Source organism: Sorex fumeus, unplaced genomic scaffold (genome assembly GCF_029834395.1).
Source record: "Sorex fumeus unplaced genomic scaffold, SorFum_2.1 ptg000010l, whole genome shotgun sequence".
Taxonomy (NCBI): domain Eukaryota; kingdom Metazoa; phylum Chordata; class Mammalia; order Eulipotyphla; family Soricidae; genus Sorex; species Sorex fumeus.
Genome location: NW_026606067.1, coordinates 20,566,949 through 20,627,896, shown reverse-complemented (window position 1 = coordinate 20,627,896; position 60,948 = coordinate 20,566,949). Strand labels below are relative to the sequence as shown.

Genomic DNA, 60,948 nt, shown 5'->3' with positions numbered 1-60,948 from the left:
ACTTTCAGAAACACATCATCCCCATCAGGTCCACAGGCAAGAGCAAAACTGTGAAATGAACCCAAACCATTCTTGGGGATGCTGTGACGATATTACTTAACTGTTGTCCTGTTCACTTATTTTCAACCATTCCCTCACACAAAGAAAACACAGCATTAAGTGTTCTATCATCTTTTCTAATGTGAACTAACTTCATCTAAAGACTCTTCATTGCACAGATGGTTTGGGAGTTTCCCATTGTTCTTGGGACCTGGTTCTGATCAATGAGCTAGCTTGACTTTGTCATGAGCCTTCAGTTTTAATTACTGGGTTATATTCATCGTGTCATCCAGATGAGTGTAAAATCCAAATGTGAGGTATTTTTTAAAAATGCAACATTAATGTTTTCAAGGATGCAAATTGTAGTGATTCTAAAGAAAGTGTCAAAAGATAGAAGTTTTTTTGGGGGTCTTGATACACAGAGAATAGAAATAAGACATAGATGGAAAATTGGAGATGGTAACACTCCCAGCAAAGCGTAGGGGCTGGAAGGCATCCCAAGTGATTTTTAGATCAGTGTTGCAGGCATCATAGTGGTTTTAGGTGGTTAAGTGCCATGGTCAGTGCTCACACTCACCAATACTGGGACCCATCAGGCCACCCTGGCAGTTGAGGACCATATGGTGTTGGTGTTTTACATCAAGGCCCTGTGCATAGCATGCATGCACCCTGGTACATGAGTTATCTTCTGGGACCAGAAGAACATTTTTTCATGGTTAATTTTAGCATTGGGCTGGAGCAATAGCACAGCAGGTAGGGCGTTTGCCTTGTACATGGCCAACCTGGGTTTAATTCCTCCGTCCCTCTCAGAGACCCCAGCAAGCTACTGAGAGAGTGTCTCACCCACATGGCAGAGCCTGGCAAGCTCCCCATGGTGTATTCGATATGCCAAAAACAGTAACAAATCTCACAATGGAGACGTTACTGGTGCCCACTTGAGCAAATTGATGAACAACGGGTGGACAGTGCTACAGTGCTACATTTTTTTCTTTTTGGGTCACACCCGGCGATTCACAGGAGTTACTCTTGGCTCTGAACTCAGTAATTACCCCTGGCGGTGCTCAGGGGACCATATGGGGTGCTGGGAATCGAATCCTGGTCAGGCCGCCTTACCCGCTGTGCTATTGCTTCAGCCCCAACAGTACTACAATTTTAGAATGTAAACTTATGAGGAACTTCCAGTTGAGTAACATCTTTTTCTATTCATTCTTCCCCCTCATATCCTTCTCCCACCAACTTTGGGGAAGAAATTGTAGTTTTGTAAAAAACAAAATCAGCCTACTATGTTGACACTATTTATTTATTTTATTAAAGAATTTTTAATAGTGAGAAATCATGAGGTACAGTTGCAGACTTACACGTTTTTGTGCTTGAGTTTCAATCATACAATGATCAAATACCATCCCTCCACCAGTGCCCACTTCCCACCACCACAGATCCCAGTAAACTTCCCACCCCCCATACCCCCCATCCTACCCTGTCTCTGTGGCAGGGCATTCCCCTCTGTTATCTCTCTCCTTTTGGGTGTTGTGGTTTGCAAAAGAAACACTGAGTGTCAACCATGTTTGGTCTATAGTCTACTTTCAGCATGCTTCTCCCATCCTGGGAAGATCCTCCCAACACCTTTATTTGGTGTTCCCCTCTTTATCTGAGCTCCCTTTTCCCCTAGTATGTGTGGTTGGCCTCCAAGTCATGGAGTAAAATTCCTGATACTAATCTCGGCCATTCTTGGGTGTTAGTTTCCTATTTTGTTACTTTATGTTCCCCAGATGAATGCAATCTTTCTATGTCTATCCCTTTCTTTCTGAGTCATTTCGCTTAACATGATACTTTCCATGTAGTACCACTTGTATGTAAATTTTGTGACTTCATCTTTTCTAACAACTACATAGTACTCCATTGTGTAAATGTACCAAAGTTTCTTTAACCAGTCATCTGTTCTCAGGCACTCAGGTTTTTTCCAGATTCTGGCTATTGTAAAGAGTGCTGCAATAAACAGACAATTGCAGATGTCACTTCGGCTATACTTTTTTGCCTCTCTGGGATATATTCCCAGGAGTGGTATTGCTGGGTCAAATGGGAGCTCAATTTCTAGTTTTTTGGGAATCATCCATACTGTTTTCCAGAAGGGCTGAACCAGTCGGCATTCCCACCAACAGTGAAGGAGTGTCCCTTTCTCACCACATCCGCGCCAGCACCAGTTGCTTTTGTTCTTGTGGATATGGGCCAGTCTCTGTGGTGTGAGGTGATACCTCATTGTGGTTTTGATCTGCATCTCCCTAATGATTAATGATGTGGAACATTTTCTCATGTGTCTTTTAGCCATTCGGATTTCTTCTTCGTCAAAGTTTCTATTCATTTCATCTCCCCATTTTTTGATGGGGTTGAATGTTTTCTTTTTGTGGAGTTGAACCAGTATTTTGTATATCCTTGAAATTAACCCCTTATCAGATGTATCTTTGTATTTTGATCACTGTTTCTTTTGAGGTGAAGAAGCTTCTTAGTTTAAGATAGTCCCATTTGTCTATCTCTGTTTTCACTTGCTTGGCCAGCGGTGTGACATCTTTGAAGATACCATTAGCTTCTATGTCATGCAGGGTTTTGCCAACTTTTTCCTCAACGTACCTTATAGATTCCAGTCTGATGTTGAGGTCTTTAATCTTACTTTTGTACATGGAGTTAGGCAGAGATCTGAGCCCATTTTTTTTGCATGTAGCCGTCCAGTTTTGCAGCATAATTTTATTTATTTATTTATTTATTTTTTTCCCTTTATTTTATTTTATTTTTTTTTAAAGTTGTAGATTTACAATTTTTTGTGCTTTGGTTTCAATTATACAATGATCAGATACCCATCCCTCCACCAGTGCCCATTTTCCACCACCATGGATAATATCCCTCCCACCCCCATCCCCCCATCCCCCCTGTCTCTGTGGCAGGGCAATCCCCTGTGTTCTCTCTCTCCTTTTGGGTGTTGTGGTCTGCAAAAGAGGCATTGAGTGGCAAACATGTTCAGTCCATAGTCTACTTTCGACATGCATCTCCCCTCCTGGGAGGATCCTCCAAACATCCTTTATTTGGTGCTCCCTTCTCTATCTGAACTGCCCTTTCCTCTAGGATACCCGGCTGGCCTCTAAGTTATGGAGTAATCCTCCTGGTGCTGATCTCAGCTATTCTTGGGTATTAATCTCATACTTTGTTACTTTATATCCCCCAGATGAATGCAATCTTTCTATGTCTATCCCTCTCTTTCTGACTCATTTCGCTTAGCATGATACTTTCCATATTGTACCACTTGTATGTAAATTTTATGACTTCATCTTTTCTAACAGCTACATAGTTCTCCATTGTGTAGATGTACCAAAGTTTCTTTAACCAGTCATCTGTTCTTGGGCATTCAGGTTTCTTCCAGTTTCTGGCTATTGTAAAGAGTGCAGCATAATTTTTAAAGAGGCTTTCCCTGCTCCACTTCACTTTTCTTGCCCTCTTATCGAAGATTAGATGCTCGTATGCTTGGGGGGAGATGTCAGTATATTCAACCCTGTTCCATTGGTCTACAGCTCTGCCTTTGTTCCAGTACCATGCTGTTTTAATTATTACTGCCTTGTAGTAGTTTGAAGTTAGGGAGATTGATTCCTCCCATTTTCCTTTTCCCAAGAATTGCTTTAGCTATTCGTGGGGGCTTATTGTTCCATATAAATTTCAGGAGTGTTTGCTCCACTTCTTTGAAGAATGTCAGGGTATCCTAATAGGGATTGCGTTGAATTTATACAGTGCTTTGGGAAGTATTGCCATTTTGAAAATGTTATTTCTCCCGATCCATGAACAGGGGATATTTTTCCATTTCCTCATATCCTCTTTTATTTCCTGAAGTAGCGTTTTGTAGTTTTCTTTGCACAGGTCCTTTACTTTCTTAGTTAAGGTGATTCCTAGGTACTTGATTTTCTGGGGCACAATTGTGAATGGGATTGTTTTCTTCATGTCACTTTCTTCTCTTTCACTATTTGCATATAGGAAAGCCATGGACTTTTGAGTATTGATTTTATAACCTGCCACTTTACTATACAAGCCTATTGTTTCTAGGAGTTTCTTGGTAGAGGTTTTAGGATTCTCTAAGTATAGTATCATATCATCTGCGAATAGTGAGAGCTTGATTTCTTCCTTTCCTACCTGGATGCCCCTAATATCTTTTTCTTGCCTAATCGCTATTGCAAGTACTTCCAGTACTATATTGAACAGCAGTGGAGAGAGTGGACATCCTTGATGTTGACACTATTTAAAATCTATGTTCACTTGATCCAGTGGGATAAATCCCTGCATTGTCTTATTAAGAAAAAGTGTATATAGAAAGCATTTATGGCAGTAAAATAAAATATTACATAAAACCACATTAACTGGTGATAAAGTAAGCAGAGACTACTAAATCCTGATGTGGGGTGCTTTAAGTTATGTTTTTAACCAACATTTTAACTATTAAAAGCAATTAATTGGGTGCTTGGAGAGCATCAAAGTAAGACGTGATCACTAGAAATCAATAGCATAGTGGGTAGGACGTTTGTCTTGCATGCGGGAGACCTGGGTTCAATTCCTCTGTCCCACTCAGAGAGCCTAGCAAGCTACCGAGAGAGTATCTCACCTGCACAGCAGAGCCTGGCAAGTACCCTGTGGCGTGGCATATTCGATATGCCAAAAACAGTAACAAGTCTGACAGTGGAGACCTTACTGGTGACTGCTCCAGCAAAATCGATGAACAAAGGGAGGTCAGTGCTACAGTGCACTAGAAAAGGCTCTTTGTTTTTGCTAAAATCTTAAAAACATTAGCCTTACTCTGTTCTTTTTGGCTCCATATGTAAAGCCCAAGCTTTACATACTTTTCTTCTAGTTGACTGATGATAGGCTATCTAGGCCTTTCCTGATTCAACAGATGCTTTCTTCCATTGGCCTTAATCACCAGGTAACATTCCTCTCCTGCTCCCCAGCTTTCTCTCACCAAATCAACCTTTTGTTGTATCTGGATAGAAACACATTCTTTCTGCATCTTACAAGGCCTCACCTCTGGAGATCAGGTTTTGGGGCAAAATACCATAAAATAGTATTATAGCTTCTATTTCTTTCTGATGAGGCTCATGAAATTATAGATAAATAGCTCAACACAAACCACATAGGTGTCCTCTGGAGGAGGAAAAATATGCAAATGGGAAATTCTCCCAGTTCTCCACTTTTCTTCTTACAGTTCCACGGAGTAATGTATACCCAAATGCTAATATTCTTTGCTCCATGGGATTGTATAATACGTTTTGTAGCTCTGTTTTTTTAAGCATAAATACCCATCATCTCATACACACATTTCACTGTTATTCCAAGAAAATATGGTAATTCCAAAGGAAAAAAATCCTTGAATACCAACAAAAACCTATGGCTGATGAGTGCTGCCTTTTCTTAGAATTTAGTGAGAATCAGTGCTACCTAGAAGGTTATGGAATGTCATTAAGAGTTTTTCTAGGATTGGGACTGGAGTGCTAGTACAGCAGATAGGGCATTTGCCTTGCATATGGTCAACCTGAGTTTGATTCCCAGCATCCCATATGGTCCCCTGGGCACCACCAGGAGTAATTCCTGAGTGCAGAGCCAGGAGTAACCCCTGTGCATTGCTGGGTGTGGCCAAGAAAGAAAAAAAAGAGTTTTTCTAGGATTGTGCTTAGTATGGATGGTGACTGGTGACTTTTCAAACAACTAGGAATTAGACGAGAGGAGGCCTAGTAGAAGATGTGATTCTCTTTTAGGCTGGTGGCCAAAATAGCAGCTTGACTAGTGTCTAAGTGACAAAATAAGGGGAAAGGAACCTCGGACATTTGAGGACCATATTCAGTTACTCTAATTCTCTTGCACTGAGCCAGGTGTTTAAATATCTTGGGTTTGCTGCTTTTCATCTGAAAAGGGTCTGTTCTGAAGACATTTCATTCGTTCAAAAGAGCTCTTATTCTGTTTTTCCCAAGTATGGGTTAGGATCATCTAGTTTTGAAATCTTTCCCCCTCTCCTCCTGAAAGTTCCTTGGCTGAGACAGGAGTCAAGGCCATGTGTGAGACCCTGGCTGCAGTCATGATTTTGTCTGCATCTTCATTGCTTCAGAAATAGGATTCCAAGCCAGATCCAGTAAGAGCCAGTTGAGGTTCACATCGGAGCAGGGAGTAGGACTTCAAACATAGTTTTGGGATGACTCATTACCAACGCTTCCTAAAAGAGATTCACTAAGTTCCGGTAACATTTCGAATGGTATTAGTGTGCCAAGAGAAAATAGGAGGACTTGAGCTGACCTCTTTCTATATAGTCAAACAGCTCCAGCTGGTTCTCAATATTTTTGTTGTTGTTGCTTTATTGTGTTTTTCTTTCTCCAGCTTCCAAGTCCTTTTTACCTCCTGGTCAAAGGCAGAAAGTGGAAGAAATTCCCTTCTCTGATGCCTGGGGGTTCTACAACCTTCTCCCAGCCTCTCCATGCTTCCTTTTCCCTCTCCTACAAATCTCTCAGCTCGGTGCCTCCAAGAAGATTCTCCAGTCTACTCTGCACCTTCCAATGGTTCTGTTTTCCATTTGTTAACAACTCAGATTTACTGTCCTGACATGAGTGGAAATGCCAGAGGTTATTTGTTCTGTTCCTTCCACTGTGAATGCTTCATTTCCATGGCTGTCTGTTAGTTACCTAGGAAATGACCAGAAGAGGCAACAGATTGGCTGGGTGCTTGGATGGGTTCCCTGGAAGACTGTGCAGCAAGGCTTAATGGTCAATAGGATACCCTAAGCGATTGCCTGAATAACCACTTGATGGCCTCCTCTAAGCTGAACACACACTATCTTCTTCAAGATGTCAGGAATTACACATGCAGACCCCTACTTGGCTTTTCCTCAACTGGTTGTACAGTATTTTATTTCTGCCACCAATAGACTATGAAATCCTCTAAGACACTCATCATATATTATTCTCTACTGTACACAACATGGTTCAAATCACACAAAAGGTGCTTAACATAATTAGACAGGATACATGTCTTAATGAATACCTGTTAAGTTCCTTTGTATAAAAGAAATTTATAACTTATAAAACTTATAAAAGTCTTTTATAAATCATCAGTCATTTGTTGAAAAAATAGCACTCATTAGACAGCTATTTATATCAATATCCTTTTAATATATTAGCTTTTTTATTCTTCACAACAAACATAGAACAAAATGGATACACAATCACCAATTTAAATGTGAATTCATTAAGTTCAAGGGAATTAAGCAATTTTGCCTAAAATTCTTTGGATTTGGAACTCTTGTATAATCCTAGTATTTGCATGTGTGTCTTTTTTGGGGGGATATATAGGTAGGTACTCTTCTTTATAATGTTCAATCTATTTAAAATACTAAGGTTTAGATAACATTGCTTATATTAATACCCCACATAATAATACCCCAGTGAGGCTTCTAGCTGTGTGTCTGCTTCACCTGTGTGAACAAAACTGAGAAAAGTGAGTTGTTTGAAAAGTCCGTGAAAGATATGATATTAAAAATAAATTTCTAGAAAAAATTAAAGGTGTTTTATAGAGGAAAATCTCATCATATGCTAAAAAGAAGGAAGAATAAGTACATTATCCCTGATGGGATTTTTATCCAGCTATAACTGATTTCTGTGTATTTCTATTCACTCTCCTCTTTTCTCCACTGGAGCATTTTGAAACATGTCCCAGATAGTATATTCGTTGACTAAGATTTAAGAAAAATAATTTGCATAATGATACTCTTTCGCTGGAACATAAACAGACTCAATTTGGGTAAAACCAACTAGAGAAATTGATTCACTCTGGTGCCAGAACTGTGCAGCTGCTGTTCTTTCCAAAGAACAGCAAAGAAATAGGGCAAACAGTTCACATTCTCCTCAGCACCCATTAGTCCTTTAGGGGATGGATGACATATGTCCTAGATTAGTGGAAAACAAAAGATCCATTAAAGGACACTCTCTATTTAAGATGGATTCACAGCTTGGGAATAAGCATGTGATTCTACCAGTGCCCCGTGGATCCTCAGAAGCATACTCTAGATCAGCACAAATGAACGCAACCTTCAAGTGTTATTACTTTCTTTTCAATTGCAGGTTTTAGGCGCATGTAAGGGAACTTTTTGCATTCTTGTCAATGGACTCTGTCCATTTTCCAGGGGTTTCTGATTGGCTGAAGGAGGGAAAGGACTCATCCACAGCATTTTTTCTCATTACACCCTGAATAATTCAAGTTTGGCTGGGGGAAATAATGAATATTGAAATGCTTCAAGAAAAATTGTAAACACCCCACATATTTTAGAAAAGTTTTGGGAGGAGACCTTTGCACAAATTTTCTTCTTCTTCTTCTTCTTCTTCTTCTTCTTCTTCTTCTTCTTCTTCTTCTTCTTCTTCTTCTTCTTCTTCTTCTTCCTCTCCTTCTCCTTCTCCTTCTCCTTCTCCTCCTCCTCCGCCTTCTCCTTCTCCTTCTCCTTCTCCTTCTCCTTCTCCTTCTCCTTCTCCTTCTCCTTCTCCTTCTCCTTCTTCTTTAGGGTCACATCCAGAAGTGCTCTGTATTCATGGATGTTTTGGGGACCATGCAGCGCTGGGGATTGAATCCCAACTTCCTCATGCAAAGCATATGCTCAGCCCATTGAACTTTCTCTGACCAAAGCAATATTTTTTCTTTGTGGACCATAGTCAGTATTTCTGATATTCTTCATCATGGGCTGGGTTTTAATCTCAAGACTAGAGATGGTGGCAGGAAGTGTGTGTGTGTGTGTGTGTGTGTGTGTGTGTGTGTCTGTTTGCACACTATACCAAGCTCAGTCATGGAGGTTAGAGAGACATGGACACTTGATGAGAGCCATTTTGAATATCTGTAGCTTACCCTGTCTAAAAATAATTCCCCTCTGGAGTCCTTGTTTATCTATATTCTGGGTTTCTCCATTCTTAAAATACTCTGACCTGAGTCTGAAGACAATGTTCCAAGGGGTAAAGCTCCTTCATCCTTCAGGGAATGGTTCATGGATTTCTTCTATGAATCCATATACAAATAGGTCTGAACGCTGTTTCAATGAAGGGCATGAAAAGCACCTCTGTTTAATTTTCTCCAAAATGTTCTTAGCTATGGATAGGGCACAAGAGTAAATAGGGAGAAATGAAAAAGAGTTTGGCCTAAGTAAAAATCACCCTTTGCTTTGTCTCTGTTCTCCTGAGAATCTGTGGAGAGACTGCATTGGGGGGTGGGAGAGAAATTGAGAGTACACACTCCTTTGGCTTTCCCAGTTGAAGCCTAATCAGAAATTCTAGAAATCAGAGGAAAATGAGCACCTAAAAGGCTGATATTCACTCTGATTTTTGGATTCAAGAGATTCTACCGCTCCCCTCAGCTAACAGGCCTTCGCCACACTCAGCAACCTCCCGGCAGGATTCTCTTTTTCTGTCTGGCAACCGTACTTTCTGAATCAGCATTGTTTCTGCAAGGTTGCTCCCAAAGTGCTTGTGTCCCGGCAGAGAGTAAAATATAAAGAATTGAAATGAACTCAACGTGGTTGGAACAGATTCCAGCTAAGGCCCAGACTCCAGGAGGCTGGAATGTCCTTCTGTCTTTCTGCAGTCCCTTTCTGCCCCCATGCAACCATGCTCCAGGCTCAGCGAGCAACAAGGATAAACTCCAGTCCTGTTTGCCCAGAGGACCTCTTTGTTGGGTGTATTTTAAAGCCACAATCAAAAGTGCAGTGCATCTGAACAAGCTGGAAAAGCCAGCTGGCTTCCCCCCCCTTCCTTTTATTTTTACTTGAAAGGATGTATTTTTGCATGACTCACTGGGGCTTCTGACTTCCTGTTAGAATTATTATGAAATGACTTCAGAGCTAGTGAACCTGGGGAAGGCTTCTTGGAGGAGAGACAGGTCAAGCCTAATTTCAGGAGGGTGGGGGGGGGAGAAGCTTTCCTGGGTCTTCTATTTTGGGTCACTAGCAAAGACACAAACTGCCTGTATCACTCTCACTGGAGCAATGAGTGTCTGTTGATAGTGACTGAGACCTACACAGGACAGCCCTGCTGGACAAACACTCTCTGGAAAGGGTGTACTCAAGAAGTGGTGCAAGCATTGTTTCTTTTGAAATGAGATCCCTCTGTGATCCTAATTTGTTTCTGGCCCCGAGTTCAGATTTCAAGTTCTCAAGCAACACTGTGCATGGTGAAGGGGGGTTGGGATGAGTGGGGTGCTCTGTTCTCCACTGCCTCCTGTTCTGGAGATAAAATCTGTTTATTTTCAGAGTGGTCTTCTTGTGTCCAGAGATAGTCCTATGCAATCACCTCTCCCTTCAGAGCTTTTTCAAAGACATATACCTAAATATTTCTATATTACATATAAATATAAATACAAATATAGAAATATAAATATTTCTATAATACATATAAATATAAATAATCCTCCACTACCTCTGCTACCCAGGATGCCATGCTCCAGGGTTGTTTCCGGATACTCGGGTCAGGACTCATGCACGAGGACGGGTAGGCGGAACTCTGTGACCTTGGACTCCAGGCTCAACGGGACACAGGAATAGAAATCCTCTGCCTGATACCACCAATTTCCGGTGACCCAGGGATTAAACCCAGAAGTCCCACCCTACCGGTACCAGACAAATGCCTCATCGGCAGAATTCCACTAACTCCTCTACCTCCACTACCCAGCTGCTGCCATGCTCCAGGCTGCTTTCCCAACCACGTGGCTCCAAAGCGGTCATGTGACACATCATAAGACACTTAATACCCATCTTCCAAGATTACCACACCATATTTGATGGGGTTCAAATATGGTTTGAACCATGGGAAAACCTGCAATGGTGATTAGAAGCCGCCCTAAAAGCCTCTATCCCTCTGGAGAGCCTGGCAAGCTACCAAGAGTGTCCCACCCGCAAGGCAGAGCCTGGCAAGCTATCCGTGGCATATACAATATGCCAAAACCAGTAAATACAATGGGTCTCATTCCCCTGACCCTGAAAAGGCCACCAATATGGCAGAGTTAAGAAGGATGAGGAAGGAGAGGCTGATAAAATCTCAGGGCTGAACTTCACTGCCAAAATGAAGAAGGACAAAAATGACTACCTGTACTTTCAATGCACGTACATGGCAACAGATGCATCCATCGACGACCTGAAGGTGCAATTGGGGAAGATCAAGTACGACATCATTGGTCTGACCAAGATGAGAAGGTATCAATGACAACACGCCGTTTTTGAAATTGGATAACTGTTCCTCGGAACATGCAACAAAAGAGGCATCGGAGGTATTGGTGTCTTTGTCAACATGAACTTGGCCATCAGCATTGATTCATTCGAATGCTTAACCACGAGAATTGGATGATTACACTTGAATAGATGTGGCTCACTGCCAGCAGTTTCTATCTTCGTTGTCTATGCACCAACATACAATTATGATGAAGGAAAAATTGAGGAGTTCTACATGGAGCTGGAGAAGTTCTATAAAGAAGACCACACCTTCTACAAGAACATTGTTGGTAATTTTAATGCCAAGATAGGACTGAGAAGATCAGCCAAAGAGCTCCACATTGGGACCCATGACCTAGAATGGAACGAACAGGGTGAGAGACTATCTGAGTTCATCATGTTAACCAAGACCATCCATGGTAACTCACAGTTCCAGAAGGCCTAATCTAAACATTGGGCATGGGAGTCTCCCAGTGGACGGTTCCACAACAAAATTGATCACATCATATTCAACTGATGGTTTTGCCTGACCTATGTCACTGTGGTCCCCAAATTCCAAACGAGATTGGACCACCCTCTCCTTCGTGCAAAATTCTACTTCACAGAGCAGGGAGAAAGGGCTGCAAAGTTTAAGAAGAGAACTCCCAGAATGACAACCAACTGGGAGCTCTTTGGCACTATGGCAGCAACATGGGAAAATGCCATCATTGACAACATTAATGAAGAATATGATTGACTGGTTCAGCACCTCCATATTTGTTCGAGGAATGCCGAGAGAGAGATAGCCACAAAAAGATGCCTGTCTTCGAAAACGCCCGAATTCATTTGCCAGCGTGGTTTGGTGCAAACCTCAGGCAACCACAAGCGAATGTCCAAGCTTGCAAAGCAGTGCAGAGAAGTGATAAAGGAAAACCTCAAAGGGAGAAGAGTAGCAGTGCTGGCAGATGTGGCAGAAGCAAGGGAAAGCAATCACAATGCCTGCCTATTCTTCACCAACTACAAGACCAAGATGACTGCCCTTTGATGTCCTGATGGATCTATCACTTCTTCCAGAAGGGCAATGGAGAAGATTATCCATGACTTCTCCTTGGATCTCTTCAATAGCCATGTCCATCTGCCCACATACCAAATTTCACAGGATGGATATGTCATTCCCAATGTTCTCCCTTCCGAAATCCGACATGCCATTTCGTCAGTAAAGAAGCGAACAGTACCTGGCCCAGACAAGGTCAGACCCGAACACCTGAAGAACCTGCCGTCAGTATTCATCCAATACCCTGGCTCGGCTCTTCACATGCTACTTGTCTGAATGCAAGTTTCCGTCCCGATGGAAAACCAGCAGGACTGTACTGCTGTATAAGAAGGGAAACATCCACAACATTGGCTATTATTGCCCAATGTACCTGTTGTCTGTCATCTACAAGCTGTTCAGTCAAGTCATCCTGAATAGGATTGGCAGAACACTAGATAAAGGATAACCAGGCAAGCAAGCTGGGTTCCAAAGAGAATTCAGCAAGACCACAATATCCACTCGATAACCAAGCTCATTGAGGTTTCTTGGGAGTTCAAGATGCTGCTCTCTATAAAGTTCATTGATTTAAAGAAGGCCTTTGATTCTGTTGAGACTGAAGCAGTCATCGAAGCCCTAGCCAAATAGGGCGTTCAAACTCAATACATCAGGATCCTCCGTGAACTGTATTACAGATTCACTACCAGGATCTCACCATTCTACAAACAAGTGATCATCCATGACGAGAGAGGGGTTTGACAGGGTGATACCATTTCACTAAAACTCTTCAGTGCCACCTTCGAGAACATCATCTGATGACTGGAATGGGAAGGAATGGGAGTGAAGATAGACGGTCAGCAACTATACCACCTCCACTTCGCTGATGACATCGTTCTAATAACACCAAACATTAGCCAAGTGGCACAAATGCTGGCCAACTTTGATCATGAGTGTGGAAAGGTTGGACTACAGCTGAATCTCAAGAAGACAATGTTTATGAGAAATTGTCTCGTTCCTGACGTTCCATTCACTCTCAATGGAATGAACATCTCCGAATGCAACAGTTATGTGTACCTAGGTTGAGAAGTCAACATGACAAATGACCTGGCACCTGAGTTGTGCAGAAGGAAGAGAGTGGCGTGGAACACCTTCAAGAGCATTGAAGAAATAACTAAGAGGATGAAGAGCATCCGGCTTTGGGCACATCTCTTCGATGCCACTGTTCTTCCTGCACTAACATAAGCCTCAGAGATCTGGGCCCTGCAAAAACAGGATGAGAATGGTATTTGGGTCTCCCCAAGAGGAGTTGAAAAAGCTATGCTAGGAGTACCATGTTTCACTCAAGTGAGAGAAAGAATTCAGAGTTCCAACCTCCATCGATGATCAAGAATCATGGATGGTGTCTCATTTGCCAAGGCATCGAGAATCAGATGGGCTGGACAAGTAATGCGATTTGGAGACGACCACTGGACTAGACCCATTACCAACTGGATTCCACAAGATGTCAAAAGATTGTCAAAAGATTGCGTGGCAGCCCACCTACGAAATGGTCAGACTTATTTGTCAAGACCCTGAATGAACCCCATTAAAAATGGGGCGACAAAATGAACAGAAGCTTTCTCAAAAATGAAATTTGAATGGCTAAAAGGCACATGCAAGAAAGCCGGGTTCCGGCATCATTAATCATCAGAGAGATGCAGATCAAAACCACAATGAGATATCATTTCACACCACAGAGACTGGCCCACATCCAGAAGAACAAAAGCAACCAGTGTTGGCGTAGATGTGGTGAGAAAGGTACCCTCCTTCACTGTTGGTGGGAATGCCGACTGATTCAGCCCTTTTGGAAAACAGTATGGACGATTCTCAAAAAATTAGAAATTGAGCTCCCATTTGACCCAGCAATACCACTCCTGGGTATATAACCCAGAGAGGCAAAAAAGTAAAGTCAAAGTGACATCTGCACTTATTTGTTCATTGCAGCACTCTTTACAATAGCCAGAATCTGGAAAAAACCTGAGTGCCCAAGAACAGATGACTGGTTAAAGAAACTTTGGTACATCTACACAATGGAGTACTATGTAGCTGTTAGAAAAGATGAAGTCATGAAATTCATATACAAGTGGCACTACATGGAATGTATCATGCTAAGGAAAATGAATCAGAAGGAGAGGGACAGACATAGAAAGATTGCATTCATCTGGGGAACATAAAGTAACAAAATAGGAGACTAACACCCAAGAATAGCCAAGATAAGAATCAGGAGGTTCACTCCATGGCTTGGAGGTCAGCCGCACATGCTAAGGGAAAAGGCAGCTCAGATAGAGAAGGGAGCACCAAATAAAGGGTGTTGGGAGGGTCCTCCCAGGATGCGAGATGCGTGCTGAGAGTAGACTATGGACCAAACTTGATTTCCACTCAATGCCTCTTTTGCAAACCACAACACCCAAAAGGAGAGAGAGAACAAAAGGGAATATCCTGCCACAGAGGCAGGGTTGGATGGGGGGAGGGGATAGGAGGGATACTGGGATCAGTGGTGGTGGAGAATGGGCACTGGTGGAGGGATGGGTGTTCAATCATTGTATGACTGAAACCCAAGCACAAAAATTTGTAAGTCTATAACTGTACCTCATGGTGTTTCACTAATAAAAATTAAAAAAAAGACCATGAATGATTGATTTGAGGCTCTTTGTGTTCCAAGAACGAGCAGACGCCATTGGGCTACACTATCATGTGACAGGGATGAATGGAGACATTACTGGTGCCCACTCAAGCAAATCAATGAGTAACAGATGTCCAGTGGTCAAGTGATAAAAGTAATTTTTTTCTATTAGTAAAACACCATGAGGTACAGTTATAGACTTATAAATTTTCATGCTTGGGTTTCAGTTATACAATGATTGAACACCCATCCCTCCACCAGTGCCCATCCTCCACCACCACGGGTCCCAGCATCCCTCCCACCCCCCATCCCCCGCCCCACCCTGCCTCTGTGGCAGGGCATTCCCCCTTGTTCTCTCTCTCTTCTTTTGGGTCCTGTGTTTTGCAAGAGAGTCATTGAGTGGCAATCATGTTTGGTCTTACAATGATCAAACACCTTTCCCTTCACCAGTACTCATTTTTCACTACCAAGAACCCCAATATAACCCCCTGCCACCCCTCCCAATGCCTGTGAGGCAGATGATTTCTACTTAACTCTTCTCTACATTGATTACACTCATTATTTTGACAAAAGATGCACCATTATTGTTTAGGAACAAAGAAATCTGTAACTGGCTGTGATCAATTAATTGTAAACACCACTGCACTCGGACCAACCTGACAGGCTACCGTATGTATATGCAGGCTACAGGGCAGAGTCTGGCAACCTCCCCGTGGCATATCCAATATGCCAAATACCAGTGCCAATGATGGGTTTCATTTTTCTAACCCTGAAAGAGCCTTGAATATGGCACTTTTTAAAATCTCAGGGCTAAGACGAAGGAGACGTTACTGGGGCCTGCTTGAGGCAATCAATGAACAACAGGATGATTGTGATCCTGATCGTGATTATTGTTTAGAATTCCCCCCACCCAACAATAAGAATTGCTGAAAAGGCATTGTGAAATACTTTGTTTTCTATAGCTGGTTATGATAATCATATAATGATTTTGGATTTCTACAAAGAGCCAGATAATTACGAGATTGATTTCTGTGCGTTTGGTGTTATGGCTGTGCCGGAGAGCCACTCGTGGGGGGCAAGTTGTGACCTCAGTAGGGCGTGCAGGACGAGCTGGTACTGTCCCCCTTCCCATGAGACTGCAGTTGCCCCGTCATACCGGCTCATACCTGGCTTTCCTATAAGCTTTGAGGCGGCAGCCACCTTGTATGTGGTCCAGATGCATTTCTGCCAAAGGTGCTGGGTTTCGAGATTTGTTTCTGAGTCTCTGGGATCATGGCCGTTATCAGCTTGATCAGGAGCCAGAGAGGCCGTTTGTAGGAAGCGACTCGGAGTCTCGTTGGGATGGGGAGGAAAGGGCCAGTTCCACCCCCATCTGGTGAGGCCCCGCGTGTCTCATCACTGGAGGCCCAAACCTGACTGTCCAGTGGCCTCTGGAGGATAGTGGTCACCAGGTCGCCAGGGGGAACAAGCCAAGGCACAAAACCTATTCCCACCTGGAGTGGCCCAGCGCCAGTAACCTACTGCAGGAACAGGACGCATTTCTGCCAAAAGCCTTTGGGTTCTGAGATTCATTTCTGAGTCTCTGGGATCATGGCCATTAAACAGTTCGATTAGGAACCAGAGAGGCCATGCCTCTAGTTATATAGCTGAGCCAGAGGTGGTTTGTGGGTGTGTCTCCCACATACCTAACTTTTGGCCATTTACTTTCTTGGTAAACTTTGCCCCAAGTTTTTGGGGTCTGGCCAAAGGCACAGCAGCAATTTTGGGGTATCTGAAAGTCTGATAGTGCCATCAGGCTGCTGATGCACTTGCCTCACAGGTACAGATTGGCCTGCTTGCAGCACTATACCCCCGAGAATAGTATACTATTATTGTTTTATACCTGCAGTGCTGCTACACCATGCATTAAACTTTCTTGAGCAAAATTTCTCAAGAAATTTCTTTCTCTTCCCTCCTTTCCTCCACTCTGTTTTGTGTATACTGTGGTCCACACTACATTGGGCTTTTAAATTTGTGTGTGACTCATATTCCGACTGGATTAAAGGTCCTGACTCCAAGCGGCCATCTCTTCCTTTGCATCATTTTTGCAAAGCATCCAAGCAAGGTATTTTCATACCCACTCCATACAAAGAAATCTATCTGCAATGAATTATTGAAGACTGAAGTTAAGTAAGATACATGGAGTCATAAGAAAAGAATTCCCAAGGATAGGCATGGGGTATTAAAGGAGGCTATTAGAGATTAAAGAAATAAAATAAGCATTTGATGGAAGTGAATAATAACATTATCTCCTGAGATAATTGGCAACAATCATTCTTTTAAATATATTTGAGGCGGTATTGTTAGAGTGCCTGAGGGCTCCTTCCACCAATTCTCTGCCAACTGGACTGGTACTCAATATGAAGTCCAGAAGAAACAGTGTCACTTTTAGTACCAGGGATGACTAGGTCTATTTCAGCAATCTGGGGACCTCCAGAGCTTGGTGATGCTCAGAGGATCATGTGGTTCAGGGATCAAACTGGGGTCAACTGTATACAAGGCATGTACCTTAACACTTGTACTATTTCTCTGGCCCCAATAATCAATATTTTAATATAAAATTGATCATTAAGGAAAACAAAGGACTAGAAAAATGGCTTTTGCTTCATCTTTTCTTTTTTCTTTTTGGGTCATGCCCAGCCATGCACAGGGGTTAATCCTGGCTCTGCATTCAGGAGTCACTTCTGGCAGTGCTCATATGGAATGCTGGAAATCGAACCCAGGTTGGCTGCATGCAAGGCAAATGCCCTACCCGCTGTGCTATCACTCCAGCCCCGACTTTTGCTCCATTTTAAAGAATGAAAGTGACTGAATTTGGGACACACAGATCTCTGGAGAGTGTGGTTCCCTATAAGTGAAAGGTTGGAAGTCATTAAACCTTATATTTGCTGACATAGGTATTTGCCATGTTCCTCCAGGACCATTATCATCTGTTTGTTCCAGTTCTGTGCCATGCAAGCAGTATCCAGGTAAATAATCCAGTTGCTCAGTTCAAAGAAGGAGTTTCTTAAGTGGGATGGATAAAAATACAGGAAACTGAACATAGAACCCCTCACCCCCCCCACACAGATTAGTAACTTGACCTTTTGACTTGCACATTAATCTTCTGCCACTTTAGACTCTGTCTGTCTAGAACTATTGAGAAGGTCTAGTTGGAAAACCAAGGAGGCCAGACTTTGACCTGTGAGTCATCCATCAAAGTAATGTTACATAGGAACCAGCTTGACCAAGAGTGAGTTTGCTTTTCCTCTGTCATATGCCCACTGTGTCTCAGACTTCTCTTTCAGCTAAAAGATCTCTGAAACATTGTAAGATTTCAAGGTTCATCTCTGGTCCTGGAATCATCATCCCCTTATTTTTACCTCCAAAGCCTCTCAAAAATTGCATTCATACCTTATTTGGAAATACTCCTTTTTGTGGTTTGAGAGTCACACCTCCTCACACCTGACATTGCTAGAAGACCATGAAATACCAGGGATGAGACCTGGACCTCTGCAAAGTCTGTGCTCATCCTTTTCACATTTTTATTTTATTTTTTTACTTTAATGAATCACCATGAGATGCAGTTAAATACTTACAAACTTTCATGATTGTGTTCTAGTCAAACAATGTTCAAGTACCCATCCCTCCACCAGTACCAATTCTCCACCACCAATGTTACCAGTATTCCAATATCCCAGTTCCCAGTATTCCCAGTATCCCCCCTTCCCACCTCCTGTCTCTGTGGCAGGCACATTCCTTCTTACTCTTTCTGTCCTTTTGGTTGTCATTGTTTGCAGTACGGGTATCAAGTGGCCATTATGTTTGGTCCATAGTCTACTTTCAGCACATATCTACCATCCCGAGATATCTCTCCAACCATCATTTACTTAGTGTTTCATTCTCTATCCCAGCTGCCTTTTCCCTCAGTGCTTGAAATCAGCTTCCAAGCGGTGGGGCAATCCTCCTGACCCTCATTTTTACTGTTCTTAGGTGTTAGTCTCCTATTATGCTACTTTATATTCCACAAATGAGTGCAGTCATTCTATGTCTGTCATTCTCTTTCTGACTCAACTCACTTAGCATGATACTCTTCATGCTGATCCACTTACATGCAAATTTTATGATTTCATTTTTTTCTAAGAGCTGCATAGTATTCCATTATGTAGATATACCAAAGTTTCTTTAACCAGTCATCTGTTCTCAGGCACTCAGGTTTGTTTTTTTTTTTTTTCAGATTCTGGCTATTGTAAATAGTGCTGCCATGAACATACAAGTGCAGATGTCATTTCTACTGTACTTTTTTGCATCTCTGGGATAAGAATAAGAATAAGGCCCTCCCGTTGTTCATCGATTTGCTCGAGCAGGCCCAGTAACGTCTCCATTGGAGATTATGTTGTTACTGTGTTTGGCATATCGAATACATCACGGGTGGCTTGCCAGGCTCTGCCGTGCAGGCGAGATACTCTCGGTAGCTTGCCGGGCTCTCCGAGAGGGGCGGAGGAATTGAACTCGGGTCGGCCATGTTGGCTGTGTGCAAGGCAAACGCCCTACCTCTGTGCTATCACTCCAGCCCTCTGGATATCACATCTCTGGGATATATTCCAAAATGTGGCATTGCTGGGTAGATTTCTATTTTTTTTGAGAAACGTTCATACTGTTTTCCAAAAAGGCTGGACCAGTTGTCATTCCTATCAGCAATGAAGGAGAGTCTCTTTCTCATCCACACCAACACTGATTGTTTTTGTTCTTTTGAATGTGTGCCAGTCTCTGTGGTGTGAGATGACATCTCATAGTTGTTTTGATCTGCATCTCCCTGATGATTAGTGATAAAGAGCATATTTTTATATGCCTTTTGTCTATTTGGATTTCTTCTTTGATGAAGTTTCTGTTCATTTCATTGCCCCATTTTATGATGGGATTGGATGTTTTATTCTTGTAGAGTTCGACCAGTGCCTGGAGAGGTATTGGGTGAATATCCTTTCCCATTCTGTATACTGTCTTTGTATTCTGGTCACTGTTTCTTTTGAGGTACAAAAACTTGTTAGTTTAAGAAGGTTTCAATTGTTTATCTGTTTCCACTTGTTTGGTCAATGGGGTTTTGTTCTTGAAAATACCTTTAACTTCAATGTCATAGAGGGTTTTGCCAGCCTTCTCTTCAATGTACCATATGGATTCTGGTATGTTGAGGTCTTTAATCCATTTTCATTTGATTTTTGTGCAAGGTGTTAGGTAGAGGTCTGAGCCCAGTTTTTGCATGTAAGCTGTCTAGTTTTGCCAGCACCATTTGTTAAAGACTTTTCTTGCTCCACTTCGCTTCTCTTGCTCCCTTATCAAAGATCATATGCTCAAAGCTTTGAGGGTATGTGAAGGCTGTTCAACCTTATTCTACTGGTCTGCGGGTCTGTTTTTGTTCCAATACCATTGCCGTTTTAGTTATTACCACTTTGTAGTACAATTTGAAGTTGGAAAAGGTGAGTCCCCCATCTTTTCCCCCCAAGAATTACTTTAGCTATTCATGGGGCCTTATTGTTCCATATGAATTTCAGTAGTTTTTGAACAATTTCCTTAAATAATGTCATGGGTACTCTTAGAGGGTCACACTGAATCTGTGTAATACTTTGGTGCTGGAACTTGTCAAATGTTTTCTCTGCATCATTGATATGGTAATATGTTTTTTATCTATTGATATGATGGATTATATTGATTGACTTGCGAATGTTAAACCATCCTTTGTACTCATCCTTTTGTGCCATCTATCCAACCCATAGGAATATTCTTTTATCGGGGGAGTGCCTCCCAGTTGGTGTTTAGGAGGCCCAGGGATCCCTCTGGTGAGTCGAATCCACTGGGGATGGGGCTGATGGTAATACTTTGGGGAGTATTGCCATTTTGACAATGTTAATTCTTTCAATCCACTAGCAGGGGATATGTTTCCAGTTCCTCATGTGCTCTTATATTTTTTGAAGTAGAGTTTTGTAGTTTTCTTTGTATAGATCCTTTACCTCCTTAGTTAAGCTGATTCTGAGGTACTTGATTTTCTGAGGCATGGTTGTGAACGGGGTTGCCTTTTTCATATCACCTTTCTCTCTCTTTCATTATTTGTATATAGGGAAGCCATGGACTTTTGGGTGTTGATTTTATAGCCTGAAACTTTGCTATAAAAGTTTATTGTTTCTAGGAGTTTCTTGGTAGAGGCTTTAGGGTTCTCTAAATATAGTATCACGACATCTGCAAATAGTGAGAGTTTTATTTCTTCCTTTTCATTTGGATGCCCTTAATGTCTTTTTCTTGCCTAACTGCTATGGCAAGTTCTTCCAGTACTATATTGAACAGAAGTGGTGAAAGTGGGCATCCTTGTCTCATCCCTGATCTGAGAGGGAAGGCTTTTAGTTTTTCCCCATTGAGGATAATGCTTGCCATATGCTTGTGGTATATGATTTTGACTATATTGAGAAAAGTTCCTTCAATTCCCATTTTGGTGAGAGTTTTCATCATAAACCGGTGCTGGAACTTGTCAAATGTTTTCTCTGCATCATTGATATGGTAATATGTTTTTTTATCTATTGATATGATGGATTATATTGATTGACTTGCGAATGTTAAACCATCCTTTGTACTCATCCTTTTGTGCCATCTCTCCAACCCATAGGAATATTCTTTTATCGGGGGAGTGCCTCCCAGTTGGTGTTTAGGAGGCCCAGGGATCCCTCTGGTGAGTCGAATCCACTGGGGCTGGGGCTGATGGTTCTATGTGGATTGGTATTCACTAAGGATGTAGTAATGCTTGGGCCCCTCCCTGTAGTCCTGGGATTATTCAGAATACCCCAAGGCTGCTCCAGAGCCCACATAGCTCTACCTGGCAAAGCTTAGGGGACCATGACGTGCTAGGAATCAAATTTGGGGTGGACATTTGCTAGGCATGAACTGCTATGTTATCTCTTGATGCTAAATATTTTTGTTGGAAAGAAACAGAAAGCAACATACTGCTTCTTTTAAATAAGATCAGATGGTTCTAAATACTTCTATAGACTGGGCTCTCTGGAGACATAGTCCCATCAGATCAATTTTTGCCATCAATGACCATAGGTTTCTCAATGACAGACCAAGACCAGTCTAAGTAAGTGATCTTTCCTAAGAGACTTCCAATTTTCCTGGATTTCCCTGCGAACAGCTAGGCCTAATTAGAAATCACAGCTTGAATTAGTTAGGTTGGAGAATTTGTTAACAAGCCTTCCCCAGCTAAACAAAGATTGATTTCATCTTGATTCGTCACTTCATTATCTTTCCATGTTCTGCTTCTACCTTCCCCCACCCGACCCCATTTAATTGCAAGAGTTTCTAGATTGATCCATTGATTAAGAAAATTGGGATGAAGATAGTTTGCGTGCTCCACTTAATTTTTATCTCTGTCATGAATGCTGGAGGAAATATGGCTTCTTAATAAAAAGAAAACAGTCTAGAACAATATTATGCAGTTTATAAATTCCATTGAACCACTGTAGAAATAAACAAGGCTACTGAATCACACAAATCCTCTCACAATTAGGCCACACAGAACCAGCTGCTTGACAAAGAAGATTGTGAGCCAAAGAGGAAAACTTTGAAGATAAATATTGCCATATGTGAAGAGGAAAAAAAAAGAAAACCCCAACAAACCTTAAATGCATGGAGCATCGTTTTCAAATATTGTTCGCCATGGGAATAAAGGATTTTGTTCTATGACCCGTGATGATAAGCATCCTCTTCAGAAGATAGGATAGAATTACGAATCAGATAGGAGTTAGTGGGGTCCAGATCCATGCAAAGCTGACCTCTCTCTTGCCTTTTTTCTTCATTCTTTCTTTGCCATGTTGCCATTTCTCACCACTCAACATAGAAAATCAATTCTTTGTTCATCTATGTGCATTGTCCTCTTGGTACCTCAACTGAAGCAAAATGTAAAACGCAAGACTGGCCTCCCAGGACTCTGAGCTGGGAATTATCCCCAAGTCAAAAACTCATTTTACTATTTGCTAGTTTACCCAGAAGACTCTCCGAAGGAGATGGTCCATTTGAAAGACAGGCATGAATGTGTGAATGCTCCCCTGGCTTAATGGATGGGTAGACTGTCCTGGCTTTGACAGTAACTTCAGGTCATGGATTAGTCTTGTCACCACTTCCTTTTTTTTGTTGGCCTTGAGAGTGACTTGCATTTCAACTACATTTCTCATTCATCTGAACTAGGATCCAGAGAGGGACAACAACTGCAGGAATACAAGAAATTTCTAGGTGCCAAAAGTTTTTCTAATCATACTAAAGTGTTAGTGCCAGACATCAGTCACCACAATAAAGCCTAGAGTGAAAAGCATCCAAAGATTAGCAGGAATATTAATTCTGCTCAAATTTTTAGGGTATTTAACTCAGCTATTAGTATTGTCACTTATCACTTGTCATCCAGTTGATCATCGATTTGCTCAAGTGGGTGCCAGTAACATCTCCATCCATCCCTGTTGCGTGCTAGTATAGCCCAATGTCATCTGCTCACTCCAGGAACATGAAGAGCCTCAAACCATTTGTTCAGGGTTTTTTTTTTTAAATTTTTATTAGTGAAACACCATGAGGTACAGTTGTAGACTTACAAATTTTTGTGCTTGGGTTTCAGTTATACAATGATCCAGTACCCATCCATCCACCAGTGCCCATTCTCCATCATTTACATTTTTTAAAAAATTTTTGTTAGTGAAACACCATGAGGTCGATTGCCTCGAGCAGGCCCCAGTAACTTCTCCTTCGTCCTAGCCCTGAGATTTTTAAAAAAGTGCCATATTCAAGGATCTTTCAGGGTTAGGAGAATGAGACCCATCATTGTTACTGGTATTTGGCATATTGGGTACGCCATGGGAAGTGTGCCGTGTGGGCAGGCTACATTCATTAGCCTGCCAGTTTGTCCAAAGTAAGAATGAGATAATAAGATGTCGCACAGCTGCAAATGCTGCTGCGCACTTCCGGGAGCTGGGTTTTATAGTCTCTGGGTCTTGGCCATTGATGGAATTAAACGGCGCCAGTTGGTGGGTGTGACCCCTGCCTACTGGAATATGGAGGATCTGGGTGGAGGATGCTCAGCCCTGATTCGAGCAGGCTTGGAGATCTCAGCCCTGGGACCCGCATGCCTTTGTTCCTCTGCCGGTACCTTCATGTGTGTGGAGAGTGGTCTCAGCATGGTGGTGGCTGGTTCTGGAGGTCTTCAGTTGCCGGAGCCATGGTCGAGGCGGGGAGGGAAACTCAACCCGCTCCCCTCCAAGGGGCCCTAGCGAGGACACCAGGTGCGGGGGCAGGAGACACCATGAGGTACAGTTGTAGATTTATGAATTTTTGTGCTTAGGTTTCAATTGTACAATGATCAAACACCCATACCTCCCCCAGTGCCCATTTTCCATGACCACAGGTCCCAGTATCCCTCCCACCCCCATCCCCCCATTCCACTGTGCCTCTGTGGCAGGGTATTACCTTTTGTTGTCTCTCTCCTTTTGGGTGTTGTGCTTTGCAAAAGAGGCATTGAGTGACAATCATGTTTGGTCTATAGTCTACTTTCAGCATGCTTCTTCCATCCTGGGAGATCCTCCCAACACCCTTTATTTGGTGCTCCTTTCTCTATCTGAGCTCCCTTTTCCCCTAGAATGTGTGGCTGACCTCCAAGCCACAGAGCAAAACTCCTGGTACTAATCTCAGGCACTCTTGGGTGTTAGCCTCCTATTTTGTTACTTATGTTCCCCAGATGAATGCAATCTTTCTATGTCTAGCCCTCTCTTTCTGACTCATTTTGTTTAACATGATACTTTCCATGTACTACCACTTGTATGTAATTTTCATAACTTCATCTTTTCTAACAGCTGCATAGTACTCCATTGTGTAGATGTACCAAGGTTTCAGGGTCTTGATGAAGAAGTCTGACCATCTCATAGGTGGGTGGCCGAGTATCCTTTTGACGTCCCATGGAATACAGTTGGTAACAGCTCTAGTCCAGCGGTCATCTCTAAATCGCATTACGTGTCTGGACCATCTGATTTTTGATGCCTTGGCAAACAAGACAGAGTTCCTGATTCTTGATCGTTGATGGAGTTTGGAACTCCAGATTCCTTCTCTTACTTGAGTGAAATGTGATATCCCAAGCATAGCTCTTTCTATTACTCTTTAGGATACCCGAATAGCATTCTGGTCCTGTTTTTGTAGGGGCCAGGTCTTTGAGACATATGTTAGTGCAGGAAGACCAGTGGAGTCGAAAAGATGAGCCCGGAGCTGGAGGTTATTCGTCCTCTTAACTACTTCTTCGATGCTGCTGAAGGCGTTCCACACTGCTCTCTTCCTCCTGTGCAGTTCTGGCGCCAAGTCATTCCTCATGTTGAGTTCTCAACCCAGGTACACATAGCTGCTGCATCCGAAGATGTTCATTCCATTGAAAGCAAATGGAACATCAGGGAGCAGTTCATTTTTCATGAAAATTGTCTTGGTGAGATTCAGCTGTAGTCCGACCTTTCCACACTCACGGTCAAAGTTGGTCAGCATTTGTGCCACTTGGCTAATGTTTGCTGTTATTAGAACAATGTCATCAGTGAAGCAGAGGTGGTGTAGATGCCGACCATCTATCTTCACTCCCATTTCTTCCCATTCCAGTCGTTGCATGATGTTCTTGAGGGTGGCACTGAAGAGTTTTGGTGAAATAGTATCACCGTGCTGAACCCTTCTCTTTATGTCGATGATCACTTCATTGTAGAATGGTGAGATCCTGGTGGTGAACCAATAATACAGCTCATGAAGGATCCTGATGTATTGAATTTGAAATCCCTGTTTGGCTAGGACTTCAGTGATTGCTTCAGTCTCAACAGAATCATGAATTCTCTCGAAACTTAAATGAGCTAGATCACTGTGTGGATAGGGTCGATCATGCTGAATCCTTTTCGGAACCTGGCTTGCTCGCATGGTTGTCCTTCATTTAGTGTTCTGCCTATTCTATTCAGGATAACTCAAGTGAACAACTTGTAGACAATGGACTGCAGGCAGATTGGGTGATATTGCCAATATCGTGGATGTCTCCCTTCTTGTACAACAGAACGGTCCTTTTGGTTTTCCATTGGGATGGAACCTTGCATTCAGACAGGTAGTGTGTGAATGCCAAGCCAGTGTATTGATGAGTACTGGTGGCAGATTCTTCAGAAATTTGGGTCTGACCTAGTCTGGACCGGGTGCTGTACGCTTCTTCACTGATGAAATGGTGTGTTGGATTTTGGAAGGGAGAACGTTGGGAACGACATATCCATCCCACAGAATTTGGTATGTGGGCAGGAGGATGTGGCTATTGAAGAGATCCAAGTAGAAGTCATGGATAATCTTCTCCATTGCCCTTCTGGAAGATGTGATAGATCCATCAGGACGTTGGAGGGCAGTAATCTTGGTCTTTTAGTTGGCGAAAGACAGGTGAGTGTTGCAAATACTTTCCCTGACTTCTGCTGCATTGGACTGCACTGCTGCTCTTCCCACTTTGAGGTCTTCCTTTATCGCTTCTCTAGACAGCTTTGAGAGCTCGGACATTAGCTTGTGGTTGCCTGAGGCTTGCGCCAAACCACGTTGGCGAATGAACTCAAGAGTTTGTGAAGACAGGCATCTATTTGTGGCTTTTCCACTCTTGGCATTGCTCATGCAATCATGGAGGTGCTGGACCAGTCTATCATATTCTTCGTCGATGTTGTCAATGATGGCATCTCCCCACGTTTCCGCAATAATGCCAAAGAGCTCTCAGTTGGTGGTCGTTCTGGGAGTTCTCTTCTTAAATTTTGCAGCCCTTTCTCCTCACTCTGTGAAGTAGAATTTTGCGCAAAGGAGACGTTTGTCTGATCCTGTTTGGAATTTTGGGACCACAGTGACATTGGTCAGGCAAAATCATCAATTGATTATGATGTGGAACATCCACAGGGAGACACAGGTAGTCATCCACAGGGAGACTCCCATGTCCAACATTCAGATTCAGCCTTCTGGAACTGTGAGTTACCATGCATGGCCTTGGTCAACATAATGAATTCAGATAGTCTCTCACCCTGTTTGTTCCATTCTAGGCCACGGGTCCTGATGTGGAGTTCTTCGGCTGATCTTCTCGGTCCTATCTTGGCATTAAAATCACCAACAATGATCTTGTAGAAGGTGTGGTCTTATTTATAGAACTTCTCCATATGCATGTAGAACTTCTCAATTTCTTCTTTATCATAGTTGGATGTTGGTGCATAGACAACGAAGATAGAAACTGCCAGCAGTGAGCCACATCTATTCAAGGGTAATCATCTGATTTCAGTTGTTAAACATTCGAATGAATCAATGCTCATGACCAAGTTTGTGTTGACAAGGACACCAACACCACCGATGGCTTTATTGTCACATATTCCAAGGAAAAGTTCTTGTCCAGTGTCAAAAATGGCATGATGTGATTGATGCCTTCTCGTCTCAGTCAGACCAATGATGTTGTACTTGATCTTCAGTGCTTGCACCATCAGGTCCTCGACGGATGCTTCTGATGCCAGGGTATGTGCATTGAAAGTACAGTCATTTTAGTCCATCTTTGCTTTGACAGCCTAGTTCGGCCCTGAGATTTTATCAGCCTCTCCTTGCTCATCCTTCTTAACATCAAATATGGTGTGAACCATGGGAACACCTGTAAAGGCAATTAGTGGCCACCCTAAAGCCTCCATCCCTCTCACAGAGCTCAGCAGGCTACCAAGAGTATCCCTCCCGCACAGCAGAGCCTGGCAAGTCCTCCGTGGCAGATTCGATATCCCCAAAACAGTAAAAACAATGAGCCTCATTTCCCCTTACCTTGAAAAAGCCCCCAATATGGCAGTGTGTTAGTATTATTATCTTTGTAAAATCACTAATTTGAGGACTCAGAGAAAACCACTATCTCATTACAATTTTTAAAATATTCTTCTAATATCTCCTTATAATGCATTATCTTTTAGATAAGGTGGTCTTCCTTCGGTCCTGATAGGTAGCACCTTCGGTCCTGATAGGTAGCACCATAGCACTGTAGCACTGTCCTCCTGTTGTTCATTGATTTGCTCGACCAGGCACCAGTAACGTCTCTATTGTGAGACTTGTTGTTACTGCTTTTGGTATATCAAATACTCCACAGGGAGCTTGCCAGAGTGGCAACATAACAGTTGAAATATGCAATTACAATATTATATTTGCACTATTTATCAAGAAATTCTTTCCAACCTTTATATAATAAGAAAATGATTGTCTCTAATTTTTTTATATGTATATTTTGGTGCTTTTTTGCCACAACCAGTGGTGCTTCGGGTCTATTCTCAGCTTTGTAATCAGTGGTCCCTCCCAGTAGTGCTTAGGACTGCAGTGCTAAGGATTGAACTGGGGTCAGCTATGTGCAATGCAAGCCCCTTTGCCCCTATTTTATCTCTTTTGGCATGGAAATGCTTCTCAGAAGCAAAGAGATTGAGTAATTACTGTATGCTAATTATCAAATATATGCAAAATGTTTTATGTTTGCTGGTGGGATCATGTATTTTTGAGCCCTTTACATTCCTTTGTATAGTGTTTTATTTTAAAAAGCATGAGAAGAAAATTAAAGAGTTAAGAAGACCTTGTTCTTTTACAATGAACCTACATCATTAACATAAAAATGTTGGGAAACAACTACTTACTTAAAAAGACACTTAAAGATTAAGTTATATATAATTTTAAGGTCTTTTTTTCCTTCATCAGGTTATTATATCCAAGAGTGTAAATCAGGCATCACCCTAAATCTTCAATTTCTAGGGGTTACTGGGTTAGATCTCTGCAATCAAGTCTTTATTTTAAAATCAGAAGTGTAAGTGCAACAAATGCCTGCAGTAATGTTGAAAGATGGCTTTCTGATGTTTTTGTCCAGATCGAATATAATGAATCCCATTTGTGATGAACCCCAACAACAGCAGTGGATAGTGGCTAAGACCATATGTTAGGGAGACATCTGTTTTGAAATTGTGTATGCATAGAAAAACTGTATTATTCAGTGGAAGTGGCAGGCTTGAAAGCAAGTCAAAGCAGTCTTGAAGGCGAAAGTCAAGTGTCTGTGTAAAGGCAATAAGTACATGGGGCTGCCACATGGTCTCCTCTCTTCCCACACAGTCAGACCTGGCCAGAAATGGTGGAGCTGGCAGGATTATTTGAGTTCTGGTTTATGGATATTTCTTCAAAATCTGTCAGAACTATCCCAGCATGGAACACTGCAGCCTTAGAGATTCACTTTGGGAAGACCCTAAAGACTGTGATCAGGAAAAACTTACTGTGTGCAAGATTAATAATGTGTCTGGTTGTTTGTTTTGTTGAAAGAAAAGAAGGTGAGAGGTTTGACTACAAAATGGTTTGTAGGACGTGGGTGTTGATTGTTTTGCATAGATGGCCAGAAAATAGGAAGATACCAATTGTAGAATAAGTAACAAGGTGGTGGGAAGAAGTTTGAGGGGAAGCCTCCCTGAATGTGCACGACAAGCATGAGAACATTCCAGGCTTAGGAGGATCTCCTTTAGCAGTGATACTCAGGAGGCCTGGGGACTCTTCCAGTGATTCTTGACCAACTGGGCTTAGCCCGAGGTTGCACTGGTGCTGGTTCTCTGTGGTGCCCCAGAGTACCCAGACCACCATGTTGGTGCTAGGGGACTTCCAGCTTTGGCACCTGGCAAAACTCATCAGATCATGTGGTACCAAGGACTGAACTGGGGTGACAGTCAAGCAAGGAATGTGACTTAATTCCTATATTAGTTCTCCATATCTATAGGGGTTTCTTTATGACTGGCCTGGTGGACAACCATCAGTTTTTCTCCCCAGGTACCACGGTCCTTAACCATTGGGGTATATGAACAATGTGGATACAGAAGTAGGAATGGGAGTTAGGGAGGGACTCAACTATATTAACTTTACTTACTAAGCATTTGGGACGCTTCCAAATGCCAAGTCAATTATCAAAGGAAAAAAATGTTCGAACATGAAGATATGATAGATATTAGTAAAAAGGTCTCAAAAAATCTTTTGGGTAATAATCTCTTCATCCTGGGTTTAAGCTGATTCTTTAACTCTTAGATTTCAAGTTGACTCTTTACCATGACAAGAGGAAGCAGAAAGTGAGTATGTGTCTTAAATTGCATGGTGAAGAATTAGGAGGCCCAAGTTTAAGTGTTAGTTACCATCTTCACTAGCTGAGTACCCTTAGGGAATCATTTTATTTAGGAAAATCTTAGGAATGCTATGCATAATATAGGTAATACATATGATTGCCTACAGTTCTCATAGAATTTTTGTGGATCACAAATGAGAAGGTTTTGTACAGCACCCATGATGATAGAGAATGGTTTTCAAATCCAGCCTATTGACTGCTATTGAAAAGCAAGAATGATACAGGTAAACATTTCCTTCAATTTGTTTAAGAGAATGCTTTCTGCTTTTGGTTTTGGGCATTCCCAGACATATTCAGAGGTTACTCCTGGCTCTGCACTCTGTACTTACTTCTCGTATGTTCAGAGAACCATATGGGATGCGGGAGATCAAACTTGAGTCAGTCATGTGCAAGGCAACGCCCTCACCACTGTACTATCATCCTGGCCCCTGGGAACACTAACTTTGAACATCAAGTATATAAAAAATTACTAACCCCCATTTTTCTTCTCATTAGCGGATGTATATGATGAAAATATTGCATTCAATTATTATTATTATTATCTTAAATATCATCAATAAACACTCATGGAAATTTGTCTTTCCTTTTATTATGAAAATAACTACACCAATTTCTCTCTCTATTTTGTGGCCATTTTTCTCTGATTTTCACAAGAAAGATTGCTAACTCCCATGATAAAATATCAAGCAAAAGAGATTCCCATTAAGAATAAAAATCAGCTCTTCGTCCCCCAAGCTGTGCTGATCTTCTCTCAAACCTATATCAGTTTATCTGCTGGTATTTGAACTCGGGACTTGGATTTCTCCCTGCAAACCCCCCAGGTGTCCTCTCGGACACTGGGAGAAAAGCAGCTCTGAGACTCTGCGTCTTCCTCTTGGTCCCCCAAGCTGTGCTGGTCTTCTCCCCTGCCCAGTCTTTACTCCCCCCCCCCCCCGTCCCCCCCACACCAGGTACCCCTGGGAGCTTGGCCTTTTCAGAAATGGGCGTGGCTTCTGTAGAAGTGGGCGTGGCCTAATTTTAGGGGGCCAACTCTCACGTGGCCGCAAATAGTTTAGCCATACCAAGGAATCTAGTCCCCATACCTACACACCAACATGAAGAAACAACGCAAATCCCCACCACATGGGGAGGACGACGAAAGAATCCAGAAGCCTCTGTCGATACTGCTCACCTAAGGGACCTCTCTGAAAAAGAATTCAGATATGAAGTCATGAAGATGTTCAATCAACTCAATGAAACAGTCAAACAGATATCCAGTAACATGACAGAAAAAATTGACAAATTATGGGAAGGAATGAGGGCAGAAATGTCACAAATAAAAGATTCCATAGATGAAATAAAAAAATTAAGTCTGTGCCCTCAACAGTAGAATGACTGCAGCTCTGACAGAATCAGTGAGCTGGAAGATCAGCTTCACCAAGCCAACAGGCAACAAAAAATAGTGGCAAGGGACCTCAAAATAGCTCTAGAGAGAATCAGAGTCCTAGGAGATGATTCCAAGAGGAACAACATTAGAATCATTGGAGTACCAGAAGCTCAGGGAAACAATCCCAATGAAAAAGCCACGATTAAAAAAATCATCACTGAAAAGTTCCCAGAGCTCGACAAGTTGGCAAAACCCTCCATGATATTGAAGCTAGTGGTATCTTCAAAAATGTCATGCCACTGACCAAGCAAGTGAAAATAGAGATAGACAAATGGGACTATCTTAAACTAAGAAGCTTCTGCACCTCAAAAGATACAGTGACCAAAATACAAAGACAGTCTACAGAATGGGAAAGGATAGTCGCCAAATACTCATCCTGTAAGGGGTTGATATCCAGGATATACAAGGTACAGGTTGAACTCCACAAGAAGAAAACATCCAACCCCCATCAAAAAATGGGGTGATGAAATGAACAGAAACTTTCTCAAAGAAGAAATCATAATGGCTAAAAGGCACATGAGAAAATGCTCTACATCATTAATCATCAGGGAGATGAAGATCAAAACAACAATGAGATATCATCTTATACCACAGAGACTGGCCCACATCCAAAAGAACAAAAGCAACTGGTGCTGGCGCGGTTGTGGTGAGAAAGGGACTCTCGTTCACTGCTGGTGGGAATGCCAACTGGTTCAGCCCTTTTGGAAAGCAGTATGGACAATTCTCAAAAAATTAGAAATTGAGCTCCCATTTTGACCCAGAAATACCACTCCCTAGAATATATCCCAGAGAGGAAAAAATATATAGTCGAAGTGACATCTGAACTTGTTTTTTTCATTGCAGCACTCTTTAAAATAGCCAGAATCTGGAAAAACACCTGAGTGCCCGAGAACAGATGACTGGTTAAAGAAACTTTGGTACACTTACACAATGGGGTACTATATAGCTGCTAGAAAAGATGAAGTCATGAAATTTACATACAGGTGGTATTACATGGAAAGTATCCTGCTAAGCAAAATGGGTCAGAAAGAGAGGGACAGACACAGAAAGGTTGCATTCTTCTGGGGATACATAAAATAACAATATAGGAGACTAGCACCCAAGAATAGCTGAGATTAGTATCAAGAGGTTTACTCCATGGATTGGAGGCTAGCCACACATACTAGGAGAAAAGGGAGCTCAGATAGAGAAGGGAGCACCAAATAAAGGGTGTTGGGTACTTGAAAACTGTATAACTGACACCCAAGCACAAAAATTTGTAAGTCTACAACTGTACCTCAAGGTGTTTCACTAATAAAAATTTTAAAAAAGAATAAAAATCATATGCATTATCTATAACATATCTATTTCTACACAAATATTTTCCTCCTTGTTATAGCTTCTCTATTTACACTTTTCATTTGCAGGGTGGTGTGAAAGCTCCCATCCACAATAGCTTAGTTGGAACATATGAAAACTCTAGTGACGCTGGCAATAACATGGGGTCAGGAGGATCTTTAAAAAGTGATACAGTTCAGTGGAAAGGTGGAATATTAGGTGAAATAGATCAATTAATTGATCATTTAAAATCTTGCCCACAGAAAAGGGCTTCAGTCAAAATTGGGTAAGGGATGGCTAGGGTTGGGGCATAGATGCAGAAAAAAGGAAGACCCCAGACAAGCATCTTCACCTCCAGGTGAACAGCAATCTCTCCCAAGCACACAAGGAGCCAGTGGGGTACAGTTCTAGAGAAGCCCAGATACCGGTTACAAAGCAGCAAGCCCCAGCACAGGGACGTAACTAGCAGGACTCCTGTCCCAGATTGTAGATAGAGAATGGCATAGGAACAAAACCAGATCATTGTATGCTGGAGGGAGAACTTATGACGTTATATATGAATCCAGTATCCAAGGACAAAAAGAGTGACATCATACACTGGTAGAAGGACAATGTAGAAGGAACCTGGATTCATCTTTGCAAGTTGTACAATCAACTTGCAATTCTTAAGCATATTAGTTTTGTCTGCAGATCTTCTTACAATTCTCAAGAATCCATGAGTTTCAGAATCAATCCATGGCTCTAACAAAAAGACTCAACATTAGTTTTGAAGGAGAATGGATTCCTATATGGATGTGTTTCCTGTAACTACATGATGCAGGAGCGACAGCTTTCCTTGTGGAGGGTTGTGATCAGTGCAGTTCCTCCCTTGGTAAGAGGAGGGAGGAGAGCAGGGAGACAAAGCCCCAGGAAAAGAGGCTTGCAGTGCTTCAGGATCTGCTTTCCAGAACTGCCTTTGCTGGAGACTCGGAAGCTAATGTGGTCTCCCAAATGATAGGAACCTGAATGCCTGTGTGATGTCTCTCTTCTTCTGGAAGAGAAGTGCGGGGAAATGAAAGAGAGTCAGATTTACCTCATAATTTCCTGTCCCCTCCTGTCTGGATAAGCCACATTCATCTCTCAGTAAAGGTACTTGGAGAAACTTGCTAAAATTTTCCCTCATGCTTGAAATGTACTTACCCTGGGTAACAGGAAATGTGGTGTCTTGCGATGGAGATTGTTATACCAGATGGTAATCTTAGCACATACTATTTATGTAGATCAGCCCAGGGATGAGTCATCCACTGGAGTTGACCTCAGTTACCTGAATGGGATTCCATACTCCTGTTATTAACAAATGATAATGGTAACAACAGTGCGGCAGGTCAGCATCATTACGATACTCCAGAGTGAGGCCTTTCTCTCCCTGTGAGATTGAATTTAGAAAGGGTTTCTTCTCCCAGACAAGCATGACTCAACCAGAGTAATATGGCTCCATGTAGGCTCCAGAATATTCTTAGTGGGCCACAGGTGAATATCACATTAATGGAGGGCATGGAATGAGACTAGGGGGTCACTTAGGATGGGGGAGAAGGTTCCACAGGAAAGAAATAGGTCAAAGGGGGAAACTATCAGAAAAATGTTGAGAAGTCCTAAGTGGTCTTAACTAACTATTGGCTATATTGTTAGCTTTGTCTCTTCTAGTGAGAGTAAAGACTAAGTTGAAATCCACTCAGCCCATGAAGCTATTTGCCACTTGCAGGTACAGGACAGTCAAGAAGCTTCTCCTCTTGAGTCCAGGCATCCACTCTGAGTCCTTTCATTGGAGCAATAATTTTTCTGATGAAAAAGGAATTTTAGCATTGTTCCTTCATCTTCTTTCCCAATGGAACCATGTGCTAATAGAGAACCATGTGCTAATAACAGCCCAGCTATGTTTAATCCCTCTCATTATCTGGTGGCTGTAGAGAAGCCAGAGCATAAAGGCTACCCCAGGATCAAGTCTTCTGAGGCTTAGCTTTGCACCATTCACTGTAGCACTATAGCACTGTTCTCCCATTGTTCAACAATTTGCTCAAGTGGGCACCAGTAACGTCTTTATTGTGAGACTTCTTGTTACTGTTTTTGACACATCGAATATGTCACGCCACAGGGAGCTTGCCAGGCTCTGTCATGTGAGCGGGATACTCTCGGTAGCTCACCAGACTCTCCAATAGGGACAGAGGAATCGAACCCAGGTCAGCCGCATGCAAGGCAAACGCCCTACCCGCTGTGCTTTCGCTCCAGTCCACCATTCACTACATCACCACTTTCCCTTCAACTCTCTCTCCTTTTCTGCCTTCCTTTTGGGCAATTTTGTTTTTTCAGAGTCCAGCTGGTGTAGGAAGTGGCAATGCCCTGGGGCTTTGAAAAGCTTTTGCTGATATTTTCCCCATATGATCCTGAGTTGTTCTTTTGCCTGCATGGGGACCTGATGTGCCCTCCTCTGCACACCTTGTACTACCCCTCTTTTCACAGAAACTCAATTCATAACTATTATTTCTTCTATCTTTTCACTTCAAAACTCTTGTCTGAAACTGACCCTGAGGGCTGTGCAACGCTGAGCTATAATTTCTGTGATGCTCCTGAGATCAACTCCCTGTCCATTAGGGACAATAATGGGGAGGAAAATCATACCTTCTTCCTCTCAGGACAGCTCCTCACATCCCAGTTTAGTCAGGCTTAGCTCCCAAATGGTGCCATTTTCACCCACCATTCAGGAACATTCTCTTATTGTCTCAGAAATGTATCACCTTTCCTTTCTCTATTTTTAACACAAAGATAACTTCTCCATGACCTTATTAGGAGAAGAACTCAGGGCTGAAATTGTCATGGCTTTCTAGGCATTTGCTATCTGTGCTTGCAATCCTGGGATGGTAACTGGATCCTTCATCTTCTGACAGAACTGGGATCAGAAAACACAGACACCACATCAAGTTGGTAAGATGTTTTTATTTGTGCAAAGGGTTGAGGCAGTCACATATGACTAAGGGCACCAAGAGGCCCATTTCAAAGGAAATGTAAGGCCTTGGTTTTCTTGATTTGGGCACAAGCTGGAGAGTGATGGTTACAGAAATTCCTTGATTGCATGAAGCCCAGATACTGAAGAAGGGTGAGTAAGGGGATATCTTTAACCTTCTGCACATTCAGTGATTACCCAATCTCTATTATATCATCTGTTCTAGCCATTAGAAATAGAATGTGAGACCCCAGTGAAACTACATATGCAATTTTAAATTTTGTGACAAGAAACAAGTTCAAATCATCAGGTGACATGAATGTTAATTGTGTGTTAACTGTAACTCATTCTGCCCAAAAAGTTTTCACTTTAGCTGTAGCTGATTTTACAATGACAGCACATCACATCTTAATTTAGACCAGTCACGCTTTAAGTGCTCACATGTCACAGGTAGTTAGTGGCTGCTATATTGAATATCTATAGTCATTCTGGAAAAAAGTCCTCCAATACCCACTAATTCTTGAGAAACCCATTGTATTTTTCAACAGCTAAGGATTCAGAAAGTTTTGTGTTGCATTAAAATCTGCATACTTTCCATATTTTGAGTACCTACCTTGTCGGTCATACTACTGAGACTACTGAAATTTCACATCAGCTCTCGAGAGTGGCTATATATCCTGACTTGACCCTGGTTGTTTTCAAGTGTTCTCTTATGAAACCCACGTGTTCCCAGTTGGAGCTTTTAAATCAGCTACAGAATATGCCAGAGCTTTTTTTTAAAAAATCTATCTCACTAGGTGACCCAAGATTCCAAAATTACAGACATCTTATCTGATGAGTAAGGTGGCCTCCGTGTCATAATCTCTATACATGTGATCAGGAAGCCACTATCTCGACAAACTCAACTCAGTGACATGGTTATGAACTCAGCAGGATTGATTATTTTTGCTGTTGTTTTGGGGCTACATCTGGTGATACTCAGGGCTTACTCCTAACTCTGTGCTCAGGAATCACTCCTGGCAGGGCTCAGGGGGTTGTATGTGGTGCAGAGGGACCAAACCTGGGTAGACTTTTGCCTGTGCAAGGTAAGCAAGTGTCCTACTCGCTGTACTATTGCTCTGCCCTAGGTTCAGATAATAATATTATGAGCTGTCATGAGAATCCTCCAACCAGAACAAGTGCCTCCACTATCACTGCCATGATTATCACCAGCCAACTGGTCACTCCATCCTTACCACTAGGAGGACTCCAGGACTCACCTTGGCAGTGTCCTTCCCAGATAATTAAGTTTTCAGCTGTCAGAACAGGAATTAAGTGAATCTTTCTTGCTTAGTTCACTGAACCTACAGTGGGTTTGGGCCAGCACCACATTTTTTTTCTCTCCCCAGGCTCTTGCCACCTATGCTTTTCTTTATACCTCCTTAACATAATTGACAACATTCTTGGTTCTCATCTTGTGGTTTCCAAGGATGTTATATAAAATCATTCCAAGAATCTTATATAAAATAAGCTAAGTGATTGGTTTCACTCTGTTTTAAGTCATTGTCCTTTCCTATTAACATCTGTTCTGTTATTATACTTTGAAAAATTCTGGCCTGGTTTATATCACTATTAATTTTTAAATAATTTTACAGTTAGCTTATTCAAATGGCTCATGCGCATGTATGTATGTGAGTGACTGTGTGTGTGTGTGTGTGTGTGTGTGTGTGTGTGTGTGTAAGAAAGACAGATACACAGAAAAAGAACATTTTTTATTATTTGATTGGAGTCAGGTGGCGGGGATGGGGGGACGAACTTTACCCACAGATGCCTGGGGTAATGGGGCTATTTGGGAGGCTGTGCAATGCTAGAGATCAAACCAGTGGCCTTGTGAATGCCAAGATTACACTAGTTATTGAGTTATCTCTTCTCCTTGAGTCAGTTTCTATGTTTCTGTCAGAGCCAGTTTTTAAAGTTAGAAGAGTCCCATAATTTGGGAGATAATATTTATTTCTTGAATCAGAGGTGGAGAGAGCACCAACTTTTCACTGTAGAAAGTACGACTTCTCAAAACCACAATGAGATACCATCTCACACCTCAGAGACTGGCCCACATCCAAAAGAACAAAAGCAACCGATGCTGGCGTGGATGTGGCGAGAAAGGGACACTCCTTCACTGTTGGTGGGAATGTCCACTGGTTCAGCCCTTCTGGAAAACAGTATGGACGATTCTCAAAAAATTAGAAATTGAGCTCCCATTTGACCCAGCAATACCACTCCTGGGAATATATCCCAGAGAGGCAAAAATGTATAGTCGAAGTGACATCTGCACTTGTTTGTTCATTGCAGCGCTCTTTACAATAGCCAGAAACTGGAAGAAACCTGAATGCCCAAGAACAGATGACTGGTTAAAGAAACTTTGGTACATCTACACAATGGAGTACTATGTAGCTCTTAGAAAAGATGAAGTCATGAAATTTACATACAAGTGGTACAATATGGAAAGTATCATGCTAAGCGAAATGAGTCAGAAAGAGAGGGATAGACATAGAAAGATTGCATTCATCTGGGGGATATAAAGTAACAAAGTATGAGATTAATACCCAAGAATAGCTGAGATCAGCACCAGGAGGATTACTCCATAACTTAGAGGCCAGCCGGGTATCCTAGAGGAAAGGGCAGTTCAGATAGAGAAGGGAGCACCAAATAAAGGATGTTTGGAGGATCCTCCCAGGAGGGGAGATGCATGTCGAAAGTAGACTATGGACTGAACATGTTTGCCACTCAATGCCTCTTTTGCAGACCACAACACCCAAAAGGAGAGAGAGAACACAGGGGATTGCCCTGCCACAGAGACAGGGGGGATGGGGGGATGGGAGTGGGAGGGATATTATCCATGGTGGTGGAAAATGGGCACTGGTGGAGGGATGGGTATCTGATCATTGTATAATTGAAACCAAAGCACAAAAAATTGTAAATCTACAACTTTAAAAAAAATAAAATAAAATAAAGGGAAAAAAAAAAGAAAGTACGACTTCTTTATGAAATTTACATACAAGTGGTACTACATGGAAAGTATCACGTTAAGCAAAATGAGTCAGAAAGAGCGGGATAGACACAGAAAGATTGCATTCATCTGGGGAACATAAAGCAACAAAAAGGGAGACTAACACCCAGGAATGGCTGAGAGTAGTACCAGGAATTTTGCTCCATGATTTGAAGGCCAGCCACACGTGCTAGGTGAAAAGGAAGCTCAGATAGAGAAGAGAGCACCAAATAAAGGGTGTTGTGAGGACCCTCCCAGGGTGGGAGAAGCATGCTAAAAGTAGTCTATAGACCAAACATGATTGCCACTCAATGCCTCTCTTGCAAAACACAGTACCCAAAAGAAGAGAGAGAGAGAACAAGGGAAAATACCCTGCCACAGAAGCAGGGTGGGACGGGGAGGATGAGGGGTGGAGGGGATGCTGGGACCCGTGGTGATGGATGATGGGCACTGGTGGAGGGATGGGTACTTGATCATTGTATAATTGAATCCCAAGCACAAAATTTGTAAGTCTATAACTGTACCTCATGGTGTTTCATTAATAAAAAACGAAAAAAAGAAAAAAAGAAAGTATGACTTCTAAGGGTCTGCTAATATAATTTTTTCCTTTATCTTTCCCTTTACTGATTCACTTTGTGAATGGAATCTCTGTTCTTCCTGCTCCCATTTAAACTCAGTTCTTCTTCTTCTTCTTCTTCTTCTTCTTCTTCTTCTTCTTCTTCTTCTTCTTCTTCTTCTTCTTCTTCTTCTTCTTCTTCTTCTCCTCCTCCTCCTCCTCCTCCTCCTCCTCTTCCTCTCTCTGAATTACACATCTTTTATTTGAAGGTTTTGAAGGGAAGGAGAAAGAGAAAGTGGGAGAGAGTGGAGTGTGATCAAGAGAGAACCCGGGCTTCTCCAAGGGAAGAGAGAGCTCCTACACACATCCCAGCATTAGATATGAAAGCATGAAAGTCCGCAGCTCAAGAGGGGATAGTCAGGCAACACAAGTGCTCAGGCACTGCATGTGCTTGGCGACATGGGTGCAAACAGCACATAGGCTCTGACAGCATATGCACCAGATTTTCTCTTTTTTAAGTGGGGAAAAAGAATTATTTTATTTGTTCACAATTATCTATTTTATTATATTAGGCCTTCTTTAAAGAAGTTCATTGATTTAAAGAAGGCCTTTGATTCTGTTGAGACTGAAGCAGTCATCGAAGCTCTAGCCAAAAAGGGAATTCAAACTCAATACATCAGGATCCTTCGTGAGCTGTATTGCGGATTCACTACCAGGATCTCACCATTCTACAAGGAAGTGATCATCGATGTCAAGCGAGGGGTTCAGGTCATTCATCAGGTGACACCATTTCACAGAAACTCTTCAGTGCCACCCTCAAGAACGTCATGCGATGACTGGAATGGGAAGGAATGGGAGTGAAGATAGATGGTTGTCAACTACACCACCTCTGTTTTGCTGATGACATTGTTCTAATAACACCAAACATTAACCAGGTGGCACAAATGCTGGCCAACTTCGACCATGAGTGTGGAAAGATTGAACTACAGCTGAATCTCATGAAGACAATGTTTATGAGAAATGGTCTCATTCCTGACGTTCCATTCACTCTCAACGTAATGAACATCTGTGAATGTAACAGTTATATGTACCTAGGTCGAGAAGTCAACATGATGAATGACCTGGCACCTGAGTTGTGCAGGAGGAAGAGAGAGAGGCTTGGAATGCCTTCAAGAGCATCAGAGAAATAGCTAAAATGACGAAGAACCTCTGGCTTCAGTCAGATCTCTTCGATTCCACTGTTCTTTCTGCATTAACAATATACCTCAGAGACCTGGGCCCTACTTAAACAGGATGAAAATGCTATTTGGGTCTCCTAAAGAGGAATTGAAAGAGCTATGCTTGGATTATCACGCTTATCACTCAAGTGAGAGAAAGAATCCAGAGTTCTGACCTCCGTTGATGATCAAGAACTCAAAAAGAGAGAGATATTTAACATTCCCTTTGTTAAAGGGAATCCCCTGCCACAGAGGCAAGGTGGGATGGGAGGCGGGGGGGGGGTGGGAGGGATACTGGGGTCAGTGGTGGTGGAGAATAGGCATTGGCGGAGGGATGGGTACTTGATCATTGTATAACTGAAACCCAAGCACAAAACTTTGTAAGTCTTCAACCTCATGGTTTTTCACTAATAAAAATTTAAAAAAAAGAATCAGGGATGCTGTCTCGTTTACCAAGTCTTCAGAAATCAGATGGGCTGGACACATAATGCGATTTGGAGATGACCGCTTTACTAGAGCCAATACTGACTGGATTGGGACATCAAAAGAAAGCATGGGCACTCACCTACGAGATGGTCAGACTTCTTCATCAAGACCCTGAACGATTGATTTGAGGCTTTTTGTGTTCCTGGAGGGAGAACACGCCATTGGGCTACACTAGCACGCAACAGGGACGAATGGAGACTGTTACTGGCACCCGCTTGAGCAAATCAATGATGTCAAGTGATCAAGTGATTATATTAGGAGTATATAGTGATAGTGGAAAAAATATTTCCAGTAAAATATTTTTTTACAATATTCCATCCATTTTACCTGTTTACATGTGTTTGTATTCAAAATAGTTTCTCTAGATTTATTTTAATATTTTAATTTGTGTTAAAATTCTGAAATTGTTTCAATTTCCACTAAATTGTTTCAGTTTCAAGTATTTTGGCTTGGAATTCTATGTTCTCCCCAATTGAATGCCAATCTGCTATTCTACCATTATTTCACAGTATGTCCCAATAAGGTTACTATAGTGCAGAAATTAAGCATTTGGATCAAGTTCAGTTTGGACCACTTGCTACCAAGCACTGGACAGAATTTCTAACAACTGATGTTGCTTAAAGATCTTATAGTAGCCTGTGAAAGGCACTAAAATTACCTTAATTTTGCAGATGAGAACCCAACACCAACCAAATTAAACAAGTAGACTTGACAATGATATCAATTTTTAATTTAAAAATTTACTGATTGAAGTTGTTTGTTTTACAATAATATTAATGTTGGTTTTTCACACAACATGATTCCAATACCACAAACTTCAACTAAAGGAACAGTTCTGAAGTTTTGTGTTTTGTTTTTAATAACACAAGAGCAACGAATTAGAGGGTCAGTGGAAGCACACACACACACACACACACACACACACACACACACACACATTTCTCTCTGAGAGAAAGAGAGATGTTTCTGAAGCTTTCTTCTAAAGTCAGGTCCTGTTTATGACCCAAAGCATGTTGTCAGTTTTTGATTTACTATATTGTGCATTAATTTTTGTTTTGGGTTGGGTTTCACTCACTGTTCTACAACACCTGTTAGCAATCTCTCTGCCAAGCACCATAGGTTTAATAGGTGCTCTATAAAGATTGTACCATAAATAAGGAAATTAATGAATGAATAACTTATCTTACACTTGCATGCAACTTCATCTGGAATGCTTCCTGTTACAAAATACTACACTGTTAGTCCACTGTTAGCCCACTGATAGTCTAACTTATTGTTAAAGATGCTGGTGATCTCTAACGATAAAAAAAAAAAAAACACTTGACTTCGAAAGTATTAAGCTAACACCTATCCTTAAAATGTCCATCATCCTGTAGAAAATATCTTTCCCATCCATTTATTCTAAACCTGATGCTGAAGGTTTCAGGCTTGATGAAGACAGCAGTTCTGTTTTCAACAGCAAGTTCTGTGCTTATTTCTTTGCTTGTTCAACCATCTTCATTCCAGTGGCATTCCAGTGGCAAGAGTCTGGCATGCCAACCACACAGGTCATTTGGGGAGAAGTCCAAATTCCATTTAGACACATTTGAACTCCTCTAAACATTGTACTTTCTCAGGCTTCCAGGGAGCCAGTGTTTATCACTGGATGAGTACAGTTAGCAAGATCAAGGACTTAGTTTATTCTGGGCCACATCCATTATAATGGCCTAGTTTATGTCCTCTCTTTCCCAGTGACTTTCCTAAGTCTTAGACTAAAACGTCATTTCATGTTGCCTCCTTTCCTGGGATAAACCCCTATGCTGTGGTGACAATCAATCATTCTTTATTCTAGATCTGTAAGGCAGTTTGGCGTAGCTCTGACTCTCCCATACTGCTTGCCAGATAATACAGTATGAAGAACCCAGCATCTGACACTCAGATTTGGCTCAGAGTTGGCGTGTGAATCACATGTCAGAGGAGAACTTTAAATCTCATGTCCAACACAAAGAGAGATGACGTCAGGGCTTTGCAATGCCTTTTAAGACAAAATATGTCAATTCAGGGATCTCCTCTGCCCCCTAAAAGCCAGGCCCCTCTTTTCTCTCTTGCAGTTTTTGGGAAGTTGTTGAAAAGTTATGTCATCTTTCTTTGTGAAATACTATTCTTGGATAAGGTATGTGGATATCATGAATCAAACTACATACTACATCAAAATATACTAGCATTAAAACATACTAAAAGGAGCCTGGGGTTCAATCGTAACCTGGGACTCAACCTTTTTGATCACACTAATTCTAATTAAAAATTATATCAAGCAGAGAACTCTGGAATCCTGTAAACCTGGCATACTACCTAATAATTGTAGAAATATTCAAAGCATTAGTGATTGATGAACAGATGCAAAGAGGCAATGCACACTTATGGGAAACCATTTTGAACAGTGATGTCAGCAAGGAACAATTTGCAGACATAATTACCAAAAAATTATCAGAGACTTCCTTGTCAAGTATTTTGTATGTTTATAAAGCTGTTGGTGACTCATTTTAGAAGTCTGGGAGACTTATTTGATTTGGAATCAGGATTTTATTATAACTGAGCTGTTATGTAATAGTTTACTCAGACTGATGAGGAGATATTCTTCCGTGTCAACATAACTTGTATGTGTGCAGTGAGATTTTCTTGTAGTTATTTCAGCAATTCGCATGTGAGTGCTTTCCCATATTTTCATGCCTGGAATATATTCTTAGTTTGTTAAAGGGTGCACAGGAGTGGTGGTGAGATTAATTATTCAATAGATTAACACTGACTGCTGTGGAGTAGGTCACTGGAACAAAGTTGCCTTAGATCAGAGGTCCCCAAACTTATTTGGTCTACCTCACTTTTTTTTTTCAGAAAAAAATGTCCTCAGCACCTCCCAATTTTACCTAAAGCAACTACTCCTATCTCCCACTTTGAGAAATACTGCTTTAGATGGTGACATTGGTCACTTCCCCCAAAAGTGACTGTCTTTGGTATGCCATAAACTCAATATGTGAGGATTGGGCAATGTATTTTCAGTGTTACCCACACAATAAGCCAAGGTTCTCCATGGCTTTAGCAAGGTCAATGTCACAATTAGTCAAACTTTACCCCCCACACCCCAAACTCTAGTGCCTGAGTGCAAAGTCATCTGGATCCATCCAATTTTTTGGTTGGCTGGGAAACTATTGTTTGATCAACACCTCTAGTTGCTAACTAGAAGCATTTCAGTGGGAATTTCCAAAACACTAATAGCAACCAGATAGACATTATGTCTGTCCCTTGCCTCAGATTTTAATGATGTTGTTGTCTCCAGAACAACTCCAAAAGAAACATAGCTTGAAAAACATGGTGCTTTCCAAGAAAGGTTGGGTGTTATCTTTGCACTGAGGGGGATAATGTGGAGAAATAATTAAGTCGAAAAGGCAAGGAGAGCTGCTGTTTTCTAATTTCTGGCTCTTCAATCTTCTAGCTGCTACGGAGTGCTTTCTGGCTTCTATCTCTTTAAGTTTCTGTATCTATTGACACAGGACCACAATGCATAAGTGCCTGAATATTTGCCTACGTGGCTTCCTATGCAGATACAGGACCTTATTTGAATATCTTCAAATGGGGTTTTCATCACTTAATATTTGAATTCTCTTTCATTCTTTGCCATATAAATTGGTATGGCATGGGAGAAGAATCTAAAACAGCAGCTGAGAGATGATAGACTGGTCCCTCTGGGCAAAGGCAGCTTGGTGATACATTTTGGGTAACAGGCTACATGATTCTTCAATACTAATAACAGTACTGTTTCTGTTTTGTAGTCATGCATAATAAAGAGCATTTTGTGATCCAGAAAAGTCACAGAAGGTCACAGTACAAAGCATTGCTTCCTGTTGGCCAGTTTTTAGTTTATAATAAACAAAACTTCTATTTTAAAGCTGGAAGCACACATGGTCACGTGGAGGGTCTCTAGAGAAAGGAACCATGCTTCCTTTTGGCATCTTTTGGAAGTGCTCCAAAGTGAAGATTGAGTTCATCCATTTCACCATGAACAGCCCCACAGCTAAAGAACCCTATTGTCAGATAAGAATAGAGCCCAGCCTTTACCCAAGGTTAGTAGACCCCTTGGAAGGGACATGTTGTGGCACGGAAACTTGGGTGGACAAGGTGGGTAGCAGCAATATCACTGGGTTCCAAGAACTCAAGTCTGAGTATAGGCCAGGCCAGTGTTGGAGTGCCAGTGTTCACTGTACATAGAAACGAAGCTTCACCACCTGTGGCTTTAACTGTTCCATTGGCATGGTGCTACCTTTCTGACTCTACTTATCCAGGGCATGGAGAACCTAATGTGTTCACTCTTATTTCCTCTGGATCTTTGCTTAGAGAGTGGACACAAGAGAGAGACATTAGAGGAGAAGCCCTCTCTGGTCTTCGTGATGTACAAGCATTCACTACGTGGAGAGGCCTGACCTTGCCCAGTTCTTTTGGCTGCCTAATGAGTAACTTGGTATTCTTAATATCATTTTAAAGATAAAGAAACTGAGGCACAGAGCAATTGGCCCCAGGTCACCAACCCAGTCAGTGGTAGAACAGAATTCCAGCCCAAACCCTCTGACATTTTAATCATTCCTTTACCTCACCACCTCCCACTTCCAATATGGGTCTTGAAAGTTTGGTGCCCCATTGGCTAAAATGAAATAAGAAATGCAAGAATTTGGAGTCCAAAAGCCAATTTTCCTCATTATGTCTCTGAATTCTTATTTTTTGTTCCTATCATTTATGTTAGAGGTCAGATCACCACCACTCCTTTCTCAAACTTTTTTGGTAAATGTGATTTTTAGTACAGTGGTAGGGCATTTGCCTTGTGCGCAGCCGGCCTGGCCCAGCTGGGTTCGATTCCTCTGCCCCTCTCGGAAAGCCTGGCAAGCTACTGAGAGTATCTCACCATGGCAAAGCCTGGCAAGCTACTTGTGACATATTCAATATGCCAAACACAGTAACAACAGGTCTCAAAATGGAGACATTACTGAGCCCGCTTGAGCAAATCGATGAACAATGGGAGGACAGTGTTTGTTTGTTTGTTTGTCTGTTTGATTTTTAGTAAATAATAGTATAATTATATATTCACTGTGAAAATAATGGAAATTAAGGAAAACTGAACATTCAAAGAAACACCATCTAGACTCTCCAATAGCAGTGTTTTATCTTTAATATCTTTTAATGCATATTTTAAAGCATATACATAGTGTGTATGCATATACACACCTATGTATGTGAATATGTGTGAATATGCATTTGTTTCATAACTGTATAAGAGTTTTCACCATCTTTTTAAAGAATTTCTGGAAAATCTATGTATATTTTAAGGCCTTCTGGCTTTCCAGGCAACTCTGGGTGTGTAGTTAACTTAGGTTGGAATTACAATGAAAAGGAGTTAGACTATTGCTATTTATTGATGCTCCATCAATCCCATAAAGGACTTCTGAACTATTTGAATTTTTTTCTCATATGATTATTTTGATTATTTTATACTAACAAAGGGTCAAGTTCTGATGCTTTGTTGAATTTTGTAATGCACTACTTTGTGTTTCTCAAAGTAAAAAAACCTGCTCATATGTAAACAAAATGTAATTAAACTGATTTTTAAATTCTTATGTAGGCACTGTGATTTACAATGCTTTTAATAATAGAGTTTGTGCAATGTTACAACTCCAGACCCACCACTGCTACTAGCATCCCTCTACCCTGGTCCCATGGTTCCCTCCCAACCCGCACTTTAGTAAACTTATTAGCAAAATTAAAAAAAAAAACTTATTATACTTTGGGTCTCAGGCTTCCAATTGTGTTGACTCCTCTGGTTTTGATTCCCATGGTTATCACATCACTATATCACTGAGTATTTTCTTAGGTTTGTAACCAGGATACAGTTATAGCTTTCCCTAAACCAAATTGTGAGAGAACTGCTCTGTGTTTGACTGTATCATAATACTGAGAAGAAGGGGCCCAGGAAGTAGGCCCATTCTTATTGTCATGGCTGTTGAGGCCTGGCTTGGCCTGCAGTGTATGTTTGGGTTCAGCCACAGACCTGCCTTGATTTTCCGAGCACAGGAAGTTAAGATGGAAAAAAAAGAAAAACAAAGCAAACAACCTGTCTGTGCTGGCTCACAGTGTTGTTTGCAGCTGGCTTGGGAACACAGTGGAATGCTGAGCAAATGTAGCTTCCTTTTGATTTACTTGTGACTTGGAGAGTTCTTAATTTATGTCACTTGCATTAAAGTGGAGATTTGCATCTGAAAGCATGGCCATGATTCTTCTGGGTCCTCAAAGGTCAAATTTCACTACTAAATGACACTTCCTTCAAAATACACTTTGAGGTGCCAGAGATTCCAACTGACTGAGTAATGAACATTTCTGTAGTATTAAATAATCACAGCCAGTGGAGGTTAGAAAGGATTGTGAGACTATCAGTTCCAATGATCTGATTTTATAGTCAAGGAAAGTGAAGTTTGGGGAGGTCCTGACTGCGAAGGGCCCCACTGCCATTGCCAGAGGCAGAAGTCTCCCTCAGGCAGCAGGCCAGGGCAAGAGCTCAGTGGTCTAGACAGTGTGCTTTGCGTGCAGGAGATTCAGGCTCAATTTCCAGCACCACATATGGTCCTCTGAGCACTACCAGAATCAATCTCTGAGCAGTGAGCTGGGAGCAGCCCGGATACCTCCAGGTGTGCCCCTTTAACAAAGCAAAATGGGCCAAAGGAAATGAAGGAGCCCAGGAGTCAGTCCTTCTTGTCCTGAGGCCATGCAATAATATTCCAGTTTATGGTCAGCTCATGTGCTAGAGTGAAGGAGGACTTCCCAAAGCCAAAGAAGCAAGACTCAGGCACTGACGGGACCTGGGTGATTCAAAGCTGAATGTTGGTGATACCAAGGAGGGTGGTGATGGGGAGTGAGATGTCATTAGCATGGCCCCCGCTTCATCACGGGCAGTGTGCTCACTCAGCTCTGCCTTCTCATACACTGGGTGTCTCCAGTGTTTCAGACTTGTGTAATCTCACTCACATTAGTGAACCTGGCTCAGCAAATAAATGGCTTAATGAGAGAGTGGAGGCTGGATAAGTATAGAGGTAGTGTTGGAAACAAATGAGAATTACCCCTCCAGATAGACATATAGACCATCCTCCCAAATACCTACCAGTAGAGGTGAAGAAATAGGACAGGGTTAAAGCACATGCTTTGCATGCAGCTGTTTAATTCCCAGCAACACACATGGTCTCCTGAGCACTTCTGGTATGACCCTTGTGGTCTCTCATGCCACAGGGCCCAAGCAGCAGCACAACCTCAGGCCCTAACACTGAGCCACAAGCCACTTGGTCAAGAACTTCCAGGACTGGCCTCTGGGACTGTGAGCACTACTTGGAGGCATTCCTGCAAGAATAAAACTAAATACTCCCAGTAGATCACCGGGACTGGATTAAAACACATAAGATACTAGTAAAGGCCTTCTAAATAAATCTTGATTAAGAAAATAGACTTCAATTACTCAGATATAAAAGAAACAGAGAGAAAATAAATGATCCTTGAAGTCAGAACCACACCAGCAGTGTTAGAAACAATCTAACCAAAGCTGACTCTGGCTATGTGTTCGTTCATTCATTATTCATTAATTTATTTATCCATTGATCAAGCACCTACATAAATGTCATTTGGTAAATTATAATGTCAAGGTGACTTTCTTGTAGGAGACCTATATTCCAATATATACAGCTGTTTTCCTTCTGATAATAGAGATATATGTAGACACACATATATTGTCTGATATAAAATATAACAAGAATAAACTGAATAGAAAACATCTTGTGTGTGTACATATGTGCATGCACACATGTGAATGCATAAGGAGTGCTGGGGACTGAATCCAGGGCTTCACACATGCATGGGAATTTCTCTGCTGGTGAGTTCCACTCCTGGCCCCAGAGAGCATCTTTAAGGAAAATTTTTTTCATGTGTGTTTAATGGAAGTTGGAGAATATAACTGACAGAATTTTTCATTGTTATCTCTTAACTTAGTCTCTTGATTAAGAGACTCTTATGTGTTCTTAACAGGAGTTGGAGGATAGTATCTACTGAATTTCCCATTTTGTCTTGAGACCTGGGCATTTAATAATGGTTCTGGAATTCTTTTCAGCAAGATAACTTCCCTCTAAAGGCATTTGTGTCTCTCAGGTATGTATTGGGTGTTGGGTGCCCTTCCAGAGATCTATGTCATAACCCTGAGGAAATCCCCATTATTGCTGGGAATGTGCAGAGCTCCTAGCCAATCCTTACATGGTCACAGTATTATTTTCTGTGTGTATACATCACTAAAAGATTAGTTAAGAAAACCCACAATGGGGTTTGGGAGGAGATATTAGTTGTACAAGGCATGGTTTAACATTTCTAGAAATGCTCACACCAAGAAACTCTGAATAACTATCCCATGTATAGATAAAGAGGGGGATGTGTTTTTGCTAAAATTAACCAACAACCAGAGAAGTTACTAACTTCTGTATGCTGTTATAAATGGAATGATATTTACCTTTAAAGGAGGTGACCTCTATAGAAAATACAAAAATCCTAGGAAATACTGATTTTGTGACTGTGTGAAAGCTGTATCACTGTCCTCCTGTTGTTCATCAATTTGCTTGAGCGGGCCCAGTAACGTCTCCATTGGAGACTTTGTTGTTACTGCATTTGGCATATCGAATACATCATGGGTCGCTTGCCAGGATCTGCCGTACGGGCGAGATACTCTCGGTAGCTTGCCAGGCTCTCCAAGAGGGGCGGAGGAATCGAACTCGGGTTGGCCATGTTGGCTGCGTGCAAGGCAAATGCCCTACCGCTATGCTATCAAAGATGACAAAAAATAATTCTAAGCAGAGATGACTATGAAAGTCCTCAACAACTGGAAGTGCAGTGCATCAAGCATCAGAGTGGATAATGACCCCAGGTAACTGCACCCTGCTATAGGGGCACTGACTGGCTCTGATCCTATGCTGCCTTCACTGAACCATATTATATAAAAATCACACGGGGAAGTACCTTCATGTCTTAAGACCAGCGTCATATATTCTCTAACACCTCAAGTATACTTAACGTCCTCTATAAGGTGGATACCAATTTCAAATATAAGAGTAATTATTATTTGCATTCATGAGATTTTTCTTTGATTTTTTTTTGGTTTTGGGAATCTATTGGAAGTGCTTGGGGTTACGTAGTGCTTGGAAGGGAGGAGTCCTGAAAGGGCTCAGAGATTGTGATATCAGGGATTGACTTTAGGGCTCCCTTGTATGCAAAGCATGTGTTCCAGAATCTTGAATAATTTCTTTGGATCCAATTTTTCCTTTCCTATTAAATTATTCCTGTTGCCATAAGAACCCATTGTATTTTATCTTTCTACTTTAAAATAAGACCAAAAGCCTTCCTTCATGTTCTATTATCAACTGACCCCAGGAACTCCATATGGTCTCTGAAATCTGCCAGGAGTAATTGCTGAGTGCACAGCCAGGTGTCAGCACTGAGCACTGCCAGGTATGGCCTTCAAACAAAACAAAGCAAAACAAAACAAAAATTATATAAATGTTTTAGGGCATAAATGTAACTCTTGGGGATGGATGTAGCTCAGTGGTAGAATTGTTTGTTGTTGTTGTGTGATGAAGTCTTGGGTTTAATTTCCAGCAACACCACATATGTTAACAAAAGTAACCCTAGAATCTGCTGTCCTGGGTACAAATCCTTTTTTTTTTTTTTTTTTGTCAGAATGGACACACCTGCTCAGGATGCTTTGTCTCTGACCAAGTATTGCCTTAGCTAAAATCATCTGAATTAAGGCCCAGTGCCTGTTTTCTCAGCCATATAATACGAGTAGCACATAGCTAGCCATATAGGGTAGCTGTGGAAATTAGTAAATTATGTGTGCAAGTACTGAAAATCTCCCAGAAGCACACTCACTGATTAACAGTGAGAAAATGCAGTGAGAAAGTGCTTGAAATAGGTTTAAAAGGCAAAGCTCTCTAAGGCATTTATTTAGTTTATTCGTCCAGTTGTGAATCAAATGTGTAAGCAGATTTTCCTCCTTTTTTCGCTCATTCTCTTAAATCTTGGGTTAGTTGCTAAGAACTAATACATTTTTTTCTGTTGCAGATAAGAATCTTCATGTGCAGATAGCACTGTGACTAAACTAAAATTTGTGTAAAGGATATACCACGTAAAAGTTAGTGTATGTCATCTACTCTCTGTTCAATGTAGTAGAAAAAATAAAAATCAGACTCACAGGCACTTGTGCAGGTATTTATGTCGAGATTTATCAGTGTTTTCATCAAGTATGACATATCAATATGAGACCCCTGTATTGTTCGACCCACTCTTCAGAGTCCAGGCCAAGTTCTTCTTTATCCCAAATTCAGTGAACTCTTCATTATTTGACATAAGGGTCCCTAGCAGGAAGTAGATGCAATGTTCTTTAATTTTACCATGTTGTAAAACAATCCAAATAGAGAGAGAAACCTGCAGACCAATGGAATAGAGTTGAATATCCTGACAGAGACCCTCAAATATATGATCACTTAATCATTGTTAAAGGAGCAAGAAATGTGAAGCAAGAGTAGTGCTGGGAAAGCTGGTCAGCTACATGCAAATGAAAAAGAACTCAGACCTCTAATGCTAGACACAAAAGTCAGATCAAAATGAATTAAAGACCTCCATGGTGTCTCACTAATAAAAATTTTAAAAAATGAGGAAAAGAAATGTACCAAAACTTCCTCAAAAAAATAAACACAAATGGACAAAGGGCACATGAAAAAGTGTTTTTGTTACTAATCATCAGGGAGATGCAAATCAGAACAACAGTGAACTATTTATTATCTTACACCACAGAGACTGGCACACATCAAAAAGAACAAAAACAACCAATGCTAGCACAGATTCAGGGAGAAAGGGACTCTCACTTATTGTTGGTGGGAATGCCAACTGGTTCAGTCTTTTTGGAAAACAATATGGGTATTCCTCAAAAAAACTAGAAATTGAGCTTCTATAAGATCCAGCAATACCACTTATGGGAATATACCCCCGGGGTGCAAAAATGCACAGCACAAATGACATCTACATTAGTATGTTCATTGCAGCACCGTTCACAATTGCCAGAATCTAGAAACAATCCGAGTTCTCGAGAACAAGCAACTAGAAACTGTGGTACATCTACACAGTGGAATACAATATAGCTGTTAGAAAAAAATGAAATCATGAAATTCACTTATAAATGGATGGACATGGAGAGTATCATGTTGAGTGAAATAAGTCAGAATAAGAGGGACAGATATAGAATGACCACTCATTTGTGGGATATAAAAAAATCCATAGTATGAGACTAATAAAAGGCCCTCCCGTTGATCATCGATTTGCTCGAGCGATCCCAGTAACGTCTCCATTGGAGACTTTGTTGTTACTGTGTCTGGCATATCGAATACTCTCGGTAGCTTGCCAGGCTCTCCGAGAGGGGCGGAGAAATCGAACTCGGGTCGGCCATGTTGGCTGCGTGCAAGGCAGACGCCCTACCCGCTGTGCTATACCCAAGTAAAATCAAGGGTCAGGAGGATTGTTCCGCATTTGGGAGCATGCCTCAAGTTCTGTGGGAGAGGGCAGTTGGACTAGAGTAGGAACTGCTTTGACAATGATGGTTGGAATGGATTGCTGTGGATGGGAGGTGTATACTGAAAGTGGGTAAAGGACCAAACAAGATTGCCTCTCAGTATCTGTATTGCAAACCACAAAAATGCTCAAAAGGTGTGAGAGAGAGCATTGGAGAGAGAGCAAGAGAGTGAGCGAGCAAGCAAGCAAGTGCGCACGAGAGAGAGAGAGAGAGAGAGAGAGAGAGAGAGAGAGAGAGAGAGAACAGAGGCAGACTCGGGTGATGGTGGTGGTGGGAATGGAAGGGATGCTAGGGATATTTGTGGTGGGAAATTTACACTGCTGGAGAGATGGGTGTTGGAATACTGTATGACTGAACCATGATCATGATAGCTTTGTAACTATGTATCTCACAGTGATCTAATTAAAAAAAAAGAAAAGAAAAAGAAAAAAGGGCCAACAATAAATAAATAAATAAAGCAATCCCATTTTCTCAAAATAGAATTTTGATTTTATTAAGATATGGAGTTTGCTTTCTTGGCATGCTCAGCTCATAGAAGACTGTCCTATTACACTGGGGTAGTGTTTCTTCATATGGCTTCTAAGACTCTACTGAGACAACACAGATTTCCAGGTCCTCTTACACAACCTTCTCTCTTTCACAGCTCTATATACCATATAATTTTTTCAAAACTCCCTTCAGTTTGCATGCTCTGCTCCAGCTCTGCTTTTACTTATAGTCAGTTTTCCTTTTTGTCTTAGCTTAGTTGCCTGATACTCATCACTCAGCTCAGTAGACACTGATGTTAGTAACCTTCTGGGAAGGCGTGTGACTTGTCCAGGACTGAGTTGGCACTTATATTCTCATTATTTTTCCTTTGCCTTATAATATCCTCATTCATAATTACATATGTAATTTTATTATTATTATAGTTATTTTTTCTTGTTGAGTTGACATGATTACCATAGTGCTAAATGTAATGATTTCAGTGCACAAAGTTATCAAATCTTTACCCCTGCCAAAATATCAAAGACCCTTTACCACGGTGCTACTTATTTTTAGTTCACTACTTCCTTCCCCACCCCAAGTCTTCTTGCTCCACTGTTTGACTATCTCAATTCTACAATCAAAGACAAAGGGGTTGTTATCATTACATACCATATGTTCCCTTGCTTTATTTTACATATGATTAATTTTTTTTATTAGTGAAAACATCTGTTATTTTTCCTCCTCTCTTTGGCTTTTTTCTCTTAACACAACACCACACTGTAGCTAAAGGAAAACTCCATTTTTTCATATAGCAGCATAGTATATTATTGTGTGTACATATGCCACAGCTTCTTTATTGACTCACTTGTCATTGAATGCTGAATTGTTTTTATCTCTTGTGCATTGCCCTTGGTGCTGTAACAAACATAGCTATGTATATATCTTTCCAAATTAATGTTTGTATGTTCTTGGGATAGGTGCACAGGAATAGAATCACTGGGTCACATGGTAATTCCATTTAAAAACTTTTTTGAGAAGTCTCTGTACTGTTTTCATAATGCTGAATTGAGTCAAATAACATTCTCTTTGCAGCAAATGAGTGCTCCTTCTTTGCTGTAACTCCACCTTCACTAGTTGCCTAAGGACTATTTGATACAGGCATTCTCATTGGTGAGGTGGTAGTACATTGTCATTTCTATTTGCTTCATATAAAGTTGAACATATTTTTAACTTTTGATGATAAAGATAATTTTAATTAATTGGAAATTCAATGGAGTTTCAATTCAATTGGAAATTTTAAACATTAAAATATCATTTTGGTATTTTTAGGTTATATGTGCTGTAATAATTCTATTTAAAGGCACAGCATGATTTTTTTGTTTACACTTTTTAAAATTTTTACTTAAAGAATGTTTATTAGGCTGCCATAATTTACAAGGAAATTTATAGTTAAGTTTTAGGTATGAATATTCCAACATCAATCCTAACACGAGTGTGAAATTCCCTACACCAATGTACCCAGGATCCCTCCAACCTCCTAATCTGCCTCTGTGACAGGCATATCTTTGTCTGTTTATTTTGGGGTCACACTAGGCAACATTCAGGAATTACTCCTTGCTCTCTGCTCAGGAACTACTCCTGGAGGTGCTAGGGTACCCATATGGGAATTAAACTCAGGTCAACTGTGTGTAAGCAAGCACCCTACTCACTGTACTACTTCTCCAGTGCAAATGGGCACAGATTTAAGTTTAGTTATTGTGTCTTGGGTCTCCTGCTTGTAGTGTGTTGACTCTGATTTAGTTATGTACTCAGATGCCACACCTCTATACCTGATGTGTTTGGGGCTGCCATGTTATTTCTATTCTGACTCTTTTTTTTCAGGAAAATAAAAACTTTATTAAAGGCACATGACCCCCTTGCTTCTAAATCACTGTGAAACTAGAGAAACAGCTGTTACTGGAAACCAGGTAAAGTTATACAGTGCAGTGCCAATGCAGGGACACACAACTCAACTCTTACCCGATCTATCACACCAGTCAAGTTAGGTCAATATAATTCAATATTATACCAATCAGGTTAGTTCAATATAATTAGCCCTCAAATAGGATCCCACTATAATTTTCGGAGAGCTTAATGAAAGAAAAAGAAATCAAAAGTTACGTAAGCATCACAGATTGTTAGTTCCTTATTGTATTTTCCTTCTACAACATTAATAAAGAAAATATTTTACAGTGAAAATGTTTTATATAACACCGAGTCAAAAAGTTTTATCAATTATTTGTAAATGCTGCAATATTATTTTCTTAACGCACTTTTCTATTTACAACAGTTTTCGAGACTTACATAAGTATATCTGTTAGTGAAGGGTTGACACTGAGATATGATCTAATATCTATACTCACTTAAGTTTTGCAGTTAGCAAGGCAGACGCATCTTCAAACCTTTCATTTGAAGGAACTAACATAAGACAAAATGAAACAATGACTTCAAAATTCCAAAACTCTAAAGGAGATTTTCCAATGCCTGTATGGGATTATTTTTTTTCTGCCTAATAAACTATTTTATTAGCTTTCCCCAAACATACAATTAACATATTGAATAGATTAAGTAAGATTTAGAGTAAAATCAGAAATTTGGACTTATTGCAAATGAGAAAAACTTTTACTTTCTGTCTTGTCTCTCAATTGTCTTTTTTTAAAAAAATTTTATTAGTGAAACACCATGAGGTACAGTGGTAGACTTACAAATTTTTGTACTTGGGTTTCAGTGAGATTCTTAAGAAACATCTTCCATGTCCACATCCTGTTGTAATTTCTGTAACATTTTTTCTTCCAGTTGCTTTCCTTTGTCTGCCATAGGGGCACAGATAAGATGGATATTTTGCTTTACTTCCTTGATATCCTCAACTTTCTGTAGTTCTTTATGTTTCTTCAACCTGTTCATTATAAATTTAGCTTGCCGTTTCTGCTTGATCTCTTCCACTCTCTTCGTTGCATCAGTGGTTTTATTCCATAGCTCTCGCTGGTACTTAATAGGTTCATTTCTTCATTTTTCAAATTCAAATGAATTATTCACTGTAAACTCTTTGCCAGCCGCTTTCCTGAAAGGTTTCACCCACCTAACTTTGTGAGGGTTGAGCTTCTTCTTAAAGTTTTTATGACACTTGGACTTACAGAATCTGAATACCTTGCAGTCGTTGTGGATGATCATCATGCCGTGGCCGGGGTAGATGGGCCCAGAACAGAAGGAACACTTCTCTATCCGCATGCTGTCCCCGCAGGAAGAGCCTCCTGCCAGCGCCAAATGGGAGCCTCTTCTGCCAGTTCTTGCATTTTCCTTTCACGCTTTCCCTCTCCTTCTGATTTCTATAGTCTAGAGTACAGAGTAATCTATTATACCTCCTCCCCTCCCCCTTTCATATCTTGCATTCCCTTGTCCTGTTTATACTCCACAGGTAGGTGAACACTTTTTTTTTAAAAAAATATATACATACTGGCCAATTATTTACTTATTTATATTTTTTCTTTTATTTTTTCATTTGAGCCATTTATATGTCTTTGTCTAAGAAGTGTTTGTTCATCTTTTCTCCCATTTCATATGGATTGTTGGATCCTTTGTACATAGAACTTTGCGGGTGCTTTATATGGTTAATATCAGCACAGCGGTAGGATGTTTGCCTTGCATGCGGCCGGCCCGGCCAACCTGAGTTCAATTCCTCTGCCCCTCTCGGAGAGGGAGAGCCCGGCAAGCTACCTAGAGTATCTTGCCCGCATGGCAGAGCCTGGCAAACTACCCGAGACGAATTCGATATGCCAAACACAGTAACAACAAGTCTCACGATGGAGATGTTACTGGTGCCTGCTTGAGCAAATCGATGAACCACAGGAGGACAGTGCTCCTTTTACTAGTTCAAGTTTCCTATAAAGAATAATTGCTCAGATCAGAGTTTTATTCCAAAGAACTAGTGAGTAGTTGTCTTATAGTTTTCAACTGAATGATTAATGAATAAGAAAGGTGAAAAAGATAAAAGAATGATTATCTTTTTGCTCAGTGTACAAATGTTTTCAATAAACTTTTTGCTGAGTGCTTGCCTTGCATCAGCGCTGTGCTGGGTCCTGGAATACAGGAGTGAATAAGGCAGTTGTGGGAGAGGGAGTTTTGAATGGACAACTTCTGACCCTGTCTCTGCTTTGTCCGATGGACTGCCAGGGGTTCTCTCTCTCAGGGAGCCTGACCTGCATTTCCAGCGAGAGGAAATGTGACTATTTTTGTCTCAACCCCCAAGCCTAGTATCTCAATGTGCACATCCTTTGGAGAAAGAAGATAACGCTGAGCACTAGTCCCCACGTCATGCCATGGACAGCTCAAGGTGATGGATGGATATCAGTTTCCGTTCTGTATCTCTTCTCTGCGACACCGTCTACTTGGATGCAAGCTCCAGGCTTAAGTCTGGCTGAGGGTGGAGGGTCTGGGGTGGGTAAAATGTTTCTCAGCCTCTGGAGGACTGAATAGCCGTGAGCGTTCCAGATCAAGAGGATGGCATTGTGGAGCTTTTTCTTAGGTCGCTGCCCTCAGCCAGGCTGGCCGCATTGATCTCTCCCTGCTTTCCCACTCGCTCCTGCCCGTGGCAAACTCAGAGATTCTTTCACTGCCCACCAGTTTTCTGGCACAGAGTAAATGCAAGCCCCTGAATGGTGAGCAGGGAGAGCCCCGCACCTGCTCTGCCGGCTATTCTCCTCTCAAGCACCCTGGGGGATAGAGCCTGCGAAATGGGAGCTGGACCGAGCCTGCTGCCAAGACAAGAAGCCCTGATTAGAATAAGACCCAGCGGGTTTCTGCTTTCTCTCCTCTTTGCCCTCGTCTTTCCCACCCTTACACAAACTAGGGGCTGGCTGTTGCTAAGGGCCAAAATAACAAGACCCGAGTGCTTTTAACTGTTATTTGAACAATTAAATCAGCGGTTCCTTTTAATTGGTATTTTTGGTATTTTAAAGATGCAGAGTCTCCTCCACGGGGAGAACGCCAGATACTGGAAGCAGCTGAACCTTATGAGGTTGAATGATTCTCTTCATAGAATGAACAAACAGACTTGGGAGAAAACATTCTGGGTTTTAACTTTTTTTCACTGAGTTTTGGCCAGAGCTGGCCATGGGTCAGTGCACTCAGTAATCCCATTGATGTGGGTGGGGTGTTTGATACAGGGTCTGAAGTTGGGTCTGGGCAAAGCTTTGATTATTTTGAAAGCTTGAATTTTGCTTATTAATATAGGCAAGAGAGCTGCTTCTCTTATTTTCCTTCTCCTTTCTTTCTGTTTCGGTCCCTCTCCTCTCTCTAGTCTCTGAAGTGAATACTGTTTAGCTATTTGTCCAGTCATTTGAGCTGCTGTTGTCCTAATTGTTCTCAGACAAACATCCTGCACAAAGGCAATGATGGTAGTTCTGCCGGGGAATTTATTCTGGCTGATGAGACTAGATGGCACACCATGACAGGTGAAATGAAGGTCATGCAAAATTGCTTTTTATCCCAAATTACTGGGCTGGAGCGATATCTCAGCGGGTAGGGCGTTTGCCTTGCATGCAGCCAATCAGGCCAAACCCAGTTCGATTCCTCCGCCCCTCTTGGAGAGCCCAGCAAGCTACTGAGAGTATCACTCCTACAAGGCAAAGCCTGGCAAACTACCCATGATGTATTCAATATGCCAAAGACAGTAACAAGTCCCACAGTGGAGACATTACTGGGCCCACTCGAGCAAATCGATGAACAATGGGAGGACAGTGACAGTGACCCCAAATACCAGTAATATGGCCCTTATGAAGATTAAAAATTCATATCCATCTTATCTTGGGTGTTCTCTTGTGGAAACATTTTTGACAAGAAAATGGTAACTACATGACAAATGTTAGATACAAGTATATTAGGGAACTCCTGCATATACATGGAAATAATTGGAGAGGATTTTTTTTATTAAAAAAGTGTGACTTTACTAATCCTCTTATTATGGAACATAATATTTGTTTCAAGAAAAATGAAAACAAACACCTAATGTTTATTTAGTATATGTTTATGTGTGTAAATATCTTTGGTAAAATTTGTTAGTGAAATTCATGTAATTATCTTTGCACAAAAAAAAATCATAGGTATACCACCACTAATTATGGCATACCTTTCCACTTTGCAAAACAAGCTGTCTTTTCTCAAAATAATTACTTATAAAGAGTAAATCACTCCATTAAATAGAAGACATTATTGTAGAAATATTACTAATTATTAATTCTTACCAACCTTTGTCCAAGTGCCAAGCAAAGTGCTTAGAATTTTACATGAAATAGCTCCTTTATTTTAGGTTTGGAGTCACATCTAACAGTGCCAGGAGGCTGCTCCGAGCTCAGTGCTCAGGGATCATTCATGGTGGTTCTCAAAGGATCATGCAATGCCAGGAATCAAACCCAAGATCTTGCACATGGAGGCCAGTATTCTACCACTGAACCATAATTTTAAGCCTGAATGATGTTAAGACTTCTGACCATCCTAGCAGGCAAAGTGCTATAATTTCCTCTGCTTTTCTGAAACTGAAGTTTAGGAAGTTTGGTAACTTGTTCAAAGTCACACAATTGCTAAGAGGCATGGCTAAACTCTTCACAATAACTAAACCTGGAAACAGTTCAACCACCCAAGAACAGATGACCACATAAAGAAACTGTAGTACAATGGAATACTACTCAGTTATAAGAAAAGATGACATCATGCAATTTGCAGCTACATGGCTGGATTTGCTCGAGCGGGCCCAGTAACGTCTCCATTGGAGACTTTGTTGTTACTGTGTCTGGCATATCGAATACTCTCGGTAGCTTGCTGGGCTCTCCGAGAGGGGCAGAGGAATCGAACTCGGGTCGGCCATGTTGGCCGCTTGTAAGGCGAACGCCCTACCCGCTGTGCTAAGCTTAGAGAATTAACCAGTAAAAGCTGTGGGGAGGAGCGATAGCACAGCGGTAGGGCGTTCGCCTTACAAGCGGCCAACATGGCCGACCCGAGTTCGATTCCTCTGCCCCTCTCGGAGAGCCCGGCAAGCTACCGAGAGTATTCGATATGCCAGACACAGTAACAACAAAAGTCTCCAACGGAGACGTTACTGGGCCCGCTTGAGCAAATCGACGATCAATGGGAGGGCCTTTACTTTACTTACTTTATGGCTGGATTTGGAGAGCATCACACTGAGTGAAGTTAGACAGAGGACAGGTATAGATAAAGAATGATCTCCCTCATATATGGGATATAAAATAATGTATTAGGCTAGAGAGAGAGAGTACAGTGGCTAAGACACTTGCCTTGCAAGGGGCCAATCTGGGTTCAATACCTGGTACTTCATATGGTTCACTCAAGCCCCATTGAGCACAAGTCAAGAATAAGTCCTGACACAGTTGGGTGTGGCCCCAAAACAAACAATAAAAGTAAAAATATAAAGAAACAACAAATACTACTCAAAGGGAACAGAAACCAAGAACTAGTCTTTAATAGGAAGCATATCATTATAGGGGAGTAGGGAAGTTGTGGGACACTGAACATTGATGGAGGGAATCTAGCACTTTGGTGGGCAGTGTGTTGTTGAGGAATTTTTTTCTGGCACGAAACTCTGCCA

General features: G+C 41.5%; 3 pseudogenes; 1 reads left to right on the top strand and 2 right to left on the bottom strand.

Annotated features, from left to right (window-relative positions):
- The first annotated feature begins 11,186 nt into the window (after window positions 1–11,186).
- On the top strand, window positions 11,187–18,299 carry LOC130019938 (craniofacial development protein 2-like; annotated as a pseudogene).
- Window positions 18,300–23,279: 4,980 nt separating this feature from the next.
- LOC130019937 (craniofacial development protein 2-like) lies at window positions 23,280–27,542 on the bottom strand (annotated as a pseudogene).
- Window positions 27,543–56,082: 28,540 nt separating this feature from the next.
- LOC130020110 (probable ribosome biogenesis protein RLP24) lies at window positions 56,083–56,582 on the bottom strand (annotated as a pseudogene).
- Between the last annotated feature and the right edge of the window lie 4,366 nt (window positions 56,583–60,948).